This window comes from Rana temporaria, chromosome 4 (genome assembly GCF_905171775.1).
Source record: "Rana temporaria chromosome 4, aRanTem1.1, whole genome shotgun sequence".
NCBI lineage: Eukaryota > Metazoa > Chordata > Amphibia > Anura > Ranidae > Rana > Rana temporaria.
In genome coordinates this window covers 195547667-195619755 of record NC_053492.1, presented here as the reverse complement: position 1 = coordinate 195619755, position 72089 = coordinate 195547667, and the positions used below count along the sequence as shown (strand labels likewise).

General features: G+C 42.8%; 1 protein-coding gene across 4 annotated transcripts; it reads right to left on the bottom strand.

Moving 5' to 3' along the window:
* Positions 1-42353: 42353 nt before the first annotated feature.
* Positions 42354-69602, bottom strand: BCL6 (BCL6 transcription repressor). Of its 4 annotated transcripts, none has more exons than XM_040349589.1 (10): positions 69374-69602; positions 56785-56826; positions 56353-56526; positions 54974-55195; positions 52858-53814; positions 52113-52288; positions 50960-51127; positions 49261-49391; positions 48736-48873; positions 42354-43435 (listed from the first exon to the last, which is right to left on the bottom strand). In XM_040349589.1, the coding sequence occupies exons 3-10, from the start codon at positions 56511-56513 to the stop codon at positions 43292-43294; spliced, it is 2097 nt and encodes a 698-aa protein (XP_040205523.1). In that variant the 5' UTR covers positions 56514-56526; positions 56785-56826; positions 69374-69602; the 3' UTR covers positions 42354-43291. The 4 variants fall into 4 exon arrangements, with proteins under 4 accessions (XP_040205523.1, XP_040205522.1, XP_040205524.1 ...); XM_040349588.1 differs by lacking the exon at positions 69374-69602 and adding an exon at positions 69270-69355; XM_040349590.1 differs by lacking the exon at positions 69374-69602 and adding an exon at positions 57986-58464.
* Positions 69603-72089: the final 2487 nt, after the last annotated feature.

Below are 72089 nucleotides of genomic sequence, written 5' to 3'. Positions count from 1 at the left end.
ACAACAGTTATTATCATCCCTGTGTGTCAGGGGAATTTTTTTTTCTCCATGTTTCCATGTTGTTCTGTCACTGTGTATAGATATGAAAATTTCAGATTCAGTACTGTATATTATCTGATGAAAAAATGCCTTTTTGGTGAATGGGTAGGGGTAGTATGTACCCAATACCCATTCACATGGGTGGGGGGGGCGGGATCTGTGGGCCCCCAGATTCCGGTCAGAAATGTTGGGAAGAGGCCCTTTTCCCCAAAAATATATTAATGAAAATGCATCATTAAAATAATGACATCAGATAATCCCATATGGTGCTCAGTGTTCAAAAGATGTCTCCTACATATTGGTGCTCAGACTGAGTGCCCCACATAGATGTACACTCACCACTGGATATGGACCACCTATCTCTAGTATGGTATGCGCATGTGGGGATACCCCGAATGGTTAGGATGACTTCTTGGAAGTAGAGAGGTGCCTTATAAGGATAAATGGGGATGATAAGAGCAAAAAGAGAGCCTCGTTGCGCAATTTCGTATTAACATTTATTGGTTCCACAAAAGTTAAAAAAAATTACACTTACATTGCTGAGAGCCTGATAGTCCTGGCACCCGGCGTATGTATAATCGCCTGCTACATATGTGCCACTTTGTGTTGGTATATCACATAAAAGCCCAATAAAATCCATTTATGTTTTTGGAAAGTTTCAAGCGGTATGAATACTTTTTCAAGGCACTGTATATATATATTTATAAATATGTATATATATATATATATATATATATATATATATATATATATATATATATAAAAGTAAGGGTCCCAACACTGAACCTTGGTGTACACCACTGATAACCTTAGGCCGTTCAAAGTAAGAATTTTTAACCACTACTCTCTGAATTCTGTCTTTTAGCCAGTTTTCTATCCATTTACAAACTGAGGTTTCCAATCCTGTAGACTTTACTTTACACATGAGCCGTGTGTGGGGAACTGTATCAAACGCTTTTGCAAAATCAAAATATACCACGTCCACAGCCACCCCTCTGTACAAGATATTACTTACCTCTTCATAAAAAGAAATCAGATTTGTTTGACAACTTCTGTCTTCCATGAATCCAAGCTGTCTGTTACTTAAAATATTTTTTTTACAGCAAGAACGTTGTGGTCTTTTCTTAAACGCTCCAGTAGCTTCCCAACCATGTAATTCATCTAGGTGGCCACTAGATAGCAGAGTGGATCCTGTTAAGTCTTAATATGTCAAAAAAGAGAAATGTGCTTTTAGCAGTGTAAAGTTAGGTATGCAACCTTTTCTCGCTTACCACATTCTAGAGTGCAGTTTTCAATAAACATGTACTCTTCATCTGTTTAAAAAACTAGACTTGTTTGCAATGCACAGGATGGCTAAGTACTTTTACTTAACATATTAAAAACAAACCAGATTTTATTTACAGTTTAACACAATATAGAGGTGTGTAACTTACAGTATGTATGACAAACAATACAGAGATGTATAACCTATGTATGACAACTTTTTTTTTATTTCTTTCAAGCAGATTTTATTGGAAGACAATCAAATACAGGAATGAAGTTTGGGGACCCCACCACCATGGGTTGCCAGTGAATCCTACCTGTTCGTAGTCTGAAAAGTATGGCGTGCACTTGTATTCAGCCCCCTTTATTCCGATACCCCTAACTAAAATCTACTGGAACCAATTGTCTAATTTGTAAATAGTGTGTGTAGTTCCTTGGCCTTCATGATGCTGTTTGTTTACTAAGGTTCTCTAACAAACCTCTGAGGGCTTCACAGAACAGCTGTATTTATAAATGTAGCACTGCCCCCGAAGGAGCTGCTAGTTTGTTTTGGATGGCATGTTACCTCATGTTTCTCCGCCGTCTAGGGTACTTGATGAGAGTGTATTAAATGGAATGTCCACACAACATGTGTCTTTTCTGTGCATTTATTACCCAGCCGGATAAAAACAGTATAACTTGGTGAAAAGTGAAGAGATAGTAGAAATGAAGAATAGCAGATCCAGGTGTATGTAAATGGGAAGCAGTCCTGCTTCCAACAACAAATTCTGTCTCACCACTCTAACTGGAGTGGATGTAGCGGACCTGGACAGGCCTCTCTCACAAGCCTGGTAGCCAGAATGTCACTCAAACATGGGGTTAAGTCTCTGCCACAGACCCTCCCAATGGTTAAACATAATGGAGACAATAGTGGTCCAGAATCCTCCTTAATAGATTCGACACCCGGATCTCCTTCAGGTAGTTTTGGTTCGGTTACCGGCTGATAGGCGACCAACGTCCAGCCTCTCAGCCCCCGGTTTCCCTTGTCCCTGGTGGATGGTCAGGCCCCTCTTGGAACACCAGCCTCTCTTTGCACTCCTCAGGAAGACTCTCCACCGAACAGCTTCCTCACACAGGAACGGACAGCTCAGGACCTCATCAGATTGGGGACCCAGTCGATCACTGGGCTCCAGCCGCAGCTCAGCTGTTCCGGGCCAACGTGGTCCCGGAACCAGGAACACTGCGTAGCACGCACACCCCGGCCAGGAAGGCCATTTTGCCGGGGTGCCGTGGTATGGCTACCCTGAAGGTGGGCGCCACACGGGAAGAAGACCCAAGAAAATGGCATCTGCCACATAAATACCCCTCCCGAGCATGCACAACAAGGAAAACCCCTCCTGATAGGCTGCTGGGGGGAAGCATCCAAATCCTTGACTACACTGATGCCACCTGTTGGCCTGGGGTGTGACCCACACCCCAGAAACGACAGCATGAACCCACAGCACAGCCAAAGCTGAGACACAGGCTCCAAATTTGAACAGATTAACCTGGTCAGAGTCACTTAACTCTCTGACCCCCTCTAAATTTACATTAGCACCGGTTCTGAAAAGTAACCAGACACCACATAAATAAATACAGCTGTTCTGTGAAGCCCTTAGAGGTTTGTTAGAGAACCTTAGTGAACAAACATGAAGACCAAGGAACACACCAGACAGGTCAGGGATAAAGTTGTGGAGAAGTTTAAAGCAGGGTTAAGTTATAAAAAAATAGCCCAAGCTTTAAACATCTCACGGAGCACTGTTCAATCCATCATCCGAAAATGGAAAAAAATACTGTATGTACAGTGTGCAACATACTGTGAAATATCATATTGTGTTTAAATATGCTTCTAGATATTATATAGCTATTATAATTAAAACAAGGGCTCATTAGCCCCACAGGATTACCAAATTGATACACCAAGCCCAATCCATGTGTGTTCATAGACTTTCCCACTTGCCAATTTTTACAGGATTTAGACTTTGAATAGAGAGAAGTCATTTATTCGTGGTACAGCCTGGCCTTGAGACACATACATGACATTAAATGCAATATTTACTTTATTGATTAGGACCTAGGCTGTGTTGTGATGTAATGCTGCCATAGGCTCCGTGAGCAAATATACTTTGAATAAGTACAAATATATTCAATTATTTTGTTATTTAATTGGTATAATAAGTGCGTGTCAAGGATTTCCTAGTTTGGTTTGCCTGCAAGGTAAACACAACTTTACAGTTGATTTAGGAAGATGCTTTCACTGAATGAAGGCTATGCCTAATCACCCTCATCACATCCCATTAAGATTTTGTCTTGGATGGGAAGTGATAAGTGTGCAGCCTAAAGCAAAATTAGTATAGGATAGAAGAAAAACATAGATACAAGAGCCATTTAGAAATATGGGATTCTTTATTGAAATAACACAGGCATTGTTTTGTATATGATACATGATACCCTGTGGACTGTGACAGTCTGATATAGATAAACTGCCCTATCCTCTAAAAAGTTGTAGAAATCTTTTATTTAAGAACAAGCCTTGGTGAAACTAGGTGATAAACTATATGGAGGGGGGATGCAGTAAGAACATGGCATTGCATTGCAATAAACACAATAAATGCAACACAAATACAATACTGGAGAGTTGGAGAGTATCAAAGCTATTAGGCTTTACCATTATGGGCAACAAAAATTGCAGCTCACTACTGATACAGAAATACAAATTTAGCAGACAAGGATTTAAAATAGATCTAAACCCAGTCACTAAAATATTATATATGATTTAGATATGAGCCACTTCATAACCAGGCCATTTTTTGCTATTCAGCACTGTGCTACTTTGACTACTAATTGCTTGGTCATGCAACACTGTACACTACACTACACTACACTACACACTGTACTAAAATACAAGAATTTAAAAAGAAAACTTAGGGCCAGATTCACGTAGGAAGGCGCATCTTTGTGCGGGCGTAGCGTATCCTATTTACGATACGCCGCCGCAACTTAGACAGGCAAGTGCAGTATTCACAAAGAACTTGTGCCCTAAGTTACGGCGGTGTAGCGTAAATGGGCCGATGTAAGCCCGCCTAATTCAAAGTAGGCTGGTAGGGGGCGTGTTGTATGGTAATGAATCGTGACCCCACGTAAATGACGCACCTTACGAATGGTGCATGGGCACGCATGCTTAGTATCACATCGAATTTTCTCCCTGAATTTCACCGGCTCAATGCTTAGTCGACATGAACGTAACCTACGCCCATCCCCATTCACGTACGATTTACGTAAACAACGTAAATTACGACGCTGTTCCGACGTTTCCGACGTCCATACCTAACACGACTTACCCCTGCTTTATGAGGGGTAAAGTTACGCCGGTCGTACGCCTTACGTAAACAGCGTATTTTAATACGCCGGGCACAAGTACGTTTGTGAATCGGCGTATCTAGCTCATTTGCATATTCAACGCGGAAATATACGGAAGCGCCCCTAGCGGCCAGTGTAAATATGCACCCCAAGATGCGACGGCATAGGAGACTTACGCCGCTCGTATCTTGGCATCTGTGAGGCGTATCTGATTCTATGAATCAGGCGCGAAGATACAACGGACTTACGACGGTGTACGTGGACATACGCCGCCGTAAGTCCTTTGTGAATCCGGGCCTATATTTTCTACTTTTTGCTCCAAAAAATATCCAATGAAATCAAATTTCTTCATAACTTTAGGCCAAAATGTATTCTGCTGAATGTCGCAAGTGCTGGCAGTGATCGGAGCTGTTCCTGCTAACCCTGCATTTTTGGGGACACTAGTTCTGATTGTGATCAAGATACTGATCTGTACAGATGCTATACTAGTAATGGTGGCGGTCAGTGACCTATATTGTAGCGGAAAATATGGCACTAACTGACACTGGCTGGGAGAGACATTAACTGACACTGACGTTGCTAATAACACTAATACAGTGATCTGTAATAATGCTGTACACTATACTAACGAGACTGGCTTATAGACAAGAGTGATCAGGAGGGGTTAATTGTGGGCCTAAGACCCATTTCACACTGGTGTCGGGGGCGCAGCCACGTTAGGACTAGCCACTCATTTTAGCGGCGCATTAGCGTTGTTTAAGCTGCGCTTTTCGGCCGTTAGCAGGATGCTTTTAACCCCAAAGAAGAGGTTAAAAACTTCTGTGTTGTGGCACTTCGGAAGTGCTTTTCAGGGACTTCGGAAGCGCTGCCCATTGGGCAGGGCGCTCCCAAACTGCGCCATAGATGCTGCTTGCAGGACTTTTCAGAACGTCCAGAAGGGGCACCGCCTCACACTTGAATGGGAGGCGGTTTTCAGGCACTTAGCAGAGGCTATTTCCAGTGTGAAAGGGGTCTAACAAGTATGCTGCTTTTACTTATAGATCATCTGGCTGGAGCCTCTCTTTGCTTTCTTAATGATAAGTGAATGCAGGGAGAAATTCCGCCAGATCTGTTTGTTGTATTTACCAACACACAGATCTCAGTGCTGTGATTGGCCACAGCCAAAATGATTGGCTGTAACCTGCTGACAAACTCGTGCTGTGTCCAACCACAGTACAGGTCAGCAGAGAGTGATTGCATTTGTGCCGCTAAACCAGGGTACGGGTACATCACGGTGCCTGGGGCTGAAGCCCACCAGCAGTAACTGTACTGCTGGCACTACGCAGGAAGTTAATGCAATTTCTAAAGTAGTTTCCAATCTTTTGAATCTGCAGGTTTCATTAAAATATTACCTGATAAGTAGGGATGAGCTTTGGCATGTTTGGATCCTAGTCCAAACTTACGTGAGCAAAGGTGCCAGGAATCTGCTTGAACAATCATCTGTGGCACGCATACAAGGGGCATGTATTATGTGTGGCTACAGAGCTGATAATGCCTTAGCCATTTATGATTGGCTCAGTTGAGGTTCGGCTTCCTGGCAGGCTTTCTAAGGTGGGTTGGGATGAGGATCCGAACACACCCTAAGCTCATCTTTACTGGTAATCTTGCCACAAAAGGTTCTTGTTCGGACTCTTCCTGTTACGGGGTGATAATTGTGCGTCATGTTGTCACATATACTTCAGGTGCTAACCACAAGTGAATGTGCCAACACACATTGCAAATATATGGGCCACTATTAACACAATCAGAAAGACGGTCCAGACCGATGATATGCAGCTGATGCTTAAATCAAACAAGTCTGAAAGAGGTTAGATAAGATAAGTAAAATGGAGAATCAAAATACGAAAACAGTATTCCGTTCAATCATGCGAAAGCAAAAATCCTTTTATGTAATTGGTTAGTCAAAACTAACGTAGCTTCACACCCCAAAAAGCCTTTGAGTCTCTGGAATTCCTGGCACTTGTATTAGTGCCTAATTGGAAGTACACAGGCTTACCAGAGAAGCTGCCACAAGGGAGAAATAACAGAAGAGTGACGTTGATTTACGAAAGAATTAGAGGCTGTTCACCTAGCAAAGTGAATATGCTCTTTGGAAACTGTATATTCATATTGCAAAATGAAAAAGATTTCTTCCTGCAGAACTTAACTTCAAGTTCAAATATGTCTGTTCTTTCTTGGGAGTGTTTTGGGGCCTTAGGGTAGAGCAGACACCCTCAGTTTCCAGGGACAGTCCACGAACCAAGTCTATCCCTGGCTTTGTCCCCTGATTTAGGGCCGGATTAACGTAGACAGGGCATGCTGGCTGAAAAACAGTGTGGTGACTCGGATGTCGACACCGCCTGCTGGACGATCTCACTGTCGCTCTTGTTGCTGTTCAGTGGAGGAGAGGCAGAGCCAAAAATGTGCTGTGTTTCTGTTTTATTCTTTGTAGCATTTAAACGATGATAGTGTAAGTTTTATATATTTTATAAGTTCTTTTCTTATTATTTATAGTCATTTTAACTTTGGCCATGAGCCACATTGGGGTTTTTTTTTTTAGCCTTTTAAACTTATTGCCAATAGGAATATACTTTGCAGTGAGTTTGCATACAATCTTTTTGAATAATTCCTATTTCTGTTCTTTGACCATTGATGCCAATCAATTGATGTCAATTGATGCCCCAGTCTAAGTCATGGAGAGCAGCCCTCATCCTTAGAAAATGTGCTCTCTTAAAGTTAAAGTGGAGGACCACCCTAAAAAAAATAATTACACCAAAATCCTACAAAAAAATAGAAAAAAATATATTTTTACTTACCAGAAATTGCGGTTACTATGCAGATCTTCCTAATCTGCCCCTTCCTAGTCCGCGGCAGGTCTTCTGGAAGCCTGCTTTAAGCCCCCAGGGACATTAGTACAGTGAACTCCCTTGCTGTTCTATTATGTTCTGAGAGGGGGTGGCCCACCCGCCAGAACACTCTGGTCAGCACTCTCAGCCATTGGCTTGTTTTTCCAGCATGCTTCTCCGACAGAAGCCGGCTGAATGGTTTCTGTTGGACTGGCTGCCGAATGTTACATAGTTAGTCAGGTTGAAAAAAGACACAAGTCCATCCAGTTCAACCACAAAAAAATAAACAAACAAAATAAAAAACACAGTACAATCCCATACACCCAACTCCATAACCACAGTTGATCCAGAGGAAGGCAAAAAAAAACAGCAGAGCATGATCCAATTTGCTACAGCAGGGGAAAAAATTCCTTCCTGATCCCCCGAGAGGCTATCAGATTTCCCCTGGATCAACTTTACCTACAAATCTTAGTAGTTATATTATGTACATTTAGGAAGGAATCCAAGCCTTTCTTAAAGCAATCTACTGAGCTGGCCAGAACCACCTCTGGAGGGAATCTGTTCCACATTTTCACCGCTCTAATGCCGCATACACACCATCACTTTATGTGATGAAAAAAAACGACACTTTCTGTGAAGTCAAAAATGACGTTTTTGAAACTTCAATTTTCAAAGACGAAGTTGCATACACACCATCGTTTTTCTCACAATGTTCTTGCAAAGTGAGGTTACGTTCCACCACGTTTTTCCATTGAAGCTTGCTTCATAAGTAGCTTCTGGGCATGCGTGGATGAAAAAACGTCTTAGAAAACAACGTTTTTTGCTACACACGGTCAATTTCTGTGAAGTAAAAAGTGCACTTTTGAAAAACGACACATAAAATTGAAGCATGCTTCAATTTTTTTTGGTCGTTTTTTACAAGATATAAAACAACGTTTTCCCCCACACACAGTCAATTAAAGTGACGTTTTTAAAAACGTCATTTTTTTTCATCACATAAAGTGATGGTGTGTACGCGGCATTACTGTGAAGAAACCTTTCTGTATTTGGAGATGAAATCTCTTTTCCTCTAGACGTAAAGAGTGCCCCCTTGTCCTCAGTGTTGATCGTAAAGTGAATAACTCAACACTAAGTTCACTATATGGACCCCTTATATATTTGTACATGTTGATCATATCCCCCCTTATTCTCCTCTTCTCAAGAGTGAATAAATGTAGTTCTTCTAGTCTTTCCTAATAGCTAAGCTCCTCCATCCCTCTTATCAGTCTGGTTGCCCTTCTCTGCACTTTCTCCAGTTCTCCGATATCCTTTTTAAAAACTGGAGCCCAAAACTGAACTGCATATTCCAAATGAGGTCTTACTTATGATTTGTACAGGGGCAAAATTATATCTCTGTCTCTGGAGTCCATATCTCTCTTAATACAAGAAAGGACTTTGCTCGATTTGGAAACCGCAGATTGGCATTGCATGCCATTATTGAGCTTATGATCAACTAAAACCCCCAGATCCTTCTCCACTACAGATCCCCCAGTTGACGGGTGTTTATTAAACCAGCCAATGTCGCCCAACATTCACCCTGTGTTTTCTAGGCTGAAGAACACCTCCCCCTTCCTTTTCACTGTCCTCTTCTTTCTTCTCCTTTCTTCTCTTCTTTCTCTTTTTCGTTTTTACTCAGAACAAGTGATACGCAGAACAATGAGCTTCCCACTCACGATGTCTTACTTTGATGGTTGAGGAGCAGGCCTGGTTGGTGGGGCCCGTCCATCTACAATGAGTGTAGTCACTGTATATGGTTTTATTTGTTGCTCACTGACCAATTGTTGTTAGCCGCTTTCCTTGTTTGCAATGTGCTAACTACTGTTTCTGTTACAATTTGTTGTATCACTGCACCCTGCTGTGTTTTGTATCTTAATAAACTTTTTGTAAAAGAAAACATTTTATGCCCACTTGGTAAATTTTACGAAGTTTAGTGAACTTTGATGTAGAATTACATGTGATGGTTTATTGAAAGCATCTGTTCAGACCTGGTTCACACCTTTGCATTTTTTAGTGGCATTTTTGCAGAAACACACTATGATCCATTTAACATGGTTTCCTATGGATGTATTTCACATCTATGCATTTTATGGAAAGGGCCAGGAACTTTTTTCTGGTTTTTGGTTCCATAGACTTCAATGGATCAAAAGCGTGTATTGAAAAATGCAAAATGCACCTGCAATATGCAAACTGCAATCTGCATAGGTGTGGATCAGACCTAAATGTCCATCGTATCCAAAAGAATGTACTTTTTTTCAAACAAGGATGCATAATGGAATTTTAAAGGCTGTTTTTTTGATCATCAGAGGTGCAAATACCCTTCTTTTTACTAACAAAAAAGTTGGAAATCACCTTTAAGATCATCCTGTTGTAAACGACATAAACAGTTTCACTCTGAATTTTGTTTTGCACAAAATAATCCTCGAAAGAGGAAGATATCAGACCCAGTTGCTTCCAATGCTTTCAATTCCCTGGTCTCATAAAGGTGGCGGAATTGAAACATGAAGTTCTTTTTGTAACCACAAAAGGTGTACACTTTACTTCTCCAAAATATTTTTGTGTAAATAAAATGTGCTCAGAATTCTCAGTAGAAATGAAACCTTTCAGTCAGGTTTCGTAGCACTGTTTTCTGATAAATATATTTCACTACTGGCTTTCTCAGAACATTTTATAATTGAAACCGCCTATGAACCAGAAACAAATAGTCACCTATTTCAATTTTCACAATAATCAACCTTTTTAAAACCTGAAAAGAAGAAACCTCTCATTTAGTTCTGAATATAGCCTTCATAATGTAGAGGACATATAACAGCTTAGTTTGCTACAGGGTTCTTGCACAAGGGCTGGAACCAGAAGCACATGCAACTTCTGTGGCTTCAATCCTGTGTTCTTCGCTGCTCTCAACATTTCCAGAGGTTGAACTACCGAGGAACTGCAATTTCAGCACCTGTAGTAAGTAGTAACAGCAGACTACCTTTATTTCAACAGACTACTAAATCTTTAGCACATCGGTGTGAATTGAGTTGTTTGAATTGAGTTCTTAGCCCACGGAACACCTCTTTTGATGCTAGGGTATAAAGGGCCATAGAGTTTTTTCATACTACGGGTTGATTTCCCAAAGGAAAAGAGGGGTTCACTTTGTATTTGAAGTTGCACTTTTTTCCCCAGAGCTTAGTGAATGTGGTGACATTTTACTTTTAAAAGAAAATCAAATCACATGCAGGAAAAATTTAAAAAAAATTGCACATAATTGGATGATGGAAGTCGGTACAGCGTCACCTTATTTATTAAGTTCCAGTGGAAAATTCCTATGCAAAGTACAACTTATTTTGCTTAATGAACAGTCTATTCGCCCTATATCAACCCCTATAGATCCAACCAACGCTTATGTTCAATTAAATTGTTATCGGAAAAAAAATGAAATTTAGCATACAAGGTATCAAAACCCAGACATAGGCCCCAACAAACTGGGGCAAGTAAAAAATAAAATAATAAAAAAAAAATAAAAAAAAAATTCTGTGGATTTTACACAAAATAAACAATATTGAAGAGAAAATATAGCAATAATCCAAGACAGGAAAATGTCCAGGGAGGTGGTAAGGTTAGTACAAAAGATAGATGAACCAGTGACCACAGAGCCAACAATGCTTAGAACACACACAAATCCAATTAGGTAAAATGCCTGTTGCATCAATCACCAGCTTATTGCCACCACTTGGGCTATAGTAACGATTTCCATACCAGTAATGTGTTCTGCACAGAGGTCTTGTATAGCATGAACATCAATCAATAGCTGTTTTATCAATAGCTGAGCTATGAGTAAGAATCACATGATGTGAAACATGTCAGCCACCTTTTTCCTGTTGTTCACTATCATTTCTCACTCTAACCAAGTCTAACCACCCTATATGAATCCTTAAAGGGGTTGTAAAGGTTCACTTTTTATTTACTAAATAGGTTCCTTTCACAGCGTCTCTCCGTAGGGATGTAGTCCCAAGGGAGGGGGTGAGCATGCTGACTAACCCCCAGCCAGAACGGCTTGGATGATGGGGGCAAGCTTATTGAGGAGAAACAGGAAGTGAGAAATTCAGACAAAGAAAAAAAACATTTAGAAGGGAAATCAAAGTAAAAGGTAAGTGAACCAACAATGCACTAGCTTAAAGGAACCCATTTAGAAAATAAAAAACAAACCTTTACAACCCCTTTAACTAAATCCCTGGTCATGTGACGTTTCAGTGCCAAGTTTTCTATCTTTAAGGCTGCAGAGGAGAAGGGGTCTTCTTCAGTTGCCTTCTTTTCTGCCATGGATAATTCCCATTGGCCATACAGTGGCAGGATCTGCTTGAACACCAGAAGGATGCACAATATTATCTACACAAGAGGAGGGATTGGCACAGGCACACATTGCAACACTGGATCATTGCTCTTCCTTTCTGAAAGAGGAGATAGCACATAACAGTAGGTTTAGATAAGCCAAAAAATTTGTTATTTTTTTTTTCAAATGTGAATGGGCAGAAAAGGGATGGGGGTGCATAGATGGTAAGGTATGAAGATGGAGGAGCAAAGCAATGGTCCAGGGGTTAGCTTTATTTGTGTGTATTTGTGTAGGAAATGTGTTTTACTGCAGGAAAAGGGACACATGTGAACAGCGGGGTTGATTTGCTAAAGTACAGTTGCACACTGTAAGACATATTGCTCCAGAGCTTAGTAAATGAGCAGCAGCTCTGTTGACTTCCACCATCCAATCATGTGCAAGCAAAAATTCAGTTGGTTTTCTTTTTTTTTGGGGGGGGGGGTATTCTTTGCAAAGTGAAGCTTTATCTAATTTACTAAGCTCTGGAGCACAGACTATTTGCCTTTAGTAAATCAACCCCATTGTCTTATAAATGTCTTTGCAGAAGCTGGGAGCAGAATAACTTCCTATAAATCAATATAAGCAGACGATGGATCAAGCTATTAGTTTGCAGTAACTTTTATGTCATCAGCATCCCACTCAAGGAGGTTGTCTGAGGCTGGCCTAATTTCCTGCTACATGGCAAATATTATATGGAAGTTTATCTTATCTTACCTTACTAAAAGTAAACACAGGTAAATTCCTTTTACTTTACATATTTATTACTGAAATGTTTATTTTGCCTTGAGTAATAATCTGGTCTCCCATGGCTCCATATATACCACAGAACATTGTGTGCTGTAAAAAATAAAGCTTTCTGCTGATTTATTATACCATAGTCATTTATTCATATTTCTGAGATAATTAGCTACCTTTATGAAGGGCAATCTAACTACTGATTTTGTGTAGCTTCTGATATTGTATTAAATTATTGTACACCATTGTACACTCTATACTTTGCAGATAGAGAAAGGAACTGTGTGTTAGTGGGCTTCCTGACACTCCTGCTCGCCCCCTCAAGAGGCTTTCTCCACACCAGGGAGAAAGCCTTGCATTACTGTGTTGAGTTACAGACAGAAGAACAGGAAGTGAGGATTTTTCAGAAGAAATAAGGACATTTAAAAGCAAAATCGAAGCATGAGGTAAGTGAAGGAGGACTGCACTAAGGTAAAGGAAGCTATTTAGGGGAATTTTTTTTTACCTTTACAACGCTTTTAAGGCCCCGTACACACGAGGAGACATGTCCGATGAAAACGGTCCGTGGACCGTTTTAATCGGACATGTCTCCTGGGAGCTTTTGGTCTGATGTGTGTACACACCATCAGACCAAAATCCCCACGGACAGAGAACGTGGTGATGTAGAAGACACCGACGTTCTCAAACACGGAAGTGCAATGCTTCCACGCATGCGTCGAATCAATTTGATGCATGCGAGGGATTTCGGGACGCTGGTTACACGTCATAACCAGCAGACATGTCCGATTAGGTGTACTAATCATTGGACATGTCCGACGGACATGTTTCCAGCGGACAAGTTTCTTAGCTTGCTAAGAAACTTTTGTCCACTGGAAACCTGTCCGCTAGGCCGTACACACGGTCAGACATGTCCGCGGAAACTGGTCCGTGGACCAGTTTCAGCGGACATGTTCGACCGTGTGTACGCGGCCTAAGTGTTAAAAGTTTAAGTTATGTTAGATTTAGTGTCAGATTGGGTTGTTTTAGGGGTTAATTTAAAGATTTGTGCCTCGTACACATGATCCTGACAAGAAAAAGTGTGATGTGAGCTTTTTGTCAGGAATTCCGACCATGTGTATGCTCCATCGCACTTTTTCTGTCAGTTTTTCTGCCAAGAAAAGATTGAGAGCAGGATCTCAATTTTCGTGACAGGAAAAAATCCTATTGCGAATCGCGTTAGTCTGTATGCAATTATGACACGCCATGAAACGTGCATGCTCAGAATCAAGCAGAAGAGCCGAACTGCCTATTGAACTTCATTGATCTCGGCTCGTCGTACGTGTTGTATGTCAGTGCGTTCTTGACGTTCGGAATTTCAGCCAAGATTTGAGTGACCGTGTGTATGCAAGACAATTTTGAGCCATTTTCCTGCGGAAAAACTGATTGTGTGTACAGGGCATAAGAGTTACAAGTTAGCTGTTGACATTGGGAACAGGTAAAATTTAGGGCTCAGATGAGAGTGAGTAAAGGTTAACCTAAAAGGAAGGGTTCATGACTTGTAAGGACTTATTTTCACTTGATAAAAAACCCTGCACTGAACACTATCACCGAGCATGGAAAACCACAACCAAAGGGCCCCTATATGGCATTTTGCTATTCCTCAGAACTTCAGTCCACCTCTGGCTGCATACTTTGATGCCACTCATAGGCCTCATCAACCAACGGCATACCACCCAATTTTTTTATATGAGTATGAGGAACACCTATTAGCAAAAGTATGTAAGCATAGGACACACCCCCTGCTACACTCCCTTAAACGAGAATTAAACAAACAAAATATTAGTTAAACCTACAAGTGTTTTTTGATTTTTTTTTACCACTATTATTTCCTTATACTGGTTTATGAAATTTACAAATGCAGCAATTTCGAATCTGGATGAAAGGTTTAGCACTGGAAAATACTTTTTGAAAGATAAATAGTGCATTTTACATACAACTATATGGATTAGACCAAAATGGGGGACGAATGAGGAGGAAAGAGGGACAGGGACAGTCCCTTGTAATCAGGGACAGTTAGGAGCTATGCAATAGAGACATTGTAGTAGGCAGGCATGCTGAAGTTCCAACTATACAACCTAGAAAATGTTTGTATGTGCAGGTGTTTGGAATACGGAAGTGCTGTTTAACTTTGTCTGAAATTAGTATGAAGAGCAGGGCTCTGTAATTTGTAAGCTTGTAGTTTTATTTGTGAATAATTATCAAATGCCACCCTGGCTATTAAAATATATAATAAACATATACTTTAGATATTCGTAAACTTCTCCAGTACAAATAGACACATATACATACATCGCAGCAGATAAAGCATGCCTTTTATTGACCACCACACTACCTTCTATACATTTTATATGGTACATATCCTCTGGCTGTCTTTCTTTTCAAGGGAAATTCTTATATTAGAGTCTTGAAATAGAAGAAGCTTGTGACATGACCTGGCAAAATATGGTTATATTTTTGGTGTTTTTTATTGTAGTCAGGGGACTAAAACAGAAGTTCCAATCAGCACTACTGAGCTGCAGCAAACTAGTATAATGGCCACTACATCTCTCACTTGTTGGACAACGTGTTTTTTTTTATTTTTCTCAGGGGTACAGATCAGCTTTTCCTTCTACATATTCAGGAAATGGATATCAAACTAACAGAGCCTTTTAGCTAATATGGACACCAAACAAGCACCAATCAAAGAACAGACCTATATTACCCAACTATGGTAAGACTGTAAGGCCTTGTACACACTGTCGGTCCAAACCGATGAAAACGGCCTTAAGTCCAGTTTCATCGGTCAAATCCGACCGTGTGTACGGCCCATCGGTCCATTGTCCTTCGGTCCAAAATTTTAAAACATGCTTTAAAATCGAACTGATGGACCGCTGCCCGATCTTTTCAAACCGATGGTTAGTACAGAAAGCATCGGTTCAAAGCCAGCGCATGCTCAGAATCAAGTCGATGCATGCTTGGAAGCATTGAACTTCGTTTTATTCAGCACGTCATGTGTTTGACGTCACCGCGTTCTGACCCGATCGGTTTTTGGAACGATGGTGTGTACGCACATCAGACCATCAGGCCACTTCAGCGGTGAACCGATGCAAATGGCCCGTCGGACCATTCTCATCGGATCGGTTTGGAACGACCATGTGTACGCGGCCTAAGAGAGCAGGTCAAACTATGGAAATTAAAATTTGGATGGTTCAGCATGGTCGACTGGTCCAGGGTGTGGCTTTCAATTGATCAACTTCTGTTGAAGGGGCATGCTAGAGAGTTTTTCTCAATTGGGTGTGAAAACAATTTAGTAGCAGCTACTGATCAGTGTATTCTGACAGCTGCAGGTCCCGCTGTCATAATACAATGTCCTGGTGGGGGGGATTCCTCCATCCACCTCGCTTATGGAGATGAAGGAATCTGTTTATTCTGGCTGAATGAAAAACAAACTAACAGTTTATAGCCAGCCTTAGTAAAGACCACTTACAACCTCTATATAGCAACAGCAATAGGATCATACTTTCTGTAGTTTTTGGTGGAATTTGGACATGAAATAGACCAAAAGACACACAGGACTCCTATGCAATTTGCACCAGAGCTGTTCCGGGGATGTGTGAACCACCATAGAGAGCCGGTCACAATCTCCTGCTATGCGAATTGGATGCAGAAAAACCCACATACAGGTTGCAATAGTGTGAACCCCAGCCTGAATCTGTTGATGTTGGTGATTCTGTGTGAACAAAACAGGATATTCCATTATGGCAAGCATGTGCATTCTAGAATCACCAGATTACAGCCAAACTGTATCTCAAGGAACAATAATATTAATAAAAAAATAGAGTACTTGCACTGCATGCACATTTTGCCATGTTTTATTCTTCTAAAAATGCTGCAAATAATGGAAAATACCCAACATCTGCCAGAAATTAAGTGTGCACCTAGCTTTCTATTTAGGCCTTTTTCATACTGGGTGTACAATACCGTTTGCCCATGCAGGGCCAAGTGCATGCATTGGGATACGCAGCTGTTCCATGCATCCCTGTGCAGGCAGTCCCATTAATATCTATTGGGACACAACGGCTGTATGGACACAGTGTGGCAATCTGACATCCATGTTGGTGCTGGTGCATGTGGGTGTGGGTCTTCAAACTCACACTGTCTGCGTTTAGGAACCCACAACCTTCACCCACACAAATGTCATGTAACATGAGGGGACTGGGCTAGACAATGAGATTGGAGGAGAAGCAGTTTAACCTTAAACTGCGCAGGGGGATTTTCACTGTCAGGGCAATAAGGCTGTGGAACTCTCTTCCACATTTGGTGTTGGCAACACAGAGTATGGATATTTTTAAAAGACTCTTGGATGTGCATCTTAAAGAACACAACATACAGGGATATGGGAAATATAGACACCTACACAGGTTGAACTATTGTCTTTATTCAACCTTACCTACTATGTCACTATGTCATATTGGGAAACAATGGCTGCATCTGTGAAGCACCTGTGTCCCAAAAAAAATCCATGGGACTGCCTGCACAGGTGTAAACACAACCCTGCACAGACGTACAGTATTGTTTGCCTTGTGTGAAAAACTGACAACATAGTGCCTTTCCTGCACTGAATACCCCAACCAACGTAATCTGTTTTCCCTTCTGTACTACAGAATTCCAATGATCCCCCCACCCCTCTCTGTCCCACTCCACATGAATGCATTCATTTATTTCCCAGCAAAACAGTGTTGCTGCATTAACTCCAAAGAGCCTGTCTGCATACTGTCTACACATAGTGTAGTACGCGGACAGGGATCTTGGGACATGTAGTTCTGGGGGAGGCCTACATCAATAGGAAATGCGCTCTCAGAGGGTAAGAGAAAAGTTTAGGGGTTAATTTGGGTAAAGCCTGGACACAGGGCCGATCCGCCCTATAGGCTCACTATGCAAGCCGCTTAGGGCCCCGCAAAGCTGCGAAGGGCCCCCCAAATTACTAGAGGCCCAGTCTGGTGCGAAGTCATTTTCGCCCCCTCACCCCGCTTCTCAACTCGCTGGCTGCATGGGAGAAGAGGTAAGAAGTCAGCACCCCCTGCTCCTCAATTTAATGTAAGATGTCATTTCCGACAACAGAACACCCCCTCCCCCGCTTCTCAACTTTCTTTAATGTGACATGTCACTGTCGTCAGCGCCCCCCGCTGCCATGTCATTTTGCTTAGGACCCCAGGAAGGTCAGGATCGGCACTGCCTGGACATATACTTTAATTTCTATTTGAGAATACATTTCACACTTAATATGTCTCAGTGTTTAATTTTGCAAGCCTGGAAAGCTTCTCATCTATTGATCTGTGTGTAGTTCAGTGTTATATATTGCTCACTAAGTCACCACAGGGCATAGATATCCTCAGTTTAATTTATCAGGTATTTCCTGTAGAAGGGGCTTACCTTTCACTTGTCCTATCTTTTGTTTCTCGCTATGTATTTTATTTCATAATAGTCTGCTGATTTTTGTCTGAGTAACACAGTATGGCTCTATATCTGTTTATGTGGTGATCCAATTTTTTTTTTCTCCTGTATCCAAGAGGGGATGTTGTAACAAAAGCATGAGGGTTATACCATTTATACTTTTAGTGGCTATAAGGAAGAGCTGAGTCGTTTATTTTAAGAATGTAAAAATGGATAAGAGCAGAGTTTGAGTTTCAAAAATTGAACCCTAACACAGAACACAAAAGATTTCCTACTTTTTCAGTATTGTGTTTCCTGCAGGGTTAGCAATTTGACCTGAAAATGATTTCTTTGCCGTGGTCTTGCAGCATGCCAGTTTGAAATAGAATTTACTTTCCTTTTTTTTGCCACTTAGGGACCGATCCTGTTTTACGTTATATCACATCTGCAAAATTATCTTCATTTTAAAATAGGGCCCGATGTCAAGAATTTGCTTGCAATTGCCACTGAATGACCTTCAATGACTTAAAAGATTTTTGATCTGACTAGCAAAGTTGAGGTTAAATCTCACACAGAAAAAATAAAATATGTTGTAGAGCAGGGGTGTCCAATCTTTGACCTTCCTGGGCCACATCGGAAGAAGAGGAATTGTCTTGGGCCACACATAAAATGCACTAACAATAAGGATAGATGATGAGCAGAAAAGGTTGGCACATCACAAGTTAATGATCACTGATATACTGTAGATAATGTACCCATCTGAGTAAAGAAATTTAATTAAATTCTAATATTTTTTATTTTACATAGTGTGATATTTGACACCGTTTATGATAAACAAATGCATCAATATCTGGTTCAATGGATGTAGTAGCAATTCTCAATTCCCAATGAATTCTTAAAGTGTTACTAAAGCCTTTTTTTCTTTTGTTAAAATGAACAAACATGTTATACTTATCTGCTCTGTGTAGTGTTTTTCTCAGGTCCCTCTTAGGTGCTCCTGGCCCCACCCTCCTGCCCCCACAGAAAGCAGCTTGCTATAGGGGCACCTGAGCCACAGCTCCCTGTGTTCATTCATACATGGAGCTGTGGCCATCCCCAGGGCCGGATTCCAGACAAGGCCAACAAGGCCAGGCCTCGGGGCGGCAGTGGGTGCAGGGGCGGCACTGTGGCTGAGAGGAGAGGACACTTTCACTTTCATTTCCGGAGTTCCCCCTGTCATGCGGATGGTGAGAGGAGAGAAAACAGAGGGAAGAGGAGGTGAGATGGTTCTCGGCAGCAGCACCCCCCCCTCCCGGTTCTCAATGTAATTTTGTCATTTTTGGCAGCAGCACCCCCCAATGCTCAATGTCATTTTTGGCAGCAACACCCCCCAGGTTCTCAGTGTCATTTTCGGCAGTACTAATCCCATTCCCCCACCCCCCCTCCGCTTCTCAATGCATCTCAGTATCCTGCCGAAAAAGTCCCCCGGCGGATAATGTCCCCCCTGTACTGTGTAGACGAGGGCGGCATTGAAGGACCCGGCCTTGGGGCGGCAAAGGGAGTAAATCCGGGCCTGGCCATCCCCTTTTTTTCCTCATTGGCTGACTGACTTTGATTGACAGCAGTGGAAGCTCCAGATATCCGAGGTACTCCTGCAACATCGCTGGATCTATCTGGGCTCAGGTAAGTATTAGTTGGCTCAGGGGGGCTGCTGCACACAGAAGGCTTTTTATTTCGAAGCATACTTGACATGATTGTAGCCGTATTGGTCCAATTGTGACAGAGAAAAATTTTCAAGACAAGCTTTTTCAGGACAAGTTTTTTTAAGGACAAGCTTTTGGGATATGTCCCCTTCTTTGAAGGAACACTAAAGGCAAACTTTTTTTATTTATTTTTTAACCACTTAAGGACCGCCTCATGTAAATATACGTCAGCAGAATGGCACGGACAGGCACATGCACGTACCTGTACGTCCTCTGCTTGACGTGGGTCGGGGGTCCGATCGGGACCCCCCCCCGGTACATGCGGCGGTCGGTAAGCCTCGGGGAGCGATCCGGGACGACGGCGCGGCTATTCGTTTATAGCCGCCCCGTCGCGATCGCTCCCCGGAGCTGAAGAACGGGGAGAGACGTATGTAAACACGGCTTCCCCGTGCTTCACTATGGCGGCGCATCGATCGAGTGATCCCTTTTATTAGGGAGACTCGATCGATGATGTCAGTCCTACAGCCACACCCCCCTACAGTTGTAAACACACACAAAGTGAACCCTAAATGTTACAGCGCCCCCTGTGTTTAACTCCCAAACTGCAACTGTCATTTTTACAATAAAGAATGCAATTTAAATGCATTTTTTGCTGTGAAAATGACAATGGTTCCAAAAATGTGTCAAAATTGTCCGAAGTGTATAATGCATAAGGTCGCAGTCACGAAAAAAATCGCTGATCGCCGCCATTAGTAGTAAAAAAAAAAAATGCAATAAAACTATCCCCTATTTTGTAAACGCTATAAATTTTGCGATTATTGCGATTTTTTTTACCAAAAATAGGTAGAAGAATACGTATCGGCCTTAACTGAGAAAAAAAAAAATGTTATATATGTTTTTGGGGGATATTTATTATAGCAAAAAGTAAATAATATTGAATTTTTTTCAAAATTGTCGCTCTATTTTTGTTTATAGCGCAAAAAATAAAAAACGCAGAGGTGATCAAATACCACCAAAAGAAAGCTCTATTTGTGGGGAAAAAAGGACGCCAATTTTGTTTGGGAGCCACGTCGCACGACCGCGCAATTGTCTGTTAAAGCAACGCAGTCCATAACTGTAAAAACCCCTTGGGTCTTTAGGCGCATATTGGTCCGGGGCTTAAGTGGTTAAATAACAAACATGTTATACTTACCTCCACTGTGCAGCTCGTTTTGCACAGAGTGTCCCCGAATCCGGTCTTCTGGGGTCCCTCGGCGGCTGTCTCAGCTCCTCCTCGCAAATGCTTTCCACCTTCATGCGAGTGAGCGAGCTCGCATGGTGGAAAGCTTTTGCAAGCGCGCTCCCGTGATACAGCGGCGGGCATAGCCGCCGACTGTATCACTCGGCCCCGCCCCCCGGCGTGCCGCGTCATCCGCTGTGATTGACAGCAGCGCCAGCCAATGGCTGTGCTGCTATCAATCCGTCCAGCCTAGCCAATCAACGGCCAGGCTGGGAACCGAAGAGGATCACGTGGACGCGCGTGGTACTTTTGAGGGGTCAGGTAAGTAAAACGGGGGTTCGGGGGGGGGGGGGGGGGCGGTACCGTCGGATGTTTTTTCACCTTAATGCATAGGATGCATTAAGGTGAAAAAACATTTACCTTTACAACCCCTTTAAGGTCCAAGCAATTTTCTATCTCGATGCATAGAATGTATTAAGATAAAAAAAACTTCTGCCTTTACAACCACTATGTAATATAAACAAGAAAATCTACCCGATTATCAATTTTAACATACCTAAATTGGTTCCAAAGTCTAGGTGTTTTTTACCTTAATGCATTCCCTTTCTAATTTTGCCCTTCGTGTCTTTCATCCTTGAAAATAGTCACTCGCAAATATAGGCGCTGACGAAAAACTGATGACATGAATAAGGTGTGATTGTGAAGAGTGGGATAGTTTTCTTTAGGAAGATAAAACTCCAGGAAGGAGATAATGTCAAATTTTTCAGCTCCATGTGTTCGCAAAGTATAAACGCAGTTTTACAAAAAAATCCCCCCAAAAAATCTGCATTTTTAAGTAAGTTTACAATTTTGTGTTGCATTCATAGCCGTCTTGGGCCACATGCAAGCAGGAAGAGGGGAAAAAGAGTTGGAGCCGGGCACAGCACTAGATCGATAGGGGACTCAGGTAAGTGTAAAGAGAAAATGCATGGATCTAGCACACAGGTGATCAGCACCACTTCCAGGGCACCCTCCTCACCCATCAGACATATTCAGCCAATGCAAGAGGGGGAGGAGAGGGGGAGGAGAGGGGGAGGTGAGAAAGAGAGAGGGGTAATAGAGAGATCCAATGACGCCATCATTAGTATTGTTTACAGGCAAATTAGACGGCCGCAAGGCCGCTGTGAGTGCGAGGCTTTAGGCGACCGCCTAATTTGCCTAATTAGAGAGCCGCCTCTGCTGATAGGAGGCTGGATCAGAAAATGCAAAGTGGTTTTCAGACTGCTGTTTCTTCTTTCACAGGCTGAAGGTGGGTGGGAGATCTGTAAAGTCAGTGAACTGTATCTGGGAAAAATCAAGTCTCCTCTGCCAGGATGGATTGTGCTAAGTGGCAGAACTGTGTAAGTCTGAGAGAGAAATGGACAGAAATATAAATCCTTTGGCAGATTAAACAGCCATCACATATGTATTTCATCTCTGTAGTTAGCTGTTTTCCTAGAGTTCAGCTTTATTCTCTGACACATTTTCAGGCAGCTAACAGCTGCAAGGACTATGCATGAGAAGCAATTTCTTGGTACACTGCTCTTTGCAGGGTCACATTAACCCATAAATTGAAAGGCTTTTTACTTTTTCTTATTTCTGAAGAAATACACATCCAAGTGTGCCTTAAAGGCATAGCCAATCATCTGCAAACATTTAAAAAATGCACCCATACAATAAAAATGGGGGTTTGTCACATTTTTGCATTCAACCATGCAGAGCAATGCAACTGAGAAGTACTCTAGAGCAGGCATGTCCAAAGTCCGGCCCGCGGGCCAAATGCGGCCCCCATGTTGATTTAATACGGCCCCCCTGGGGATTTGGATATATATATTGTTTGTGGCCCCCAGGGCCACAAAAGATATATATCGTATTTATCGGTGCTGCCTTGGAGGGAACAGGGAGGGGGCAGGACGAGCGCCATCAGATTACATGAAGAGAATCTCCTGTTTACTCAGCAGTATCTGTATTTGAAGTCCCGTCTCCTGGCATGCCATTGGACGACTGTTCTATCATAGGAGGCGGGACTTTGTATTAAAGAGGCCACAGAGTAAACAAGAGATTCTCCTGTTTGTACTCTGTCGGCACTCGTCCGGCCCCCTCCCTCTGCCCTCCGAGGCTGCAGACGGGCATCGATCAGGCTGCACTGATGGCAATGGTAAGGCTACATTCATGGCACATGTGAGGCTGCATTTATGGCACATGTGAGGCTGCATTGATTGCAATGGTAAGGCTGCATTCATGGCACATGTAAGGCTGCATTCATGGCACATGTAAGGCTGCATTCATGGCACATGTGAGCCTGCAGTCATGGAACATGTGAGGCTGCATTTATGGCACATGTGAGGCTGCATTGATTGCAATGGTAAGGCTGCATTCATGGCACATGTAAGGCTGCATTCATGGCACATGTAAGGCTGCATTCATGGCACATGTGAGCCTGCAGTCATGGGACATGTGAGGCTGCATTGGTTGCAATGGTAAGGCTGCATTGGTTGCAATTGAAAGGCTGCATTCATGGCAATGGTAAGGCTGCATTCATGGCAATGGTGAGGCTGCATTCATGGCAATGGTAAGGCTGCATTCATGGCAATGGTGAGGCTGCATTCATTGCAATGGTGAGGCTGCATTCATGGCAATGGTAAGCCTGTGCGTGTTATATGCCGATAAATACGGTATATCCAAATAACACGCCCAAACTCATCCTTAGTCCTGAGCAGCACTCTGGGATTCATTGGGGCCACAAAAGAAATATATACAGTATATCCAAACAACACGCCCAAGCTTATCTCTTCACCACACACAGCCACAAAGGCAAGAGAATTCTTGTTGGGCCATGTATTAGTGCTCGGACAAACACACTTTTTAATGGTTCAAAGAATGTCAGGCAAAATAGTCGGCCCTCACGCATGTTCACTTCATCAAATCTGGCCCTCTTTGAAAAAAGTTTGGACACCCCTGCCCTAGAGAAAAGGATTGAGCCAGCAGTATCATGTGACCAAGGCTTCAGGTAATATGGGCATTTGGATAGATTTTCTTTTCATAGCTTGGGTTTCTTAAGAACAGAACACACACAGAGATCAAGAGGGATTTTAGGGCCCTCGACCAAGGTGTTCTTTGTTTGGAGGGGTTAAGAAAACAGGGAGTCTAATAAGGTGAAGGCCACAGGGCAATAATTCCAACACCGTGAGGGACATGCAGAAATATAACAGGGTGGCAATAGGGCACATCCATGGATAAGTCCAGGGGCACAGGGCAGCAATCTAGTACAGCAGGGACTTAGTTCAGAATAAAGGGCACAATCCAGGCACAATAAGTATCAGGCCACAATGACAGTCCAGGGTCACAGGGCAACAGTCCGGGCAAAGTGAGTAGCAGACCACAATCCAGTACAGCAAAGTCTAGGGGCACAATTCAGTACAGCAGGGACTTAGTCCAGAATCACAGGGCACAATCCGCACACAGTGAGTATCAGGCCCCCATCCAGTACAGCAAAGTCCAAGGGCACAGGGCAGCAATTTAGGAACTAACCAGTGAACAGTGGCCTCAGCAAAGAAAGTCCAGGAAGCTTGGCAGGGAAAAGGAGGTTTGACAGGTAGAGGTCCTTCACAGTGGCGTCTCCAGCTTTCATATTTAGGGGGGGCACATGGGGGGACAGGCACAAAAGTAGGGGGGCCAACTATAAAATGCAATTATATATATATATATATATATATATATATATATATATATATCCTGGGGCCCTTTACTACGATCCCACTATGGGCCCTTTCACATGTTCTGCAGTGAGCTCCCTTCCTACTATACTGGGGCCCCCCAGGGTGGCAGAAAACAAGAGATATATGTCACCAGCACACCAAGAAAATATAAGGGTCCAAAGCAGTGGGAGAACTCTCAGGTTTGCAAAGGTTGTCTTGCCACCGGGCCCTGGTGTTCTGCCACAGTGGGGATCCCCAGCTGTCCTGTCCCTGCTATTTACAGCGCTGGTCTGGCGTCTGTCTCCTTGGCAGCGGCGGCAGTCTATTAGGACCTAGTGCTGGTGACATTATGGGTGCATGCATGGGAAGGCTGGAACTATTGGTTATAGAGAGCCGAGCCCCCAGCTGGTCACCTAGCAGCAGTAATGCTGTATAACCTTCTCTGTTGACATGCTGATCGGCATGTGATCCAGGTAATGCTCCCAGTCAGATCTAATAAACACAGTATTTATTAGCATCAAGAGTACAACCACATAAATATAATCAACCGTATGATCAGCAGCCATGTGGGCTCTATGCCTGTAAAGTGTGGGCTTTGATCAATAAAATCACTGATATTTATGACTAGGATTTGACTAAGAGCATCACCTGGATTGCATCCCGATCAGCATGTCAGAGAAGGGTCCACTGCTGCTAAGCAACCTGCAGGGAGCTCAACTGTCTACAACCAATAGAGATGGGCTCGGGTGTGTTTGAAATCCCACATGCCCGATCACGCCAGGAAGCCGACACTCCACAGTGCTAATCAGGGCTGGACTGGGGCAAAAATTTGGCCCTGGACTTCATCCAGACTGGCCCACTTTGACAGGTCTCTCCCATGGCGGCCAACAACTCCCGCACCCCCCCACCCAAGCCCCCTCTCCCCCTTTACTAGCCACTAGCCGTTCTACTTTATTAGAGTAGAATGGCTGGTACTGGTACTCTTATAGGCAGACCAGTGGGGAAGCTAGACATTATTTCACCCGGGGCAAAGAATCAGTTTGGTGCCCCCCCTTATGGGACAAGATTAGAAAGAAGTGAGAAACTCCCAGGCCATAGCTGTTGAGTCAGCTGTCTGTCCCCTCCCCCATGCTCCTCTGGTCCTCCCCCTGCTTCTTTGTCCCCCCAGGTGAGCGCTGTGGGGAGGGAGAGGAGGTGAGTGCTGTGGGAAGGGAGAAACAGAGAAGCAGAGGGAGGTGGCGGTCTGCTATCACTGAAGCCGGCCCACTGAGCCATCAGCCCACCGGGAAACTCCCAGTAGTCCCAATGGCCAGTCCATCCCTGGTGCTAATCAATGTATGGGCTGCCTAAGAGCTAAGACCAGCCATAGACAGTTTAAATCTCAGCTGGATCAGCAGAAACTGGCTGAGATTTGAACCATTAATGAGCAGCTTCTCTTATAATTATCACTAGTGGTTGCTGTATAGTCACTAGTGATAATCACTGTTTGTCGGGAGAATATAATTGCTGGGCAGGAGGGATATTCCCCTGTCACCACTGTCTGTTGATGGGGGAATCATGCAAGTTTCTTTCCTGCAATTTGTGGATGCAGGAAAGAAATTTGCACCGTATATTATCTGCCTAAGTGAAAGTGAAAGTAAATTGTGAATGTTTTGAAAGAACAGGAGAGGGGGAGGGAGACAGATGGGGGGGAGAGAAGGGATGGAGATAATGTAGTTCAGTGATTACAGTGTACTGCAGTCTGCAGTGCACACACTTAAACACGGCCCAGGCTAGAATATCTGGTTGTGTGAGCGCTCGCATTATGCAGTGTCGGCGAGCACAGAGAGGGGGAGGAATCCCCCGCAGAGCTGACTGGGGACGCTCTCCCTCTCGGGGAGCAAAATACAAAAATTGCAAAAAAAAAAAAAATGTTTTTTTGGGGGGGGGGGGACATGGTGGGGCACAGCATGATGTTGGGGGGGTCAGGGCCCCCTCTGGCCCCCCCCTAGGGACGCCTCTGGTCCTTCATAGGCACATCACAGGTCCTCAGATGTCTGTGTGTCCTGGAGGCAGGGCAGAGAATAGAGTAAAGTCCCAGTGCTCAGAATGCCACACAGACAATCCAGAGCTACAAGTCACAGCAGTGCAGAAAGCAAAGTACAGCCCATACAGTACTATCCGTCTCCACAGTTCCAGGTGTCTTCTAGCCTCCTAGAGAGACCTGCAGTCATCAGCTCCTCGGTTTATCACCTATGAGACTCTCAACAGTCTGATATCGTTATTTGTTATCTGGGTCCTTTGAATTCAGAAAGAGAAATCACCTCAAATTCAGGGGGTGCCAAAGTGTTTGGCTATTTCCTGCTACATTATACAATAACCACTTAAGCCCCGGACCATTTGGCTGGCCAAACACCAGGCCACTTTTTGCGATTCGGCACTGTGTCACTTTAACTGACAAGTTAGCAAATCGTGTGGCTCCAAAACAAAATTCATGTCCTTTTTTCCCTCAATTGGAGCTTTCTTTTGGTGGTATTTGTTCAACTCTGCGGTTTTTATTTTTTGCACTATAACCAAATATAGAGCGACATTTTGAAAGAAATTCAATATTTTGTACTTTTTGCTATAATAAATATCCCCATTTAAAATAAAAAAATAAAATGTTCTCAGTTTAGGCCGATATGTATTCTTCTACATATTTTTGGTAAACAAATCGCAAGTGTTTATTGATTGGTTTGCACAAAAGTTATAGCGTCTACAATATAGGGCAGGGATATGCAATTGGCGGACCTCCAGCTGTTGCAAAACTACAAGTCCCATCATGCCTCTGCCTCTGGGTGCCATGCTTGTGGCTGTCAGAGTCTTGCTATGCCTCATGGGAATTGTAGTTCTGCAACAGCTGGAGGTCCGTTAATTGCATATCCCTGATATAGGGGATAGTTTTATGGCATTTTTATTATAATCTTTTTTTTTTACTAGTAATGGCTGCGATCTGCGATTTTTATCATGACTGCCACTTTTGACACATTTTTGGGACCATTGTCATTTTTACAGCGATCAGTTCAGGTACCTTTTGCACCCTCTTACGGAGGCGCAGCGTACCGTTTTAACGCTGCGCCTCCGTAAATTACGTGCGCTACGCTTCATTCATGAAGCAGTAGCTACGTAATTTGCGCGGGCGCTCCTTGAAAATGCCCTGCGTAAGGGCGCGTAATTTAAATGATCCCTTAGGGGGCGTGGATCATTTAAATTAGGCGCGTTCCCGCGCCGAACGTAGTGCGCATGCTCCGTCGGGAAACTTTCCCGACGTGCATTGCGGCAAATGACGTCGCAAGGACGTCATTTGCTTCAACGTGAACGTAAATGGCGTCCAGCGCCATTCACGATTCACTTACGCAAACAACGTAATTTTCAAACATCGCGACGCGGGAACGACGGGTATACTTAGCATTGGCTGCCCCTGCTAATAGCAGGAGCAGCCTTACGCGGAACCCGACAAACGTAAACTACATAAACTGCGTACGTAGGGCGCGCGTACGGTTGTGAATCGGCGTTAGTATGCAATTTGCATACTCTACGCTGACCACTACGGGAACGCCACCTAGCGGCCAGCGTAAGAATGCAGCCTACGATACGACGGCATAAGAGCCTTATGCCAGTCATATCTTAGGCTGCAGTCGGCGTATCGAGCTCTCTGAATCAGGAGCAGTCGATACACCGGCGCAACTAAGCAATTGTGCTGCGTAACTATGGTTACGCAGACGCAATTGCTTTCTGAATCTACCCCAATATTTCTAAACTCTGTTACAGGGGCAAATATTTAATAAATGCACCCATAAAATAAAAATGGGCAATTATTTTATTTTTGCATTTAACCATGCAGAGCATTGCAACTGAGAAGAAGTACCCCAGAAAGTAAATAGAAGAAGGGAAAAAGATTGGGCTTGCAGTGTCATGTGACCACAGCTTCAGGTAAGTAATATGGGCATTTGGATAGATTTTTTCATACCCGTTGCTATTTAGATGGGGTTGGGAGGGAAGGGCGGTAGGGGGGGGTTTCTAGTATGTTGAGCTTTAAGTCTGTCGTTAAAAACTGGAAGTATGTTTTTCTTATGGACATCACCAATATTTCCCTCATACGTTAGAATCTCTTGGCTGAGATCTTGAAAATAGTTCCTGACTAGAAAAACTGAAGAAAACCTGAATGGTAGAGTAACTGTTGGCCTGGTGCCAAGCATTATGTCTCAAGCCTCAGTGCTATCATTAGATTACTATAAGCTTGTGCTTTTGGAACATTCATTTAGTTCAGTGCAAAAATGTGAGCAGCATAATCTAGATGGGAAAATGAGAACAACACGTAGCCTAAGACATGCCACATAAGGACACACGCTCTGTGGACTTTATCTCTCTTGGCTGGGTTTCAAAACATTTACCATTTTTTGTTTAAACTAAATGTATGTTTATTATCGTCTGCTACAAGGCCTTGTCCATGTGGTTGCACCATGATCTTGTTTACAAGCCCTGCCTGTCCTCAAAGGAACTCTTAGTCACATGAAAACAAGGTGGGAAACACACTTTCTTTTACTTTACATATATATATGCTAAACTACTGAAGGCTGGCTTCTCTGCATTTAGTGCATACCAGTCTGTTACTTGTATGTATAATTCAATGATTAAAGTTAACTTTTCAATTTCCAGTGTCCGTGTACAACGTGATGCATTTAGAATCCATCAGCTTTTTTAAAATCACTCATTCTTTCCCCAAACCCAAGCAGACAAAACAGGGCTGTGCGACTCATGGTGGGCAGTGGCGGCTGGTGCTCAAAATTTTTGGGGGGGCGCAAAAAAAAAAAAAAACAATTCCAGCCTCACTGTGCCCATCAAATGCAGCCACTGTGCCATGCCATCAAATGCAGCCACTGTGCCATGCCATCAAACGCAGCCACTGTGCCATGCCATCAAACGCAGCCACTGTGCCATGCCATCAAACGCAACCACTGTGCCATGCCATAAAATGCAGTCACTGTGCCATGCCATCAAACGCAGACACTGTGCCATCAATTGTCACCACTATGCCATGCCATCAAATGCAGTCACTGTGCCATGCCATCAAACACAGCCACTTTGCCATCAATTGTCACCACTGTGCCATGCCATCAATTGTCACCACTTTGCCATCAATTGTCACCACTGTGCCCATCAATTGTTACCACTGTGCCATCAATTGTTACCACTGTGCCCATCAATTGTAGCCACTGTGCCCCGCAATTGTAGCCACTGTGCCCCGCAATTGTAGCCACCGTGCCCCGCAATTGTCGCCACTGTGCCCCGCAATTGTAGCCACTGTGCCCAGTAAAATGCTGCCACTGTGACCTGTAAAATGCCCCCCCCTGGCACTTACCTTTCTGGGGTCAGCCGTGCTTCTACCGTCCCTTGATGTCCCTCGTCCAGTCCCTCATCCCGCCCTTGATGACACTTCAGCCAATCAGGTTACCGATTACCAGAATCAGGTTACCTGATTGGCTGAGACGCCTGTCAGTCTTATCCAAGGAACGCACCGCCGGTACGAGGATAGGAGGATAAGCATTCAGGAAGCCGAGGATACGAGGATAAGCATTCAGGAAGCTGACTACAGCTTCAGGGCTGTACTCGGAAAGCCTATCAGAGCCGCTGGCTCTGATAGGCACTTCCACACAACCAACCAGCTGCCGTTATTCAGCTGGCTGGCGCTCAACATCCGGCCAGCTGAATAGTGGGCGGCAGTGGCGAAAATATATAGATTCATACAATGCATGAATCTATATATTTTAGTGGCTGTGCGAGAGCCAGAGGGGGCGGCGCTCCGGCGCCCTCTATGGACGAACCGCTCCTGATGGTGGGGCTGAATAATGAAGATCACTTTATTGAGGACAACGGTGACTACTGGACCAGGTGGGCTGGGCTTAGCAGAAAGGTTCATCAAAGGACATTTTGTACCAAAGGTAGAGTTGTATTTTAAGATACTATTGATACACAGCTTTTTCAAAGAAGGGTCGGAAACCTTCCGATCATGTATTGATCGGACATGTTCAACCTATGTACTGTCTACCCCATCAAGGTAAAGCCCATACGGGACTTAAATGTAAGACATTCAGCACTCCCCTTCAAATCTCTTTGCTTGTGTGACAGAACCCACTGTCACTGTGTGTTTTGGAAGGGACTGTGGGCGGGCCTCTTACACACAGATTATGGGCCAGAAGAGACTGGAGACCTGGGGACAAGCTGGCATTGAGATAATGTAATGTAATGCTACATCCCCCCCCCCTTGTTGATGTGTCTAATTGTGTTGGTAAATGTTACATAAACAATGGTCTGAGACTGGAGACGTCTCTCTCCGCAGGGGATGTGTATTGAGAGGCTGCCTGCTTACCATAATCCCTTTATGTTTAACTGTAGTATTTCAATCTACAAGTGTTCAGTTCCCATTGGTTCTTCCCTGTCCCCTACCCCCTCCCCTCTATGACAAGGCTAAGGGGAGTGTCCCTAATGCCGCGTACACACGATCGGTTTGTCTGATGAAAACGGTCTGATGGACCGTTTTCATCAGACTAACCGATCGTGTGTGGGCCCCATCGGTTTTTTATCCATCGGTTAAAAAACTAGGAACTTGTTTTAAAATTATCTGATGGTTAACTAACCGATAGAAAAAAAAAAACGATCGTCTGTAGGCACATCCATCGGTTAAAAATCCATGCATGCTCAGACTAAATTAGGGGACGGGAGCGCTTGTTCTGGTAAAACTAGCGGTCGTAATGGAGATAGCACATTCGTCACGCTGTAACAGAAAAGCACAGAGACTGAAAAGCACGAATCGGCACTAACCAAACTTTACTAACACGCGGTAACACGGAATCAGCAAAAGTACCCCCAAGGGTGGGGCCATTGGATTTGAACTTCCCCTTTATAGTGCCGTCGTACGTGGTTTACGTGACCGCGTTCTGACACAATCGTTTTTTTAACCGATGGTGTGTAGACAAGACTTGATCATCAGTCAGCTTCATCGGATAACTGATGAAAAAATCCATCAGTCCGTTTTCATCAGATGGACGGATCTTGTGTACAGGGCATAACTGTGTGTAAAAGTGTATGTTTTGTATTTAATAAACAGTTTATGCTCTGCATGTTTAACCCTCAACACCTGTGTGGATTGTCTTGTGATTAAGGGGTTAAGGGCCGGTTATGGCAATCTGCAGGCTGCAGGTGCGTTTGGAGGACAGGAGACACAGGTCTGGTGGAGGTGCCCACCTGGGGTATTCGAGATCCGTCACAGCTTGCTTTTCAGTTCTCTTCACAGATTTACAAGTGAAATTGTGATGCCATGTACGCACGACCGTTTTTCATGTCATGGAAAAATGAAGTTTTTCTCAACGTGATTCCTCTCAAGCCTGCCTTGCATACACACGATCGTGAAAAAGAATACTCGAGCAAAGCGCAGTAACATACAACACGTACGACGGCACTATAAAGGGGAAGTTCCATTCGAATGGCACCACCCTTTGGGCTGATTATGCAAATGTCCCTTCTCATAACTTGCTTCTGAGCATGCGCATTTTTTTCCCCGTCGTTAAAGCCTACACACGACTGTTTTTCACGACGAGAAAAGCGACGACTTGAAAAACGACAAGAAAAAAAAGAGCAGGTTCTTAGCTATGACTAAGCACTGACATTACAGTGTGAAACGCGTCAGCTATACACCCTACTGCCTGCTGTGTTTTGTAGTGCTCCATTTCTTTTTATCATTAAAAGGCTACCTTTTTAAGGTTTTTGTGGAAGTGTGGCTGTCCAATTTTTCTAGAAAAATGCTCTGGAGCCTACACACGATTGTTTTTAATAACTAATTTAAAAAAATTGCATTTTTCACGTCATGAAAAACAGTCATGTGTATGCGGCATTAGGAGTTTATATTGAAAAAGATCAAATTCAGTACTTTATATATATGCAGATACACAATATCTCACACAAGTGAGTACACCCCTCACATTGTTGTAAATATTTAATTATATCTTTTCATGTGACACCACTGAAGAAATTACACTTTGCTACAATGTAAAGTAGTGAGTCTACAGCTTGTGTAATAGTGTAAATTTGCTGTCCTCTCAAAATAACTCAACAAACAGTCATTAATGTCTAAATCGCTGGTAACAAAGTGAGTACACCCCTAAGTGAAAATGTCCAAATTGGGCGCAGTGTCAAAATTTTGTGTGGCCACCATTATTTTCCAGCACTGCCTCAAACCTCTTGGGCATGGAGTTCACCAGAGCTTCACAGGTTGCCATTGGAGTCCTCTTCCACTCCTCCATGAGGACATCACAAAGCTGGTGGATGGACCTTGCGCTCCTCCACCTTCCATTTGAAGATGCCCCACAGATGCTCAATAGGGTTTAGGTCTGGAGACATGCTTGGCCAGTCCATCACCTTTACTCTCAACATCTTTAGCAAGGCAGTGGTCATCTTGGAGGTGTTTGGGGTCGTGTTGGAATACTCTGAAGGGAGGGGATCATGCTCGGCTTCAGTATGTCACAGTACATGTTGGCATTCAAGGTTCCCTCAATAAACTGTAGCTCCCCAGTGCTGGCAGCACTCATGCAGCCCAAGACCATGACACCCGCACCATCATGCTTGACTGTAGGCAAGACACGCTTGTCTTTGTACTCCTCACCTGGTGGCCGCCACAAATGCCTGACATCATCTGAACCAAATACGTTTATCTTGGTCTTATCAGACCACAGGACATGATTCCAGTAATCCATGTCCTTAGTCTGCTTGTCTTCAGCAAACTGTTTGTGGGCTTTCTTGTGCAGCATCTTTAGAAGAGGCTTCCTTCTGGGATAACAGCCATGCAGACCAATTTGATGCAGTGTGAAGCGTATAGTCTGAGCACTGACAGGCTGACCCCCCACCCTTCAACCTCTGCAGCAATGCTGGCAGCACTCATACGTCTATTTCCCAAAGACAACCTCTGGATATGACGCTGAGCACGTGCACTTAACTTCTTTGGTCGACCATGGCAAGGTCTGTTCTGAGTGGAACCTGTTCTGTTAAACCGCTGTATGGTCTGTATGGCCACTTTGCTGCAGCTAAGTTTCAGAGCCTAGGCCATCTTTATGTGGAGCAACAATTATTTTTGAGTTATTTTGAGGGAACAGCAAATTTACACTGTTATACAAGCTGTACACTCATTACTTTACTTTGTAACAAAGTGTAATTTCTGATGGCTTCATGTCAGTGCACACACCTGGGTAGGTCCCACCCGCCTCCTGCACTGATTTACTCCCACTCCAGCGCTGACCACAGGGGACAACTCCAGACTAACTAAAATATTGTTTAAATGGCTTTAGTTACACTTAAAGTGAACTCTAATCAAACAGGCAAATACATAAACTTTTGCTAATTTTCCAGACAATTGTGTTCAGCTACCCTTGTGATTTGCACACCTCAAATACACTTTTAAAGTCATAAATGCCGCTATTTCCTGCCCCACCCCCTTACTACTAACTGGTTTCACATTACGATTTCTTGATTTACTTCTTTGTCAGCTGGGCAGATGGGATGACAAATCTTTTTCTTGTAGTAGACTGGAAGCAGAAACGGGGCAGCATTGCTAAGCCAGAAAACACTGTGTAGGTTTCACCTGCCTAGGTGTGCAGTGCGACAGATGCTCCATGAGTGAGGCTAGGTTTCTACTATTTTGATGCGACTTGAAGCAATGCCTGTGTATTCTTGAGGTCTATGGACCTCAAGTCGCATCAAAGTGGGACCAAAGTAGTGCGGGGACTACTTTGAAGTCGCTGCTACTTGAAGTCACACAGATATGAACGGTACATAATTGGAAATCATGAGGTACGACTTGTCATGCGCCTTTGCTGTCCCAAGTCGCATGACAAGTCGCACAAGCTGAAACCGAGCCTTAAATCACAGGAATGACTGTGCAGAATTACAAACTTTATGACAAGAAAGCAGCAACACATTAATTTAAATGGTGTATAGCCATTTCTATGGAATCAGAGTTGATTAATGGCCATTTTTCTTAATGTAAGTGAAGCAGCCTAGCTAAGATTGGGAGCCTGATTCCACCAAAAAAAATTGATGTTTTTTTTGTTTTTTTTTATTGACAATTAAATTAGGCCATAAGAAAACGACTCTCAATCATCAGCAGAATGCAATAATAAAAACTGTGAAGCTGTGTAAATCACAGTATGTTGGCTGGAAAATTATTAGACAAAGGTCTGTCATGGGGAGAGAGGGATCTTGAAGAGAACCAGTGATGATAAAATTAAAGGGGTTGTAAAGGTACAATTTTTTTTTCCTAAATAGCTTCCTTTACCTTAGTGCAGTCCTCCTTCACATACCTCATCCTTCGATTTTGCTTTTAAATATCCTTATTTCTTCTGAGAAATCCTCACTTCCTGTTCTTCTGTCTATAACTCCACACAGTAATGCGAGGCTTTCTCCCTGGTGTGGAGTGTCGTGCTCGCCCCCTCCCTTGGACTACGGGAGAGTCAGGACGCTCTCTACATTGCAGATAGAGAAAGGAGCTGTGTGTTAGTGGGCGTCCTGACTCTCCTGTAGTCCAAGGGAGGGGGCGAGCACGACACTCCACACCAGGGAGAAAGCCTTGCATTACTGTGTGGAGTTACAGACAGAAGAACAGGAAGTGAGGATTTCTCAGAAGAAATAAGGACATTTAAAAGCAAAATGGAAGGATGAGGTAAGTGAAGGAGGACTGCACTAAGGTATAGGAAGCTACTTAGGAAAAAAAAAGAAAATTGTACCTTTACAACCCTTTAATGGAGTTTTGAACTCGTTCTAAAGGTTCTTGCTTCATTATATAGTCAAATACCTGGCGCATGGACGTTCATATTTTCCCAACATTACTAGATACATGCTTGTTCCAGGCCAGTAACTTAACAAATAACAAAACAAAGGTAGTGATAACTTTAAAAAAAATCCCATCCACACTGAAGTGCCTCAAATGCCTTTGCAAACTGGTAAGGTTTTGGTCCTGTTTTTGAAAACATCCAAAAATGGAGCGTCCTGAACTGAACATGGAAGCAAATTGCAATAATTCAGACAAAAGGGAAGAAATAATGATTAAAGGTACCTTTTCCTTCGGTAAGATTCGTACTCAATATTGTCATGTGTCTAGCTCATTAGGAAGGAAACTGAAACGAGACATTTGGAAGTATTCACACCAGACAGAAAATCATCTGTGTATAGGGGAATGCCTTCCTCTCCGTTTCTATGTGCAGAGCACACACCTTGTGATCCAACTACATCCTGTTAGGTTTACATATTACTTGTAATGGCCATTAACCACTTCAGTTTCGGAAGGATTTACCCATTTCCTCACCAGGCCATTTTTTGCAATACAGCACTGTGTTACTTTAACTGACAATTGCAACATTGTACCCAAACAAAATTGATGTGCTTTTGTTGCCACAAATAGAGCTTTCTTTTGGTGGTATTTGATTACCTCTGCGCTTTTTTTTTGCACTATAAACAAAAAAAGATTGACAATTTTGAAAAAAAAAAAAAAAAATTCTGCTATTTTACAGTAAAAATATATATATATATTTATCAATTTAGGCCAATATGTTTTTGGCTACATATTTTTGGTAAAAAAAATTGCAATAAGTGTATATTGATTGGTTTGCGCAAAAGTTATAGCGTCTTCAAAATAGGGGAAAGATTAAGGGCCTTTTTATTGTTTTGTTTTTACTAGTAATGACAGCGATCTCAGATTTTTAGTGGGACTAAATATTAAAGCTTACAGTCCGTGGGGCAGATTCAGGTAGCTTTTACGGCGGCGTATCTCCAGATACACCGCCGTAATTTGAAATCTGCGCCGGTGTATCGTTACACCGATTCACAAAGGCAGATACGCTGAAAAAAATAGGCTTCCTCCGCCGACGTAACTTGAATGCGGCTGCGTATAATTGTGTGCAATATTACGTTGACCGCTAGGGGAGCTTCCGTTGTTTTCGGCGTAGAATATGCAAATTACCTAGTTATGTCGATTCACGAACGTACGTGCGCCCGGCGGTAGTTTTTTACGTCGTTTGCGTAAGGCTTTTTCGGCGTAATGTTGCTCCTGCTATTAGGAGGCGCAGCCAATGTTAAGTATGGACGTCGTTCCCGCTTCGAAATTTTTTATTTTTTATGTAGTTTGCGTAAGTCGTTCGCGAATAGGGCTGGACGTCCAATACGTCATTGCGGCGTACTGGAGAGCAATGCACACTGGGATATGTACACGGACGGAGCATGCGCCGTTCATAAAACACTTCAATCACGTCAGGTCATCACACATTAGCATAAAACGCGCCCCCCCTTCCACATTTGAATTACGCGGGCTTACGCCGGCCCCATTTACGCTACGCTGCCGCAACTTACGGAGCAAGTGCTTTGTGAATACTGCACTTGCTCCTGTAAGTTGCGTCGGCGTAGCGTAAATACAATACGCTGCGCTGCCGTAACTAGGCGCGCAGGTACCTGAATCTGCCCCCATATATGTGGTGGTTGCATTCTTTTTTTTACCTAAGAACATTTTTAGCAAATACCGAAAATACCAGTTGATCCTGCCAGAAATGAAGAGTCCTTGTCACTTCCTGTGAGTAGCACCAAACAAAATCTTCCTCCCTAGCTAACTTTGGTAAACTACTAATTGCCCTGACTCCTATGTAATGGAGATGGAAATATGGAGATGTTGGTTGTCCAATATCAGGAGAGAAAATTTGGATGACAACCTTGGCTCACAGGTGACGTAGCCACCCAGAGACAGGAAGTGTGTTAATTGCAAGATTACCAGGTGAAAAACGAATGTAGCCACCACACCAAGGACCAGTAAGCTGCCACATATCAAATGTTTAGTTTTGGGTTTATATACAGTTTAACCAGTTTAATACAGGACACTTTTGCCCCTTTCCTGCCCAGTGCAACACTGTACCCATATAAAATGTTATCATCTTTTTCATAAGAAATAGAGTTTTTTTTTGATGGTATTTAACCACTTCAATACCAGGCACTTTCACCTATTCATGCCCAGGAAAGTTTTTAGCTTTCAGCGCTGTCGCACTTTGAATGACATTTGCGCGGTCATGCTATACTGTATCCAAGCTAAATTTTTATCATTTTCTTCCCACATATAGAGCTTTCTTTTAGTAGTGATCACCTCTGAGGTTTAACATTTTTGAGTTATAAACAAAAAAAAAGGCAGACAATTAAAAAAATAAAAATAAACTGAAGGGCGCTGATAGGTGGCACTGATGAGCACTAGGTAGGCAACACTGATGAGGAGCTACTGACAGGCATTACCGAATGGCACTTTGATGGGTCACTGATTGGCACTTTTTTGGGCACTGTTGTGGGCACTGATCGGTACTGGCATCCATTTATTATGGGGACAGGCTGGCAGAGATTGGGTACTGATTGGCAGCTGATGGGCACCTTTTGATAGGGGGCTGTCAGAGGCTTCATACCACAATCGGAGTTGAGGTGTGTCAGACTGACACACAGCACCTCCGATCACCGCGCTGCAGCCCCCGCAGCCAGCGCGCCGGCTCTGTTATCCTGATCACGTCATATGACGTCCGATCAGTATAACAACCATAAATGCCACCGTCATTATGCCATATGGCCCTGGATTTTTTTTTGCTAAATAAATGTAAAAAAAATTAACATTTTGAAAAAGGGGAAAAAAAAAAATTGTAAAAAATAAGTAATTTATCTTTTTCACTGATGTGCGCTGATAGGGCTGCACTGATATGCTGCACTGATATTAATGGAACTAATGATCTGTGACCTGATTAGCAGTGTAAATGTCACCTGTAACTGGAAAGCTGGTTATCGGCTTTCCTTTCCTTTCCTCAGACACTGACAGCGCTGAGGAAAGGAAATGCCGATAACCGGCATTTGTTTACATATGATTGACTGTGATTGGACACAGATGATCACATGGTAGAGAGCCTATGTCATTGGCTCGTTACCCTAAACAGCGATGCGCCGTGACTGAGGGACACAGTTCATCACCGATCAGGGCGCATGAGTGGTGCAATGCAAATAATGTCATATGACGTCCAGTCAATACAGTAAAGCCATCGCCCAGCTGTCATTCTGCTATAGGCTGTGTGAGAAGGTGTAAACATTTTATATTATTATTAGATACGATTTATATAGCGCCAACAGTTTACAGATCGCTTTACAATGTAGAGAGGGAACAGCACAAGTACAATACAGTTCAATACAGAAGTGACAGGAGGGCCCTGCTCATGGAGTTTACATTCTAAAGGGAGGGGGGCGGTGGTACAACAGGTATTAGCTGCATGGGAATGATTTGATGGGGGGTGGCTCGAGGACAGTTGTTAGGTGGGTGTGGGATAGGCTTTCCTGAATAAGTGTGTTTTCAGGGATCTCCTAAAGGTGGACAGAGTGGGGGCTGTTCAGACATACAGAGACAGGGAGTTCCAGAGGATAGGAGAGGCTCTGGGGAAGTCCTGAAGGCAAGCATGGGAGGAAGTAACAAGGGAGCTAGAGAGCAGGAGGTCCTGGGAGGAGCGGAGGGGATGATTTGGGATGAGGTTGGTGATGTAGATGGGGGCGATGTTGTGGATGGCCTTGTTTGTTGTAGTTAGCATTTCGAATTTTATACGGTGGGGTAGGATTGGCACAGAGGGGCAGCTAAAAGTTTACAAATTTGTATGTAGAATACATAGATCTTTGTAACACACAATACAAGAAAACACTCGGACGCAGCTGTCTTGCTGTTAAAGATTTTATTTTTCTACTTGTACAGCTATTGTTTACATTGCAGTAATGCAGTTTTAGAAACAGCCCAAACCCTGTTTCCCGGCAGTTCATTATTAACAGAAGCAGGACAAAAAGCATATGAAGTCAACGAAAGGAGAATAAAAACAAGAAAAATGATTGACCTTTCCTAAAGATTAGTGACTAGCTTTAGGCTGTACCTTGGAAAACAATAAAATTGGGTTCAAACATTCATTAACCCCTACACCGCCAGGAGGACTAGCAACACGTTGCTGTATCCCTCTGGCACTGATGAAGTTAAAAGGCACCAAAGACAAAAAAAAATTTACATATTTACAAACATACAATTAGAAAAAAAAAAAAAAAAAAGTTACACAATCCTTCGACAGGTTGTCTGAGTTTTTTTTTTTTTTTTTAAACGTACTGTAAACCTTCACATCCAGAAAACAAATGAACAAAAAATACAAATAGACTGTTGCGTTTAGACAAAATATCTTCTCACATACACTGGTGCAATACATTAAAATATCTTGTAAGTGCTCTATCACAATAAAACAAATATCAGATTGGATTCTGCCCGCAGATACAATCTAAACGTTTGCTGTATTTCAGATTTTTTTTATAGTGCTTTATTATTTATTTTTTAATCTTTTTTGTCTTTTTTTCTTTTTAATCTTTATTACATAGGTATATTTATATATATATATATATATAAATATTTTACAACTCTGCCATAAATTCCATTTCCTTTGGTTAAAACTATAACAAAAGTTAAAGCCCTCTCTTAAAAAGCATTCACAATAATTCTTTGTTCTATTTTTTTATTTTTTTTAACTCGTTATATTGAGTGCACATGTTGCATACCGTAAAATTAAATACTTTTTTATATTTTCAAGGGTGAAAGAAAGTTTGAGACTAGAAAAATATTGGATTTAGGTGCCTCCTAGTGCTGGTAAAATATTGCAATCGTAGCAAAAAAAGGCACCTTCTGGGTATCACATCAGCCTAATTTACAAGGCAAGGCTACTTTTAGACACCACAGAGCCTCATTGCTTTTACAGGATAGGGGCTAAGGCAGGGTGGGACAAGTGCCAAACTGCTCAGGCAGAAAAAAAACAAAAAAACAATCCCATTTGAAGAAGGGCAGTCAAGTGAAGCCTCGTACACACGACCGAGAAACTCGACGGGCGAAACACATTGTTTTGCTCCTCGAGTTCCTTGTTAGGCTGTCGAGGATCTCGGCGAGCCAAATTTCTCCATTCCCATCGAGGAAAAAGAAGACATGCTCTCTTTTTGGCTTGACGAGATCCTCGACAGTTTCCTCGTCGAAAAGTGTACACACGACCGGTTTCCTCGGAAAAAAAAAGCAGCAAGTTTCTTGCTGGTTTTTGCCGAGAAACTCGGTCGTGTGTACGAGGACTGAGTCTATCATGTCTAAGGAAATCCCTACCTTTGTGCTGCCTTGACCAAGGTCAGCCTTAACTTTGTATTGCCATGCTCCTCTGTAGCAGATGGTATTGGAGATCGAAGAAAGGAGTATGCATTCATGCTCCCCCACAATCATTAATACAGGCGGCAACTGAGGCAACGCAGAGCACCAATAGATGGTGAGGAAACAGCAAGCCACAAACACGTAGGTTAGAACCTTACCTCTAGCATCCGTGACAAAGTGCAGCTCAGTATTTACTGAAAGGTAGGAATTTCCCTAGCCACACTTACGTACTGAACAAAAGCTTGGTGCATTGGTCTTTTAGCAGCCAAGAAATGTACATTAATTTATAGTTCCCCCTGATTTCCGAGTACATAGGACCTGTGGCACTAAAGAATACATTTGATAAAAGTGCATTCAGTGCTGTGTGCACATTGAGCACACAGCACTTTGCCCTCTACAAACAAACACCTTGGGGTTGATTTATTAAAGGCAAATTTATTTAGCACTTTTCCAACTGCAGTTGCACTTTGCAAGAGCAGTTGCTCCAGAACTTAGTAAATGAGCAGAAGCTCTGCTGAGTTCCATCATCCAATCTTGTGCAAGCAAAAATGCTGTTTTTTTTTTATTTTCCTTGCACGTGATTGGGTATTCTTTGCAACATGAAGCTTTACCTTTACCTTGGAGCAACTACACTTGCAGAGTGTGCAGCCTATTTGCCCTAATGCCCTGTACACATGATTAGACCTTTGTCCAACCAAATTCACATCGGAAATCCATCGGAGGAAAATAGAACATGTTCTCTATGTAAACTCCGATTGGAATTCATCGGAATTTCTGATGGAATTATTCCGATGGGGCATACACACGGTCGGAATTTCCGATGGAATTACTCCGATGGGGCATACACACGGTCGGAATTTCCGATGGAATTACTCCAATGGGGCATACACACGGTCGGAATTTCCGATGGGGCATTCACACGGTCGGAATGTCCGATGGAATTACTCCAATGGGGCATACACACGGTTGGATTTTCCGATGGAATTACTCCGATGGGGCATACACATGGTCGGAATTTCCGATGGAATACTCCAATGGGGCATACACACGGTCAGAATTTCCGATGGGGCATACACACGGTCGGATTTTCGGATGGAAAAAGTCTGTCTGACTTTTTCCATCGGCAATTCCGATCGTGTGTACAAGGCATTATAAACATCTCATACAGAAGTTGATTTACTAAAGGGCAGTGCCAAGTGAGTATTTTCCATGCTAGTATTTAAGCACAAACTTAGTATTTCCATTAAAAGTTTATCCACTGCTAAGTGCTTCAAAAAGATTGCCGCCTGCCTTGTGCTTAAACAGTGCTAGCATTGAAAGCCCCATTTCTTAAGATCATCTTTGTAACTATTGTCTTTGAAGGTCCCAAACATCACATCAAAATCTCTGTATCACATCAAATATCTGTAGGGGTTGAATTATGGGTTCAAGAGTTACTTGTAGACAAGGTGCTTAGTTCAAGTGCTTAGGCTTTGTTGCATCCATAGAATACATTTCCCCCAGTATAGGGATTCAATTTTGTAACATTGTTCTAAAGATTCATGTCTAAATGACTGGTATTCCCATTCTGTACCATTTTTCTTTCAGTCACAAAACATTGTGGTTTTGGTTCTAATACCATTCTACCAAATAACACACTATAAGCCACTAAAAAGGTGCTTTCTGCAGGATTTCTTGGCAAATATTAGCAAAGTAAGCAAGTTATAATAATGCCTTAATATAGGCTTCAAACACTTTGATCCTCCAATCATTGTTGAAGTAGAAGAACCTTAAAATTTAAAGCTGGCACTTATACTTCAGCAACAGATGTTCTCCAACATGCTAATCATGTTCTGAAGCAAGAAGGCCTTACTGAGCCGCTTTACATATAGACTGCATTTCATCCATTTATATGGCTGATGCTTCAGACATTATAAACTGCCCCACAGGGGAGCACCAGTGCATTAGAAGCTGGGTCAGCACAGCTGGCTGTAAGCCTGCCTTTTGCATCACCAGCCGCTCTCCAAATTCAGTCATTACCATATCACTCAGGTTCTCTTGTGCTGAGAATTACAAGGATGAAATGATAAAAGAGTGCACTACACCATATGAATATAGGAAAAATATATTTTATATATTTATATATATATATATATATTTATATATATTAGTTTCTTTACACTAAAGGGTGCACATTTCACATGACCAGGACAAAAATAAAATAAAAATAGCTAAACCCGTTTTGTTTCACCCATCTGCACTAACAGGTCAAAGAGAGGCACTCCAGAATCGGTGTGGGCAGGGCTCAGCAAGACTTAGGGAGTTCCACTGGAAGCTCTGTGGAGGACACACGATACTGGACTTTTGTGTTAGTGATTGCTCCATGTTTTTGACGTAAATGAAGTCTCAGTTGGCTCTTGTGGCGGAAATGGAGGTTGCACTTTTCACACTAGAAAGAAAGAAAGATGAAAGTTAATATATTTAAAAGCTGTAGGGCATCAATGTACTTTAAAACTGCTAAAGTAAAGATAAATGGAACACAGTACAGTGGAACCTTGGATTATGAGCATAAACCGTTCCAGGAGAATGCTTGTAATCCAAAGCACTCGCATATCAAAGCGAGTTTCCCCATAGAAGTCAATGGAAACAAAGAAAATTTGTTCTGCATTGACTTCTATGGCATGCAATACCGCATGTAGCCAGAGGTGGGGAAGGCGCCAGAGAGCCTCCAAAATACTCGGGGACAGCTCGGCTGATCTTGGAAACTCTCAGGCCCCGTACACACGACCGAGTTTCTCGGCAGAATTCAGCCAGAAACTCGATCGGAGCGGGATTCTGCCGAGAAACTCGGTCGTGTGTACACTTTTTAGCGAGGAACTCGTCGGGCCAAATAGAGAACATGTTCTCTATTTCCTCGTTGTTCAATGAGGAAAGTCGGCCCGCCGAGATCCTCGGCGGCTTCAACACTGAACTCGACGAGGAACTCGATGTGTTTGGCACGTCGAGGTCCTCGGACGTGTGTACGGGGCCTCAGAAACACTTGAGAACTGAGTATTTCTGAAGTATTTCTGAGTATTTCCAAACGGCTCCGAATCATTCTGAGTGTCACCGACACCCTCGCACCTCTGGCCAAAGGTGGTACTGCACACCCCATTACCTTGAATTTTGCTCGTTTTGCGAGATAACACTCACAAGCCGAGTCAGAACTAAAAAAATAAAAAGTTGCTTGACTTTCAAAGCGCTTGTTAACCGCGTTACTCGTAAACCAAGATTCCACTGTACTTCAGAACATATTTTCATTGCAATCACCACTGTCAAATATTGAAATGAGAGTTTGTATAGCTACAAGATGATGGCTAGTCCTTATATATATAAAGATTTATTGAAAAATCTAAAACAAAAAACATATACTGTAAAGTACAGTAGTCCATAACAGACTGCAGTCTCCTGTCAGGTCATTAAAAGATCAATTCCTGTTAGTTTCAATGGGTTACTGTACTTTGTCTTTTGTTGCGATGAATAAACTAGAAATTCAGTACTTCTCAAATGGAAGAAGGTGGTTAGGAACCAGTTTATTGTTACAAAGTCAAAGCATGATAAAATACACATTACTAGCACTTATAGTCCATGGTTTAATAACATCTGATAAACATTAGGCAAAACAAAATACCTAATACTGATCTAAAGCAGGAAGAAGGCAGCGTTCCTCAATTATTCAAGATTTTTTTTTCTTTTTTTAGCTAAAGATATAATTAATGTCTTATATTTGTTCTGCCCTCCCTAATAAAACCCAGAAACGTGCCTCTGTATTAGGACAGAGGCTGCCTTAGTGGAATCCCCTCCACTGAGACTGAAGAATGTGAATGCATGGAATGCAGTAAGTGTTGGAAAGTATTTTTCTCTACTTATTACAAAATTTAAAGTGATATTAAAGTCAATGTTTAGGCCAGGGGTCTTCAAACTATGGCCCTCCAGTTGTTCAGGAACTACAATTCCCATCATGCCTAGTCATATTTGTGAATGTCAGAGCTTTACAATGCCTCATGGGATGTGTAGTTCCGCAACAGCTGGAGGGCCGTAGTTTGAGGATCCCTGGTTTAGGCTATTTTAAATTCTGATGAAGTGACTTACAATAGATGCTGCATTCTAATGTTTTAAAGTTTAATGCGTTACTAATCCCACATGAGTAAATTCAGTCTATGGGCCAGATTCACGTAGCTCAGCGGATCTATAGATCCGCTCGATCTACGTGAATTAAGATCCGCTCCCGTAAGTTTAGGAGGCAAGTGGCTAATTCACAAACCACTTACCTCCAAACTTGCGACGGCGGATCCTAAATCCCCCAGCGGAATTCAAATTCCGCGGCTAGGGGAGTGTCATATTTAAATCAGGCGCGTTCCCGCGCCGATTTAAATGCGCAGGCGCCGTCCGCGAAATTTCCCGGCGTGCATTGCTCCCACTGACGTCGCCAGGACGTCAGTGGTTGCGACGCTTACGTAAACGCCGTCCGTCCGTATTCGAGAACGACTTACGCAAACGACGTTAAAAAATTTAAATTCGACGCAGGAACGTCGGCTATACTTAAAATTGGCTGCGCCTGATAAAAGAAAGGGTAAGTATACGACGGAAAACCGCTACGGAAACGACGTAAGAACACTGTAAAATAATAGTACTACAGCGCTAATTAATTATCAAAAATATAGAGCATTAAAAAAATTACCAAATAATAAACGCAGCAAAAAGTGTAATGTAGGTCAAACAAAATAGTGCAATGTATATATATGTTAATTTGCGCTGAATATTAACTTAAATAATGCAAATCGTGTTTACAAGTGATTGAGAAAACTAATACCAATATATAGGCAAATAGATCCAAAACAATTAGTCCAATTGCATAGATATGCACCAGTGGTTCTCCTAAGAACGACACCCAAATCAATGTGATGATTAAAGAAGGTGTAATGTGATCACAAACATTGTGCTCCTGCTTCACAAGTAGAACGCCTCTTCCACATTAACCACGGCTCATGAAAAACAAGAGAGAGAAACTCTCATAGCGCAGCTGAGTATTAAACACAATACAAAGAAGATAGATGGTCTCTAGCAATGGCACACTCACGAATCCACCGATTAAAAACCGCATATAGCAACAATGCACCGATCCTTCATTAAGCCGCTCAGCTTATATGATGTTTCCTCTCCTCATTCGAATCCTAGATCCGTCCCGCTCGTAACTCCCCCCCCACGCGTTACGTCAATGGTCACTTGAGTGACCCATGAGTAAGTCAAGTGACCATTGACATAACGCGTGGGGGGGGAGTTACGAGCGGGACGGATCTAGGATTCGAATGAGGAGAGGAAACATCATATAAGCTGAGCGGCTTAATGAAGGATCGGTGCATTGTTGCTATATGCGGTTTTTAATCGGTGGATTCGTGAGTGTGCCATTGCTAGAGACCATCTATCTTCTTTGTATTGTGTTTAATACTCAGCTGCGCTATGAGAGTTTCTCTCTCTTGTTTTTCATGAGCCGTGGTTAATGTGGAAGAGGCGTTCTACTTGTGAAGCAGGAGCACGTTGTTTGTGATCACATTACACCTTCTTTAATCATCACATTGATTTGGGTGTCGTTCTTAGGAGAACCACTGGTGCATATCTATGCAATTGGACTAATTGTTTTGGATCTATTTGCCTATATATTGGTATTAGTTTTCTCAATCACTTGTAAACACGATTTGCATTATTTAAGTTAATATTCAGCGCAAATTAACATATATATACACGACGTAAGAACACTGCGACTGGTCCGCGTACGTTCGTGAATTTGCGTATCTCGCTGATTTACATATTATTTATCGTAAATCAGCGGGAACGCCCCCGGCGCCATTTTTAAAATGAAAAAAAGATCTGACAGTGTAACACATTGTAACACTGTCGGATCTAGCCCTATCTATGCGTATCTGATTCTATGAATCAGGCGCATAGATAGGACCAGTTTACGTCTGAGATACGATGGTGTATCTGTAGATACACCGTCGTATCTCTTTGTGAATCTGGCCCTATATATGCAGTAATGCATGCTTGTTATGCTCACTGTGAAACCTAAGGTATTAAGCCTCTGCATTGTGTAAAAAGGCTGTTTGATCCTGTTTTCTCTGATCCTCCCCTTCTTTTACAGTCCCCAATCTATCTCCTGATAGAACCAAGCCTTGGAGGCACTCTGCACATGCTCAGTTAGACCCCTTTCACACTGAGTGTCAGCAGTAAAACGCCGCTATTTTTACCGTCGATGCTATGGGCGGATTTGCGGCGCATTTCGGCCACTAGCGGGGCACATTTATCCACCGCTAGCGGCCGAGAAAGGGTTAAATCCATCAATGGGACAGCACGGCTATACAGCCCGCAATGCGCTGCTTCAGCAGCGCATTGCGGGCTGTATAGCCGCCAGGGCTGGACTGGGACAAAAATTTGGCCCTGGACTTCATCCAGACTGGCCCACTTTGACAGGTCTCTCCCACAGCGGCTGGACAACTCCCGCAGCCCCCCGGCCACCCAAGCCACTAGCCGTTTTACTTTATTAGAGTAGAACGGCTGGTACTGGTACTCTTATAGGCAGTACCAGTGGGGAAGCTAGACATTATTTCTACCGGGGCAAAGAATCAGTTTGGTGCACCCCCTTATGGGACAAGATTAGGCAGAAGTGAGAAACTCCCAGGCCGCTGTCACTGAAGCCGGCCCACTGAGCCATCAGCCCACCGGGAAACTCCCTGTAGTCCCAATGGCCAGTCCATCCCTGATAGCCACGCTGTCCCATTGATTTCAATAGGCAGGAGCGGTGGAGGAGCAATATACACACCACTCCTTCACCGCTCCAAAGATGCAGCTAGCAGGACTTTTTTTACCGTCCTGCTAGCGCAACACTCCAGTGCTTTTTAAGGGCGGATTGGAGGGGCTATTTTTAACGCTATAGTGCCTGTAATATGCCCTCAGTGTGAAAGGGGTCTCAGAGGTGTATTGCTAGAGTTTTTTTTTGGGAGAGTGCATGTGATCAGCAAAGGGCCAATCAGCACTGTCCACACAGAGGGTCAGGGGGCCTGCAGCCCCATAGGACAGCCAGTGGAGAATGAAAACTCAAGCTTTAACCAGTGCCCAGGTAGACACTGATAGAGGCCACAAGACTGCTATACTATATACTGCTGATCAGAAAAGGTATTTGGCAGATTATATTTAATAAAATAATTGCATTTCCATGCTCTGTGTACTGTGGCAGACCAGATATCATGGATGCAGGGTCCTGGGTTTAGTAACACTTTAAGTTTCCTGTAGAATCAGCTGGTGTGCTGTGCACTGGCACCGATCTAAGGGATCTCAGGGTTTATGGTGGCGTCTTACCCTTGGGTGCTATCAAGCCACAATTGTGTGCATCTCCACAGACACACAGCTAAAAAGCCTAGGATCAGAAGCCACTTCCTCCTCCAAGCAAATAAATGAATAGCTGCTGGTGTCTGAGCTGTCCCTTGCGACCCGATACTCGATGCATGCTCTTGACAGGGATTTCACAAAAGCAGAGCTAATGGATTAGTGAATACTAAATAATGTTAATGTTTGTGCCCACAAAGATCTCAAATTATGAAATTACTAGGAATTTGGTATAGTTTTTTTAATGCATTACCTAATAAAACTTGGAGCATTTAATACTGCTTTAAATCTTTTCTGATTCAAACATATTGGACTGAATAAGTGACTTACATGGTAGGGCTTTTCTCCAGTATGAATACGGAGATGGCTCTTTAACGTCTGCAAGTGTCTGAATCTAGTGCCGCAGATCTCACACGGGTAGGGCTTTTCTCCAGTATGAATCAACACATGTGCACGGAGATGGGCAACCTGTGAGCATAAAGCAACAATTATATAAACACATGATTTTTCTAAAACAGACATAGTGGCATTATGGATACATGTTAATTGTGCCAAATCTAACCATATCCAGGTAGAATTTATCCGAAGGCTTACAGCTTGGTGAATTGGGACAATAGGGTACAATAGTAATGTGGGAATCAATTTTACCCACCAGCTTCCCAATCCACACAAAAAACACTTTGTGGATGGTTTTGTTTAATGTACAGGGCTCCAAATGTAAGATAATACATTTTAGCTATTTACAATAAAAGGGTTGAGTTTAGATTGTTTCAAGTAAACGAGTATTGGGCATTTCTATTTGAATGCCAAATGAATCCTAACAATATTCTGATAAAGACGCACTATGAATTGTACCTGTACAAAGCGGGCTCCGCAGGTCTCACACTTATATGGTTTTTCTCCAGAATGAATTCTTGTATGGGTCTTTAGATTTGCAGGCCGGTTGAACTGTGCGCCACAGATACTACAGCGATATGGCTTCTCACCTAATTGACAGAAAACAAGATTTATTCAAATACATTTTTTAGGTTTAAAGGAATAAACACATTTTACTATAGCCCTTTCTAATATATCCATACCTATAGGCAATTTAACATGGAACACAAGGCAGAAAGTATTTTCTAGGTATGTAATGGATTGCTGCATTGCATGTTTCTCACTTAAAGTGGTTAGAAAAGTCTTAATTTTTTATCTAAATGCATTCTCTGCATTAAAATAAAAAAACTCCCACTACCCGTTGCTTACCCCTCTCTTCCCTAAATACCTACCTGAGCCCTCCTTTGATTGCGCACTGTGCCCCATTACAGCAGCGCTAGTCTCTGTTCCTCTTCTCACAGGATTGCTGCGGTCAATCAAATCCTGTGAGGAGGGATTAGGGACTAGCAACTCTGTGTGTGTCTATGGATGCACAAAGCCCAGCAAAAGAGCATGCCCCTATGTATGCCACCATAGTGGCTTGCTTTGGTGTCACATGCACACAAGGTAGAATGGAGAGTCCTGGCGGGGGACCCCAGAAGAGGAGGTTAGGGGCTACTCTGTGCAACATCATTGTGCAGAGCAAGCAAGTATAAACCTTTTAGGCAGGCCCAGACTGGGACAAAAAATAGGCCGGGGCACTTTAGACTGAGCAGCCCGAGGGGGGGGCGCCGAGGCGGCGATTAATGATGGGATGTGGGGTTCCATTACCTTGTACCTCTGGACCCCTTTACATTACACAGCACTCTGGACCTCTTTACATTACATAGCAACGCACCTCTGGACCCTTTTACATTACACAGCACCGCACCTCTGGGCCCCTTTACATTACACAGCACCGCACCTCTGGGCCCCTTTACATTACACAGCACCCTGCACCTCTGGAACCCTTTACATTACCCTGCACCTCTGGGCCCCTTTACATTACACAGCATTCTGCACCTCTGGACCCCTTTACATTACACAGCACCCTGCACCTCTGGACCCCTTTACATTACACAGCCCCCCACAGTTTGTTACATAGACACCCCCTAACAGTTCTGCACCCCCTGCATGTTACACTGGGGGAGACGTCACATGCGGCCCACGGGCCGCCGGGGGCCACCAACGCCCCCCCCCCCCCGGTATGCCCTATGGCCAGTCCGGGCCTGCTTTTAGGACAAAAAAAAAATCAAGCCTTTACAGTCACTTTTAATTGAGAGATTAGGCACATAGACATACAAATGTCAGCCTAAACTGTACATCCTTATAGCAACTTGCTACCCTATAGGCACTGGGAAGCATTGACATCCCTCAGCAGACTTTAGGTGATGTGTGCACGTTAACACCACCCACCCATACCCCTAAGGAGTGACTAACATTAAGCTGCATTAAGTGGTAGTTCCCTGGGCAGTCGTGTATGCACTTCCCTAGAAAACTGCTAGTATCACATGCTGGTATCTAATCAGAGCATGTCTTCCCAGATTCAAACCAGTGAAAATGATGCAGCCACAATGCTGAAAAAAAAAAATCCCCCACATTTAGCTGTATAAAGCTGTACTTGGCTAAGTTTAAATAGGCAAGGATATCAGCAACACACCAGTATGAACTGTCTTGTGGCTGGCCAGGTTCCCCTTGTAGCGGAATGATGCTTGGCAGCGGTCACACTTGTAGGGCTTGTCACTGTGCATTTGTAGAGTGTGTCTTTTCAAGGAACCCTCTTCAGAGAAACGAGAGTCACATTCATTGCAGAAGAATGTACCATTTTCTTTAGAGGGAAATGGAAAAAAAAACACACACACAACATTAGAAATACCAAAAAATGGGATTTAAAGACAAAAGTGTTTTGACCCTTACCAACCAAAATTCAGCAATTGAAATCTGTTTGCCATAAGTTACTGTATTTGCGGTGCTTTACTAAATAGGCTTATAAAAAAAGGTCAGCTGTGCATTTTTATGTGCATAAACTCAGAACTTACTGAACTTACATGATGCATGAGCTTTCTATTTTTTTTTATAGCCAGCAAGCAATGGATTAATGTGAATTTGCCATCAATGCAGAGACAAATAAACTGAATAGATACAAGTATAATTTTACTAAACTGTAACTATATTATTATCAACTGCACATATAGGTATACCTTGTACAACTACTCTAAAGCCTCGTACACACGATAGGTTAACCAGAGGACAACGGTCTGAAGGACCGTTGTCCTAGGTTAACCGATGAATCTGACTGGTCAGTCACGCCTACACACCATAGGTTAAATAACCGATCGTGTCAGAACGCGGTGACGTAAAACACAACGTTGTGCTGAAAAAAACGAAGTTCAATGCTTCCAAGCATGCATCAACTTGATTCTGAGCATGCGTGGATTTTTAACCGATGGTCGTGCCTACTAACGATTGGTTTTGGAATCCATAGGTTAATTTTAAAGCAAGTTGGCTTTTTTTAACCTATGGTTAAATAACCTATGGGGCCCACACACGATCGGTTTTGACCAATGAAAACGGTCCTTCAGACCGTTGTCCTCTGGTTAACCTATTGTGTGTACGAGGCCTGAAGATTCATCCAAGTATCATGTCTGTGGGATTTACAAGGCAAGATGGTATGTTTAGTTTAAGTTTTTGTTACAATTAATCTATAGATGGGGACAATGAAAAAATATAAAGCATATCCCAAAAACAGACCAATGGGAAGAAGTACCATTTTCATACGTTAATATTAAATAGTTAAAAACATGGACACATACCACAGCTTGAATCTGAATATTCTGACCGAGTCTCAGTTATCTCTTCTCCGAAGTTAGAGCCAGGGGTGTGAGGACACATTTCAGGAGGGGACTGTGATGAAAACATGCTGAACTTAGATGTGTGGATGTAGAGAGGGGAATGTCCTTCACTGCTTAGGGGAGATCCTTCCATTGTCCTGTGAAAAAAAAAAGCCATATAACAGGTTTAGAGGGGGATGTACAGCCAATAACTATTAAATGTCAAACTGAACCTCTACTAAAAGACTTTTAAGAGGTAACTCCAGCCAAAACTTATTTTTTTTTATGGGCAAAATAGGGAAGGATTATGTTACTTTTTATTTTCATATGTGGCCCTTGGAGATTTCCCCTTATTTTACCAGATGAGTGCAAATCTTCATTTGGGGGCACATCCTGGCAGTTTACATTGCTGTAGCATCTCTCTTGGAGATATTTACCCTCACTTTGTGTCCAAATCACAGCTTTCGGACAGGAAGTGAGAAACTCTTTCCAGCAGGCATACAATCATCAGCCAAAAAAAAAAAAAACAGGGTCTAGCTTAACCCCAACCTATCTAGAACAAAAAAAAATGTTTTGGCTGTTTCAAGTTTAGGCAGAATGTGAAAACTAACCAACAATAGCCAACCACAGTATTTTTTTACTGTTATAAATGCTCTAAAAATAAAAAAAGCAAGCTGAAACTTAGTTGTGTGTTGCATTGTCTTGTTAAGTAGGCCCATATGATTACCTGCTAACAATTCCATTGAGTTTGCTAGCTTGTGATACTGCCGAGTCATCAGTGTTCCCATTAAGTTTAGATGACGTCTGGATGTCCAGGTTTTCAGACTTCACCTGCTGTTGACAGGACGATTGAGATGTGTAGAACTGTGGAGACAGGTTTTCCATTTCACTTTGAGCGGCGCATGCTTTTTCATTCTGGTTGAGGGAATTAAGCAACTTGTATTTTTTCCAGTTGCAAGCTTTTGGGTCAGTAAAGGCTTTGGACACTGGAGAACCAGATCCTTGTGAAATGCGGGCATTTTTACTGCTGCTGGATTCTGTAGGAGAATTAGGCTGGCAATCGGACTTTTGAGGGCTTTGAGGGCTTACAAGTCCCTTACGACTGACAGGAGAGTTTGTTGGTTTAAAGTGCTGAGTGATTTCATCCTCTGAAGATGTCCGCTCCTCATCTTTCCCTTTGTCACAGCTGTAGTATGGACTGCTTCTAACAGAGGGGCCTGCAGACCGAGAGCCTGCCAGCACATTATAGTGAGAGTCACTATGAGGGTCTTCCAGTGCTGCCTCCTTTGGAGAGTAGACATTGTGGCACATATTTACAGATATATCCAAGACACCTTTCCTGTATTCTCCTAGCACAGTCCTTGAATTTTCTCCAGGTAACACACTGTCCTTAGGATACCTGCTGGTTCTTTGCATTTCAGTCATTTGCACATCTCTTGCCTCATCCTCTGGAAATAGGAACCCATGCACTGGAATGTGACTGTACAGAGGGTAGGAGGATGGAGATCCACTGTAAATGTTGGGAATGTAGGACCTTCCATCACAAATGGTTGTGTTACGAACCGATACAGTATTTTCTGGCATCTCACAGTTTCTGTAGGCCATAACATCTGGAGGTAACATCGTCCTGCCTTGCAAGAATTCCTCTCCTCTGGATGGTTTCACAGAACTCACAATATCCTCGCTGAAAAAAAAAAAAAACACAATTAAGTCCTTAGACTTTCACAGAATAGGACAAAAATTTGCTTTTTTTTACCTTAAACCCCTTTCATGCATTATTTTTCTCTGATGGAATTCGGATGGAATTTGGCCGGGCAAAAGCCTGATCGTGTGTACGCGGCATAAGCCTTTTTCTGACATTTGTTGCCTAAAAGTTTTGCTAGAAAATTACTTAGAACCCCCAAACATTATATATATTTTTATAGAAGAGACCCTAGAGAAAAAATGGCAATTGTTGCAATATTTTTGTGACAGCAATAAAAATGATTCAAATTTGTTTAAAGAGACAGTGGAAGAAAAAATAATAATAATAAAAGAAAAAAAAATATTTACATCCCTTGTGACAGTAATAGGCAGTGACAGGTACTCTTTATGGAGGGATCTGGGGTCTAAAAGACTCCAAATCCTTCCTTTGCACTTCAAAATGCCAAGTTTGGCAGACGTGCCGGTTGGTCGCTCTGGCCTCCCAGTGGGACAGAGAGCCCAGGGGCGAGCCCCGGAAGGCGGCGGAAGGGGAGGATGTCCCCTCCCGCTCCTTGGGATAACAGCCAATGCGGCTTTTAGCCACATCGATTGTTATCTCAAGTAAGATGACCTCTTGCGCTAAAAAACGGTAGTGGGGTAATGTGTGCAGCTACATGCAAAACCCCGGTACAGCCCCTACAAACTGAGGCTGCATATTTGCGTACGGTCGGCGGGAGGTTAAAGAGTTATAGAGGCAGTCTATCCTTAGGAGCATTCACTTATAGTTAATCTTATGGGTTTGTACTGGTCACTCACTTTTCATCTCTTGATAAGCAGCTCCACCAATGACAGCCTAAGGATTTACTGCTGCTTAGGGGCTCTGGACTTCTGCAAAAGGGCAGCCTCCGGCAAGAAGAAACAGGGGCGATTCTGGAGGCAATTTACACACTCATTTTGGTAACATAATTATTAATGTGGATTGTATGTTCCTTGCTAGAGAACATTATTTTTTATCAACTTGTTATGGGTAAAGTTCTGCTTTAAGAATCTGGGTTCTACCAAAAAAATTCAGCTTGGGTCGACTGGCTTCTTTAAAAAAAGGTTCTTCAAGTGAAAGAACGAAAACACAGATCAGTTAAACAAAAGAAAATAAAAGTTACCTGGTCTTGAGGAACCTTTGACAGGTGTCTACAACATGTTCCATTTGTAAGTAAAGTGCAGTGCTCATAACCGCCATGATGCTGCTGTCCCTTAAACTAAGCCGAGAAGTGTACATGAACTCCAGCAGGACTCGGAAACCCTCTGCACTGATTTCTGGATCAAGGTTTATGATGTTCATATTGCACTTCATCTGGTCGGTGAAGATTGTATAAAACAGCCCACTGTGAAAGATAAAAAACATTGAGATTTGCAATATTCTCAGAATACACATTTATTCTGCTATGGTTCCTGTTACTGAGCTGCAGTGCAGACACAGGGTAAACAGTGTAAAAGTTCAAGGCATCCTATACTCAGCTTGCACTTTTTTTTGCTTGTAGGCTCCTTTGGGGGTTATTTACTAAAACCACATGATGCAAAATCTGCTGCAGCTCTGCATAGAAACCAATCAGCTTCCAGGTTTTATTGTCAAAGCTTAATTGAACAAGCTGAAGTTAGAAGCTGATTGGGTACCATGCACAGCTGCACCTGATTCTGAGTGCTCCAGTTTTAGTAAATCTCCCCCTTTGTGTCCCGAGTGGTCATGATAGGGATCTGAAAACTTGTTCACATCTAAGGTATTTCATATTTCTTTTACTGTTGAAGAAAAGGTCAGTTCACAACTCTAAGGCCCCTTTCACACGGGGCGGATCAGTAATGATCCGCCCCGTGAACCTCCGCTTGCTCAGTGGGGATCGTTCCGTTGATCCCCGCTGAGCCGGCAGATGACAGGGCGGTCCCCACACACTGTGCAGGGACCGCCCTGTCTTTTCTCTGCTCTCCCCTATGGGGGGATTGATTGAACACGGACTGTCTGTCCGTGTTCACCCGATCCGATCCGCCAGACTGATGGAAAAGTAGGTTTTTCCTCCGTCACACTTTGGCGGATCGGAGCAGGTCGGATGTCAGCGTGCATGTCACAATGACATCCGTGGCTCTATAGAGGAGCACGGAGCGCCCGTTCAGGTCTGCCTAAAAAACTGGCAGGCGGACCTGAACAGGCCGCCCGTGTGAAAGAGACCTAAAGTGTATTATCCCACCAAAGATGCATTTTGGAGTTTATGGTGACGCAATGCCCTGTAAGTATTTTCTCCCATGATCAAAAACATACTAGAAGTCAAACTGGCCTCTACCCGAACTGACTTAATAGTGTGTCTGTGGTAGAGTATTAGAATATAAAGTTGTTTGGGTGAATGGCTCTCCATAAACACTCTAGGGCAGTAAAAGTATTTGCACTCTAAAGAGAGTATAATAGGCAAAAAAAAACTGAGTAGTATTACAGTAAAATGCAGCTTAAAACCTAATAACTGTCATGCTGAAGTTTGACAAGCTCCATTTTTACCTGCAAGCCATAAGGACTGTCTTGTGAGCTCGAAAGTGCTCCCTGTTCACAACAATGATCACATCTGTCAGAATGTCCCTACTTCGGAGACGGTTCAGGTTCAGGAGAACATCACTGGCATGTCGAGTGAACTGAATACAGCTGTCCGTTGCCGACGTCATTTTTGCCCCTATCCTAAAACATAAAGAGAAAAGAAAAAAGGCTAATTTTAAGGGCAGAATATATAATACCTGAACAAGTTTTCAAGTTAAAGCACTTAGGAGAATGCTTTGGCACTTGTGCTATATTTCAAACAAGTTTCAACTTCCACTTTTAGCGGTTTGTGTTATTTGTGGATCAGTGAATCTTCAGCAGTTATGAAAGTGATGAAATGTGCAGGTGCAACTCCCTCTGCTCAAACAATAAGAAAGAAGGCAAAATATAGACACTTACCCCAATTCTCGCTTCAAAATTCAAATTTCTCTTCTTTGATGGCTAAAAGAAAAAAATATATATATTGAGTATGCTAGTAAAAAAAAAAATGCACAAAAAGTAACAAAAACAATAGATCTCTAAGGCCAATAAAGCCCAGCATTGTCCTCCTAAAGAGGGGTCTAAATAGTTTATGCAAATGAAAACCTGCCAATCTGCCATGCCTGTTTGTAGAATTATGAATATATATATATATATATATATATATATATATATATATATATATATATATATAAAGGCTACCCACTGTTCAGAATAGCGCTGAAAAGCTAAGGAAGAATTATATTGTAGACTGCAACCTACTTAGTATAGAGATTAATCCATGGTCTAAACAGGAGGGGGTCAACCTTATATGGGTTAACACGAAAATGTGACATAAAGTGTAAATCGTTAATCTTCCTCTTCTTTGGAACTTTGAAACTAAGCATTTCCCCATGCTGTGGTTTCTTCTTTTTCCTGAACACACACCTTCACATACCCCACAACACAAATGGCTATAGATGGATGCTTGCAAAAAAAAAAATGTACTTTCAACTGAATTCTGTAGCTGATGCAAGGCTCCCTGGCAGGTTACAAAAATGCTGTTGCAATGGATTTAGATTACATTCCTTAACCATTGCACGATGTACTGTAGAAGTACTGTATAACTGTCAGCACCCCAATGGTGCTTCACAAGTTCCTAGTAAAAGGGTCCAAGTTTGGGCGATTTCAGCATACTATATAAGAGTCTCGCTGCACCTTAAAGAAGGTCCAGACCATCTGCAGATTTTATATTATATAGTATATATTAATTTTATTTTTCTTATTATTTAAAAATATATATATATATATATATATATATATATATATATATATATATATATATATATATATATTTTTTTAATAATAAGAATAATACAATTAATAAAAAAGGTCAAAAGTATATGTTTATGGGAACATGCTGTTTATTTTAATATGGAATACTAGTCCAAATCTTCAGTTCCTCATGTAACAAACTGTTTTTCTTACTATGGTAAACGACCATACAAAGCCAATGCCACCAGTCTCAGTATCTCTGGGGAGTTAATAAACTGAGAAAGAAACTGTACTCATGACACAACAAAACTACCGTCACACTTCTTTTCCATAGAAATATAAAATACGCCCCCATGGTTTCACTCACTTCTTTGGCAGCCTAACATTTCAAGCAAACATGTTAAGTAAGGGAGACGCATTTGAAGTCACAGCACCAGTATTCTCCATTTAGACCTTAACCCTTTTTTATGGCAGCCAACAAGCATCCTAATTGTAACTGTAAAAAAACAATAATTGCAGGTATTAGAAATAACCCAAATCACATTACCTGACACATAGGAGTCTGACATCAGTCTCCTGTGCACATGGGTTTGCTGGTTGAGTATTAACTGATGTGCATCCCATTTTACCACTACACATCACCTGCCCACAGATGCTATACATTAACATTGTTTTCAGCAGAGGAAAAGGGGTGGGCATTCCAGCCATATTATTCTGGGAAGTATTTGACTCAGACCGAGATTACTTCATCCATCCAACACTGCTAGAGTAAACTTTCCAGGAAAGCCAACCTAGGACAAGCTTCCCACACACAGTCTGCATACATATACAGTACATACTGTATATCAATTCTTCAAAGGCTCTAATGCATTCGGCAAAGTGTTCCTTTTCTCAATTGCAGTAGCCCATGGGAACAATTTAGAAAATAACCTGCTGCAGGATAAAGGATTCTAACTCAATGGTATTGGTTGAACTAGGTGGCCTTGTGTCTTTTTGTTCAATCAGACTATGTAACTATTTTTGGGTCTGCACATTGAATGAATGGGGCTCAACAAGCATTATTATATTATTATTATACAGGATTTATATAGCGCCAACAGTTTGCACAGCGCTTTATCAACGATGATGATATGCGTGATTAAAGTCACCTATAGCAACCAGATTTTGGTTAAACTGTAAGGCCCCGTACACACGTCCGAGAAACTCGACGGGCAAAACACATCGTTTTGCTCGTCGAGTTCCTTGTGAAGCCGCCGAGGATCTCGGCGAGCCAACTTTTTCCATTGACTAACGAGGAAATAGATAACATGTTGTCTCTTTGGCCCAACGAGATCCTCATCGGTTTCCTCGGCGAAAAGTGTACACACGACCGGTTTTCTCGGCAGAATACGTCTCCCATCGAGTTTCTGGCTGAATTCTGCTGAGAAATTCGGTCGTGTGTACGGGGCCTCACTCTAGCTTTTTTTAGTTTTAAACAGAGTGGGGAAGTTTTAATTTATTATTATTATTATTATTATTTTAGGTACTTATATAGCGCCGTCAATTTATGCAGCACTTTACATATACATTGTACATTCACATCAGTCCCTACCCTCAAGGAGCTTACAATCTAAGGTCCCTCACACACATTCATATACTAGAGCAAATTTAGACAGAAGCCAATTAGCCTATCAGCATAGCTTCTATCATTTTTTTATTGCCCAACTGAGATTTACTCTTCCCTTACACTGATTGAGGAAGGTTTGGGTTAAAAGAAGAGGAAGTAAGGGAACAATAAAAAAAACCTTACTGGGGCTATAAATGTTCACCACTCCATCCAAAAGGTAAAATATATTCTGGCTGGAGTTCCACCTAAAAATATTCAGGTTAGTAAAAGGTGATTCTATGTGACCCCCATGGTTAGTACATGCGTCACTCAGCTTTTTGTCCAAACCAGTGCACTATACATAGTAAACACTTAGGGGTTGATTTACTAAAGCTGGAGAGTGCAAAATCTAGTGCAGCTCTGCATAGAAACCAATCAGCTTCCAGGTTTTATTGTCAAAGCTGAAGTTAGAAGCTGATTGGCTACCATGCACAGCCGCACCAGATTTTGCACTCTTAGTCTTAGTAAATCAACCCCTTAGTCTATGAAAAATGCATTATACATTTTTAAATTTGGTTGTTTATTGGTTAACATTATCAGCATGTAATAGTAAATCAAGCCAGTCTTTTAGAGGAATTAACAAATCTACCAGCAGATGGCGATAAAAGAACTCAGATGTATAGATTGAAGTGCTCTGCTCAGTTTTCTCATGCCTAAAATGAATACTAAGCTCCAGAGCCAGAAATAAAACTACTGGGGAGAACCTCTTTCATTCTGCATTATTATATTATTATTATTATCATACAGGATTTATATAGTGCCAACGGTTTGCACAGCGCTTTACAACATGGGGGCAGACAGTACACTTACAATACAAATCAATATAGAGGGATCTGCTCGTTAGAGATTACAATCTAGAGTTATACTTAATGTAATAATTTACATTAAATAGCTCTGTAAAACACAAGACTAGAGAGGTCTCTGTACTATCCAGAGCGGTTAATCCCATGCAGCCAATAGCGTTTCTCTCTGCTGTATTAGATATGTATATAAAAAAAAAAGGGCCCAAAAAATATATTTTTCACTGCTGTTTACTTGGCGTTATCTCAGGCCTCGTACACACGACCGAGTTTCTCGGCAAAAACCAGCAAGAAACTTGCTGGGAGATATTTTTTTGCCGATGAAACCGGTCGTGTGTACATTTTCGTCGAGGAAACTGTCGAGAAACTCGACGAGCCAAAAAGAGAACATGTTCTCTATTTCCTCGACGGGAATGGAGAAAATTGGCTTGTCGAGTTCCTCGACAGCCTAACAAGGAACTCGACGAGGAAAACGATGTGTTTCGCCCGTCGAGTTTCTCGGTCGTGTGTACGAGGCTTTATACTTTACTACAGCATAGTGATCTTACCTCATATGTGCCTAAAGCATTTTAAATCATGTTCACTTCAAATATTAGGCTCCGTGCAATACTTAATTCAGACCTCAAACGTATAAAAAAAAAAAGTACATTTATGTAAACTGGGCCACAGCTATTGGGTTGCAATCTGGATGACATATTGTTGGGTATAAGGTAGGCCAAAGAAGATTCATCAGAAACTGACAAAGACTATCTAACACCACCACCAATGATTTATATCTGCACAGTTAGCAATAGATACGAATAAGCTTGCTATGGTTTCGGTGATGGGTATCTACAAAGCCTCAGAGAAAGTGTAGGTGGCAGATCTTTCTAATGGAAGCAGTGGAGATTAGAAAGCAGAGTGGGATGTGTGATATCACTCAGTGTAAGGTTTGTTTCATTATGAATGTAAAAAGACAACTGCATGCTTTGAACACTCAGACACACAAAGCTCTTTTAATTTCCCTGGAATCATGTTGATGCTGCTAAGGTTCAGTAGTCGTAAGGTCTTGGTCCAATATTGTAAGTCCGGCAGTAAAAAAGTTTAATACCCCAAGATTAATAAAAAGAAAAGAAGGGGGACCCCGTCAATGCAAGAGTTAAAGTAGAAATGATTGAATACGCAGACAGCGCTCATACCACCCAGACACTTCAAGGAAAAAGGAAGCGTTTACTTGATCTTAAACAGGCTGGCCTGGGAGTCTAATTTGGATGGCTTCTTCGTAGGGAGAGGAAATAAGGGCCGATTCTCCTAGTTTGCTTTCCAGCTGAGAATCACTTTCAAGTTCATTGGATTAATTATTTAAAAATACACAAGCCGCCTGGGATTTGTGACTGACAGAGAGATCTCCCTGCAATGTTACTCATTCCTTATTTAACCAACAACTTGTAACAGTATCAGAGAAGTGCACGTTCCAAGGGTTACGCTCACAGGACAGCGCCGGTCTGGTTAACCCTCTTGCCAAGCAGCCAAGAGGGATCAAGTGAAGACACAAGCCTGGGACACCTTATAGGAAGGTATGGCACCGGTTATGAGTGTACAGGAACAAGTACAATTCCTTGTAGGAATGCAGTTGTTATATTCTATCAATTAATATACAAATATACATATCCATTTAGTCGTATCCAACTCTATATGGGCCGGAAATCTGCTGACTTTTTCGATAGAATTTTCTTGGCAAAGTAGGTCATGAAAAGGGACAAGCTTGGGTTGAGTGCGAACCTGGAAGGGAGCTCTCAGTGCCAACCTGATCAGCTGCGGCCGGGGCATTCCTTGCCCTGCAGCTGCTTGTACACACAGAGGCAGGGATTCTCATAACATCACTGATCTAATATGGCCATATGTCAATGATATCAAAAGCATCTCCGTCCCTCTGAGCATCTGCGGCTGTGGAGTAGGGAATACCCTGGCTACAGCTGATTGGGCTGGCACTGACAGCTTCCTTCCAGGTTCAGACTCAACCCAAGCTCACCCTTAGTCATCAGGTCTTTATTCAACCCCCCTGCAGCTGCTTGGCTTGGGAATGTGATAACACATACTAGGACTCATTTAGACTGGAGCCATTTAACCTACCAATATGGCTTTAGAGCCAAACTTTCCAAAGAAAGGGCCAGTTTACTGTCCTTCAGACTTTAGGGGTGCCGGACTGTGCAAAGTGGGAGTAAACAATACCGATCTTTGGTATGAAGCCTCGTACACACGACCGAGGAACTCGACGGGCAAAACACATCGTTTTCCTCGTCGAGTTCCTTGTTAGGCTGTCAAGGAACTCGACAAGCCAATTTTCTCCATTCCCGTCAAGGAAATAGAGAACATGTTCTCTTTTTGGCTCGTCGAGTTTCTCGACAGTTTCCTCGACGAAAATGTACACATGACCAGTTTCCTCGGCAAAAAAATATCTCCCAGCAAGTTTCTTGCCGAGATACTCGGTCGTGTGTACGAGGCATTAGGGGGAAATAGTTGGTGAATAATGCCTCAAGGGCCGGATAAGGGCAAGCAAAGGGCTTTGCTTGACTTTGGAGACCAATGTTTTAGAGCAGGGGTCTCCAAACTGCGGTCCAAGGGCCAGATATGGCCCTTTGCTTGCCTTTGGGGCACTATTTCTCCCATTGATATGGGCCACTATTCCTCCCACTGACAGCCAACAAGAGGGCACTATTTCTTCCTCTGATACCAATGATGGGATAATATTCCTCCTACTAATAGGGGCACGACTCCTCCTCCTACTGACTACCAACCCCTGAAGCCATATTTTCACTGATGCTGGGCCCAGGACACAATACGGCCCTCCTAAAGTCTAAAGCACAATAAACTGGCCCTTTGAAAAGTTTGGAGACCCCTGTTTTTGAGTGTGGGAGGAAACCTACCCAAGAACAAAGAGAACACACAAACTCCACACAGGACAATAAATATAGCAACTAAAAAAAAGGTTACTCTGTTTAGATTATTTTGGAAACTTCAGGAAAAAAACAACTACATGAAGATAAATACTGTTTTATTAAATAAAAAACACAAAATGTAAACTAGCTACATGAAATATAAGTGCTGCATCTGGTCCCAGAGCCACAGTTTAGAGACCACTGCTTTAGAGTATGGGAGGAAATCTACACAAGCACAGGCAGAACATGCAAACTTCATCCAGGGCAATAAATAAAGCAACTAAAAAAAGTTGCTTTGTATTCTGGAAACCTCAGGAAAAACAACTAAAGGAAGCAATAATAACACTTCATTAAATAAAAAATAAATAAAAAAAAAAACACAAAATGTAAACTAGCTACATATACGTGATGCAGTTTGGAGACCCCTGCTTTAGAGTGTGGGAGGAAACTTACACAAGCACAAGGAGAACATACAAACTCCATGCAGGACAATAAATATAGCAACTAAAAAAGTTACTCTGTTTAATTTATTTTTTTAACAATAAAGTACAATTAAAAACAGTAAGTTTAGAGTTTAAGTGATACACTTTATTGGGTAAACAGTAGCCTTAAAAAAAAAGGCAACGTGGAAAGTCCTGAGCTATATATCTATTTAGAGATATTTCTGTATCCACTGTGCTGTCGTTTTGACACTGCAGTGCTGACGTTTCGTAATAATCCCAATGCTACAAGGCGAATATAAAAGCCTCTCTGTGCATCTGTAACACGACTTTGATTAATGTTGTGGAAATCATTAGGAACATACTTTTCAGGATTATAAGTGTCACAAAAAAAAAACTCATGTATTTACACAGACATTCTTGAAATAGATGCGTGCATTCTTGTGCAGCACATCATTTCAGTTCCCACCGGTCTCCAGAAGGCAAAGTGCCTTGTGCGTCCAGTGGGTGGCGCCAGCCCCACTCTTTTCGCCTTCTGGCACGCAGTTTCCATTATGGCTCAAAAAGTTGTTATTGGATAAACACACTCACACGGCCGCTCTTGTGTTTTGGCTTTCCTCGCTTTAAAAAAAGAAACATTTTTATGGCGTTTTGAATCTTGACACAACATGTGATTTTGTTTTTTTCCACCAAGTCACCCTGGCTCCAGAAGCTTGGCTGGGAAATAACAGTGTTGAAGTGAAATGGCTTGTGGAGCTGGCAAGGAGCTGCCTTGGAATGCATTAGCTAGTAGCACTGGGAAGAGACACCTCCTTTGTAATAGGACCTGAGCGGGCTCACTGACAGTGCCAAACACATTCCTAGCCTCCCAGGGATGACAGAAAGGGGATTTCTATTATGGGGACAGCTAACCTGTACTTCTCACTCTTTTTGTGGCTTGTGCCACCCAACCCGGCTCCGCCACAGTGTAAACCCAAATCAATGGCACAGAGGCCAAGTCTAAATGTAGTCAGCCTTCCAGTAAGTGCCAGCTAGCCCTGGGCAAAGCATAGCCCACTCTCAAAATATCCGCTATCATTAGCATGCCACATAATTCCCTTAAAGCTCAAATTAACTTTCAGTTCAAATCAGCTAAATACATTCCGAGTGCATAAAGATAAAAGTTCCTTCAGTTCTTTTCTTTTCTAAAGCAGCCACAGCCTGAGTAGAAAAGCCTGTCCCCTGCCAGCAGCTGCAAAGGTGAGCCTTATTCCTTTTATGTGAAAGCAGTCATCCCTCTGCTTCTTACTGAATGAAACCTATAGCTTTGCAATCAGTAAAGCTAAAATCCCCTCCTGATTGGAGAACTCTGGTTCTGGGGGTCAGACCTCTGCAGAGAGACCACTGTTTCCACACAGAGAGTAAGAGAGCTTCTCTACAGCAAACTGGCAGGGAGCATACTGTACTGCTTAAAATGTGGGTGCTTTCTTAAAAAAAAGCAAGGGCTCCTTCTCCCTGGCATGCATGTTACTTTTGTTTTACTTTATTGATGTCAGGCAGGATTAGGCAGATGTCAGGGATGTTATGTGGATTTTGAGGTCTATGCAGATTTGGGGTCTATGCTGATATTGGAGTTGATGTAGATATTGGGGTCTATGCATATATTGGAGTCTATACAGACCTTATTGTCTATGCATACATTGGAGTTTATGTAGATATTGGGGTGTAAGCATATATTGGGAACTATACAGAATTTGGGGTCTGTGTAGATTTGGAGGTATATGCAGACCTGGAGGTCTATGTAGACATTGGGGTGTATGCATATATTGGAGTTTATGTAGATATCGGGATCTATGCAGACATTGGGGGTCTGTGCAGATATAGGGGGGGGGTGTATGCATACATTGTAATCTATGCAGATTTGGGGGGTCATTTGTATATAGTGGGATTTATACAGATATTGTGGTCTATGCAGACATTGGGGATCTTTACAGATTTGGGGTGTATACAGACATTGGGGGTGTATGCAGACATCGGGGGTGTATACAGACATTTGAGGTGTATACAGACAATGGGGGTGTATGCAGACATCGGGGGGTGTATACAGACATTTGAGGTGTATACAGACATTGGGGGTGTATACAGACATTGGGGATCTGTGCAGATATTGGGCAGTGTATACAGACATTGCGGGTCTATGCAGACATTAGGGGTCTACAGCCATTGGGGGTCTGTGCAGATATTGGGGGTGTATACAGACATTGTGGGTCTATGCAGACATTAGGGGTCTACAGCCATTGGGGGTCTGTGCAGATATTGGGGATCTATACAGACATTGGGGTTGTATGCAGAGATTGGGGGTGTATGCAGACATTGGGGGTGTATGCACATATTGGGGATCTATACAGACATTGGGGGTGTATGCAGATATTGGGGGTGTATGCAGACATTGGGGATCTATACAGACATTGGGGGTGTATGCAGATATTGGGGGTGTATGCAGACATTAGGGGTGTATGCAGACATTAGGGGTGTATGCAGACATTGTGGGTGTATGCAGACATTGTGGGTGTATGCAGACATTGGGGGTGTATGCAGATACTGTCTGAGGGTGTATGCAGATACTGTCTGGGGGTGAATGCAGATATTGGGGGTGAATGCAGACATTTGGGGTGTATGCAGATTAATGATGACTGATCCCCACCATTCACAGAGAATAGCAGAGCCTGACTAATGGCAGGATTTTGCAAAAAATGTGAGCAAAGGTTAGCGCTCCATTGGTGCCTTCCAGCCAGTGCAGAGGAATGTGAAACCTCAAGTTAACCTGTGCAGAGCCGCAGCCGCAGGGATGTTAACCCTTCCCTGTCCCGGCTCTGTGGTTTCCCCTCCACGCTGCTGAAGGTTTAGAAAACAAGCGGCGTGTCTCTAAATTTAGCGAGTCACCGGGGAATGGGAAGCAGGGTGCAGATCGCACGGCTCCCGCCAGGGGTCGCCCCATCCCCGGCCATCTCCCAGACAGATGTTATTTACCAGGATCCGAGCAGAGGGCTGAGTGTCACCCTGCACAGAGCCCGACACCCCATAATGGGCCCCAAACCTGCACACTCGCCAATCTCCCGTGTTTATATCAATGTGGAATGTATAATAAGGGGTGCAATAAAGAAGGAGCACCCCGAATGACACTTCGGTACCCCATCACTACACACGGGGCTCACTGTCTGGAATATAAATTAGTGGGGTGCGGACATCCTCCAGGAATAGCGTGTGGATCCCGGCCAACACACTTCACTGTGGGACGATGATTTACGAGGCTGGATGACGGTGCCAACTTCCTCCATAGTAAACAGACAGAGCAGCACATAGAGAACCCTCCATCCTTCCACCTGATCCTCCATACACTGCACTGTCTAGACACGGGCACCCCCCTCCCCTCCCCCTCCCATGGAGAACAGATCCGTCCCGGGAACCCCACAACTTCCACAGTCCCGGAATGAGAAGAGAAGTCATCAGCCCTACAATCAACCTTACAGCACACATGTCATTATCACTGGGATCGATCAGATAGAAGAGATCACAGGGGATGAGAAGTGATCAACCCTACAGCACACAAGTGATCAGCTTCAGAATCCAAAAGTGATCAGCACTGGGATCTATTAAATAGAAGGGATCAGCCCCGGAAAGATAGAAGTGATCAGCACTGGGATTCATTAAATAGAAGTGATCAGCACTGGGATCCATTAAATAGAAGTGATCAGCACTGGGATCCATTAAATAGAAGTGATCAGCACTGGGATCCATTAAATACAAAGTATCAGCCCCGGAAGGTTAGAATACAAGACTGATCAACCCTACAGCACGCCAGTGATCAGCTTCAGAAACCAGTAGTGATCAGCACTGGGATCTATTAAATACAAGAGATCAGTCCTCTCTAAGATCACCGGGGATGAGAAGTGATCAACCCTACAGCACACGCGCGATCAGCTTCAGGATCCAGAAGTGATCAGCACTGGGATCTATTAAAAAGAAGGGATCAACCCCGGAAGGACAGAAGTAATCAGACCTAGAATACAAGACTGATCAACCCTACAAGTGATCACCTGCACCGGAAACTATGAAATAGAAGAGATCAGCCCTCTAACAATCACAGGGATCAGCCCTGGAGCACACAGCACTGATCACAAATCCGATAACATATAGCAGAGATCAGCCCTACAATAGAAAAGTCATCATCCCTAGAAAACACAAGTCATCACACTGAGAATACAAGGAGAGACGATCGGTGTCATCGATAGCACTGATCATCCCTAGGATAAAAAGTGATCAGCCCTATACCATATAGCATGACGATCTGTCTAATATAGCAGTGAGGATCGGTGGCACAGATGGCACAGATCAGTCCTAGAATAAAAAGTGATCAGTCCAATAACATGCTGATCTGTCTAAATATAGCATATAGTGGGGATCGGTGTCATCAATAGCCACTGACAAGTCCTAGAATATAATAGTGATCATTCCTAGACTAACAAAAAAATAAGTGATCAGTCCTAAAGTAATAAATCCTGTACCATATAACATAATAATCCGTCTAATTTAGCACTGAGGATCGGTGTTATAGATAGCAGTGATCAGTCCTAAATTACAACAGTGATCACCCCTAGAATAAAAAAGTGATCACCCCTAGAATAAAAAAGTGATCACCCCTAGAATTAAAATGCGATCACCCCTAGGATAAAAAGTGATCACCCTTAGAATAAAAAAAGTGATCACCCCTAGGATAAAAAAGTGATCACCCCTAGAATAAAATGTGATCACCCCTAGAATAAAATGTGATCACCCCTAGAATAAAATGCGATCACCCCTAGAATAAAAAAGTGATCACCCCTAGAATAAAAAGTGATCACCCCTAGAATAAAAAGTGATCACCCCTAGAATAAAATGTGATCACCCCTAGAATAAAATGTGATCACCCCTAGAATAAAAAGTGATCAGTCCTATAAATAAGTCTCATAACATACAACAGTGAGGATCGGTGTAGCATTGATCAATCCTATAATACAACAGTGATCACCCCTAGAATAAAAAGTGATCACCCCTAGAATAAAAGTAATATAACAGAGTGAGGATCGGTGTCATAGATAGCAGTGATCAGTCCCATAATACAACAGTGATCAGTCCCAGAATAAAATGTAATCAGTCCTATAAAAGTCATACAACAGACTGAGGATCCGTGTCATAGATAGCAGTGATCAGTCCCAGAATAAAATGTAATCAGTCCTATAAAAGTCACACAACAGACTGAGGATCGGTGTCATAGATAGCAGTGATCAGTCTCAGAATAAAATGTAATCAGTCATATAAAAGTCACATAACAGAGTGAGGATCGGTATACTGGATAGCAGTGATCAGTCCTAGTATACAACAGTGACAGTCCTATAAAAGTCCCCTAACATAGGACAGTGAGGATCGGTGATGAGTGGTAGAATAAAATGTGATGAGTGGTATAAAAGTGTTCCAGTAAGATATGTGGTGATCGGTGCGATATAAAAGTGATCGGTGTATAATAGAGCAGCAGTCGTGGTGTACATTCCCGCACATAGAGGCAAGCAGACATACAGACAGACATAGAGACAGACAGGCATCGGCTGCATGCAGACAGACATCCCGGGAAATGTCCCCGTGGCCCAGTGTCATGTCAGAGGAGAGAATTGGGAGAGGAGATGATAGAATTGTAGAATAGAATTAGAGGAGAAGAGAATAGAAATATATATATATATATAGAAGTATAAGCAGCAGACATGGAGAGCTGACGACTCCAGCAAGTGACAAGCTGTAATAAAAAAAAAGTGAATTAAAAAGAAAAGCGGATCACCTGGTCGGGCTTTCCTAGAAAATCCTTGCATCACCACTTCTAAGAACCCCCAGTTCTAAGAATCAACAGGGCTCAATTCTCGGAATTTTAGCTTCTGATCTTACCATTATAAAGAGGCGGGGGAGGACCGAGTGTCCGCCAGCCAACCCCTTTCCCTTCTCTCTCGTCCTTCCCGCTCCACACACGGCTCCCCGTCTCCTTCCACACACATTCCCCGGACACCCAAAAAAATGCCCGATATCGGGGGGCATGTTTGTTTGGGGTGTGCTCCGGGGGAAAGGGATTTGGCATTTCTCGGTCACCCCTCGGCAGCTTGGTACGGCCCGGCTGGACGGATCACGTGGGGTGTCTTAGGCTCTGACGTAGGCTTTTAACTTGGAAGGACAGCCCCGAAATTCTGAGAACTAATTTGCTATTCTGTGACATAAGAGAAGGGAGAGAATTGTAGGAAATGCGCGCTCCCCGGCATCCCTGCGGACGTGCTCGCTCCCTGCGCGCGATATGTTGTGCGCATGTGCGGAGACTTAGACATTGGCTTCTGTGTGATTGCGCTTCATGCGGCGCTCACAATTCTAGTGCAGTGAGTGATAGACGTTGTCAGACACCTGTCACCATAAGGATACACGGGAAACTATTGCAGCTTGTGTAAATAAATTAAGAAGAATTCTCGCTCACAATCTATGAACACACTGGCAGTGTCAAAAAATAGTGGGAAAAAAAAAAAAAAAAAAAAATATATATATATATATATATATATATATATATATATATATATATATATATATATATATATATATATATATATATATATATCAATGATATTAAATCAATAACCTGTAAGTGCACAAAAATAAAGTGTCAGTGCACACAAATGACGTCCATATGTGATAAAGCAGATAAACTGCAAAGGAGGAGAAGGAATAAACTATAATGTCCACAGATCTTGAATATAATGAGTGGCTTGATCACAAGCGTGTCTGGTCTCACAGAACTCTCACCTTATCAATAGATATACTGAGCATCAAGGACCAGGGCCGTCTTAATAGCATCATGGGCCCCTGGGCAAAGTAATGCTCTGGGGCCCCCTACAATGATAACAGTGCAGGTAAACAGACTTCAAGTAGGTAGGGGGCAGACTGCCTCCCCTGTGTATCCATCACTCTCAGTGCCATCATAGGGCCCCCATTTTCGGGGAAGTGTGGGCTCAAGGACAAAGCTGCTTTGGGGAAAGTGCAGGGCCCCCCCCCCATGCGGCTGGGGCCCCTGGGCAGTGCCCAGTAGTGCCCTCTCATTAAGACAGCCCTGTCAAGGACAGTCATAGGGCATTTCACCTCCGTATAAACCAATTTCCACACTTTGCACACTTCCACTGGTACCTCTCAGGCCCCGTACACACGACCGAGAAACTCGACGGGCAAAACACATCGTTTTGCTCGTCGAGTTCCTTGTTCGGCTGTCAGAAAACTTGTCGAGCCAAATGTTCCCATTGCCCAATGAGGAAATAGAGAACATGCTCTCTTTTTGGCTCGACGAGTTTCCCGACGGGTTTCTCGGTGAAAAGTGTACACAAGACCGGTTTTCTCGGCATAATACGTCTCCCATTGAGTTTGTGGCTGAATTCTGCCGAGAAAACCGGTCGTGTGTACGGGGCCTTAGGGTTGTTAAGGCTCATTGATAATAGTATATTCTTATAACAATCTCCTCGACCAATCCTTATTTATCTCCGAAATAGGGAAACAGGAGGGAGAGAAGAAAAGAAAGAGCCTCCAATGGTGCAGTATAAAAGTACAGGGGGAACGTTTATTGGGGTCAATATGCTCTTACATAAAAGTTAAAAACGTGCAATAGTAAAAAATTAACAGCAGCGCTCTCAACGCCTCCTCACGTCACTCCTGGTGTACGTCTACCCATGGCCAATCCCTACACGTTACGACACTGTCACGTGACTTCATCTGGGGAACCTGATCGGTCGTGCCGTCAATGTTTATATATGTACAAAGCGGAAGTATACTTTCGGCCATTTTTTTGAAGTCCGTCGCATATGGGTAAGCACGGCCATTTTCTTGGTTATCTAACAAAGATAATGGCCGTGTGGGCGGCCATTGCCTTGAAGCCTAGCCTGTGTACACTTATGCAGACCTCGCGCATATAGTATGTGGCAACCATTTTGATGTGGAGGCTGCTCCGACGGCGTTATTCAGAAGCAAACAACCGCGGATACTTATAGCAATCCTCTCTCAGGGACGTGGATAAATGTGACCATACATAAGTAAATACCAGCACATTTCCTCCAAACAAAACACTTCACTGGTGTCCTGTAACATCCTACATCAACTATGGAATAGAGATTCTATCAATATTATTATGTGTGCCAGAGATACCTCGAATGAACTATAAAAAATGTTTGTTTTTGGAGACATTTATTACTCACAGTAGCGCGAAGGATATTATTCACCAATTGTAGCTTGTGTGTCCCATTCACACTGCAACGCAGCAAGAACAAAGGTGCCTGCACTACGTTTTACTGATTTCATTGCCACTTGCATAGACTTTTATTAAAGCGGTTGTAAACCCATACAGACCACTTTATCCTACAGGTAAGCCTAGATTAAGGCTGAAGCCTCGTACACACGACCGAGGAACTCGACGGGCAAAACACATTGTTTTCCTCGTCGAGTTCCTTGTTAGGCTGTCGAGGATCTCGACAAGGCAAGTTTCTCCATTCCCGTCGAGGAAATAGAGAACTTGCTCTCTTTTTGGCTCGTCGAGTTTCTCGACAGTTTCCTCAACGAAAATGTACCACGACCGGTTTCCTCGGCA

Excerpts from the sequence above, each read along its gene's own strand:
- BCL6 (XM_040349589.1), bottom strand. The coding sequence starts at position 56,513 with ATGACGTCGGCAACGGACAGCTGTATTCAGTTCACTCGACATGCCAGT. Across the intron at positions 52,289-52,857 it reads CTCAATGGAATTGTTAGCAG|GACAATGGAAGGATCTCCCC; the intron begins GTAATCATATGG and ends TTTTTTTCACAG. Across the intron at positions 43,436-48,735 it reads CTGGAGAAAAGCCCTACCAT|TGTGAAAAGTGCAACCTCCA; the intron begins GTAAGTCACTTA and ends CTTTCTTTCTAG.